The following is a 72,089-nucleotide window of genomic DNA, read 5'->3' as shown; positions in this document are numbered from 1 at the left end:
ACACATTTCCCATTAATTCAGAATTTTTCCTAGCAATGGAAACGATCAGAATGTCTTCAGGACAAAGGGCAGTGAAGATATGATTGTTTTAAAAAAAGTGGTCTTGTGTCTCATTTTACCCAAGCTTAGGGGTAAAGTGAGACAGACCAGAGAAATCAAGTGGTAAAGTGATCCACTTACTTTTCCCCTTTAAAACTACCATAACAACACATGTTGTAATAGTTAAAATCCTGACAGCTAGATTGAACACCACTAATATCGGACTAGTAACAGAATCATGGGGATTAGTCAATTAAGCACATTTATGATATTATGATTCATGTGATCTCTTGCACACCCTAGCTTACCTGCACATTGTTTCTCTGTCCAATTGGCAGGGACAGGGATATTGTTTTTCTCTGCGTATTCAAATGCCAGTTCACGGCACTTAACTGGAGCAAGGCCATGGAACTGGTCAGCTAGTTGCTTCAAGTGTTTGGCAAGCTCCTCCTCCATCTCATCTGTGAATATTCTCTTTACCTCAGCTACTGGACCCCAGGCTACTGATTTTACTTTCCCATCCCTTTTTTCTTTATGAATCTTTTGAGGGTTGGCTTATCAATATTTCTATCCCTTCAAGCTTTTCTTAAGGACTTCTTTCCTTGCATGACCTCAGCGGCTGCACTCTCCATCTCTGCGAGGGGTGTTTGGCCCAAGGTTGTCTTCCTGGTGTAGTTTCTTGGCACCATTTTAGAAAAAACAACATCTCTTAGCAATTCAGGCTAATCTTCAGCTAGCATCAATCACATGGTTTTATATGTTGGAAGTTCACCAACATGTATGATATAAGTTTTTCTACCTGAATCAATTTGTTTTTACACAACAGTTGGTTAAGTTCAAAGCAAGAAAATGTACTTTTACATGCAACAAACACATTTTTGTGAAAAAACATACTTTCCACAGCACCAGCACCAACTTCTCCTTCATGGCAAGGGGGGAATGGGAGGGGCTTGAAAACCTAATGGTCACATGACCACAAATGTGTTCCGTTGCCTAGATACAGGGGGTGTCTCACATTACCCGATGTCTCACATTACCCCGCTCTCCCCTATGCCTCAAGTTTTCAAAACACTGTGTCCTATAATACCTATATTTCATTAGCATGTTTCAGTACATCAAATATTTACTTAATTACAGTACTCCAGCGAATGAACTTAATTTCTTTCCACCACTGGCTTTAAATGCCTGCAGAGTGGATAGAGGGTAGCAATGACCACCCCTCAGTATGTGTGGTACATATATTTCAGGATATCCAGGAAGAAATTTCACTGACCTTTGAGTAATTTGTTTTAAGTCAATTATGTATTTTTATTGATAACACTATCATTTATGAACTGTTAAAATGTCAGTTAGGGTTAGGGTTAGGGTTAGGGTTAGGGTTAGGGAGTTGTTTTTTATATTGAGAACTGCTACATATTCAAATATCCCCCATTCAAATATTGTTTTCATTGTAGCATTCCTGTGTTTTTTCAAGTAAACCTGCATATACAGTTACTTAAAGTTTAGATCTTGCAGCGGAAGATTAACTTTGTGTTGACATTATGCAGTTGCATGTGAGTTGGGAAACAGTGGCATCCAGGCGGGATGTTTGGAGTGATGCCTGAGCTTTGATTGGCATCAATGTTGTAAACATCACAAAAGGAGCCACTCAGCATTCGCCTCAACAAAGAAAGCTCATTTTGGCCATTTCCCTATTACCCTATCAGAAAGTCTATGATGTTGATTTGGACATTATCCATCTGCATCTGTTGACTTGGGTGACGTCAAAACCCTTTTATCAGATAGAATTCTCACACTCTCCATGGCCAAGTTGACCATTTGCAATGGAATGCATCCCCTCTCAGCTTTGGAAGAAATGTCTTCCTTCCTTCTTTACTTTATACTTCCTTTCTCATTAGTGCCGTACTTTCCTTATACTTGTTTTACTTTCCTTCAGCATGCCAGGCTGTTTTTTTAAATATTTTTCAAAGCAATCATGCATCTTCACTTAATTTTAACATAATTTAAAAAGTAGTTACAAAAATATGATTAAAACACATTCAATTTCAATTAAATGCTTCCTATAGAGTAAATGAGCACAACCATTTTAATTCAGCAGTTTCTATTCCATATCAACAATAAAAAAGTTGTATGTCTGATCAAATAAAAAACAAAGTGCTATGCTATGCATCACAGAACCGGTTTCAAAGTCCTCTAAGTGATAAAGAGATTACACACAATTATGAGAGTGACATTCAGCTTTGCAAAACTGACAACCTCACTGCTACAGTGAGTAGGAAGCTGTGCACATCCACTGCACCCTATTTTTCACTGAAAAAATGTTTAAGCTCCAGCTCGAAACCTTTGCATTAGACACAGAGGTATTCCATTCACCCTTAGTACAAAAGCGAAGGATGTATTACACAAACTTGTCAACTATTATTTCAAACGCAACTACCAATAGCTGTGATCAATGTAAATTCTTAAATCACCGATTGAGAATTATGTATGTAAAACAGGAATAGTGGAATCAGGGTAATGGATGGACAGTTCAACACACTGGATACCTCGTTCAAAATACAATATTGTATTTAAGATATAAATCTCAAAGCAACACAGTTTATTCTGTCACCTTCATGTATGTCCAGGCAGTAGGACTCTAGTGGCCCTTGTTTTAAAACCAAAGGTGTCACATAAATACTGCCATTAAACACGAGAACCCACACAACACCACAGTGAGGTGTCATAGCAAAACAGACAAACTGCATATTTAAAGAACATCTAAATCGATTTTATCTCTCTATCTTTTTCTCTTTGTGTGTGTGTGTGTGTGTGTGTGTGTGTGTGTGTGCGCCTGATTTAACGTGGATTGGAGTCGCATGCCTTCGATCACTGACTTAATAATTGTTTTTCAGACAATTATAGTAGGACTGAGGCACTGATAATGACATTATCAAGTCGTTGCTTCTATTGATAAAATAAATTGTCCTAAAATAAAGGTCTTGACACGGCTCAAATTAATGTTATAGTGCTATAATATCAAAATCTATCCAGTCCCCATGCCCACTGCCTGGGATGAGTAATGTTAGGTATTTATGCTCGGTATTTGGTTAACTTAATAAATGTATAATTATAATATGGTGTCCGTCTGCATCGTGCAAATAAATATGTTGGATATTAGGACTTTTCACATGTTTAGTTTGGTGTGACAACCCTCTTTGAGAAGGCCACTTTCTGCAGGAGCCTGAGATTCACCACCCCTGGAATGGCTGAACTATAGCTGTTAGCATTGTTAGCACCGTTTTATTCCATGTCTTTAAATAAACGTATTTTTACTTCATCCAGTCTTGAGTTGGGTGGTGATAACAGTAATCGGATAGCTAAGCTATCAGCATAATACAAGTGCTTAAGTGTATACTAATGTGTTAAAAAATATTTAACACATATATAATTGCTTTGCAAATCTTTATTTATTCTAACATATGGATGGGGCATACGCAAGTGAATCAAAGAGCTCTTTGTTGCCATAGCACACCAGGGTTCTCTGATTGAGCCTACTATGAATCTGAGATCAGGTAAGAGACGGAACAAGGTGAGATGGAGTGCTGAGGGTTTCAGTAGGGGTTTAACCTTTTACCATATCCCGGGCCATTTTTTATAGCACTTATTGAGGGCCATACCAATTTTTTGAAACATATTTTTCAACATAACTCAAATCACACTTGTCTGACTGGAACTGTTTGACTTTGCTAATGCATTGGGTGTCAGATGGTAGGGATGATGATGCAACACGTAACTGGTTTTAAAGGTTTGTGCTCCCAAGATAATCTCATTTATTCTCACATGGGCTCATTCGGATAATTACATTTTCTTATACAGCCCCTCTGGTTAATTTCAGGTGATAAGATGGACATACAGAGTTTGTAGAACAGATGAAATGTACAGTGTTACATTTCTGTATATTTTATCTGTACAGATGAGTCATAGCCTGCTATGACTTACTATTCGTAAGTCATAGCAGGCTTTTGTTCTTACAGATGAAATGTACAGTGTTATCTGTTTGGGCTTGCTACAGTTTGCATGGCTTGTCAGGACAGTAATATCTTCGTCAACTCTGCAGTTATTCATTGTTTAGAGAGGCGGTGGTCTAGTGGCAGAAACTTGGACTATGGGCAGAGAAGGTCTCTGGTTCGTCTCTGGTTCGACTCCACAGAGAGACAACAAAAGACGAACCTGGATTGATCTGTCCAAAAATCCAAGAGTCTCCCTACCCTGTCTAGTGCCCCTGAGCAAGGGACCTTACTCCCCCAAAATCTGCTCCCCGAGCGCCGTACATGGTCACTCACTGCTCTGTGTGTCCTGCACCAGATGGGTCAACAGCAGAAATTAAATTTCCCTACCTGCATGAGTGTGCCTTTGCATGTCTGTGCATGTGTTTGGGACTAATAAATGCATTGTAATCTCTTAATGAAAGAAAACCTGGATGGTTTTCTTGTTTTATTTTGTGTCACATCATTAGTCTCTCTTTGATGGTTCTTCAAGAAAAACGACTCCACTAATTCTCTTTATTAATTAGTTTTAGCCTCTTAGGTAAGAGGGTCGTGGTTTGATCCAAGTCTTCCCAATGTGCACCGAACCTTGAATTTGCCCTCTTAGAAAAAAGGGCTGCCCATATATGCACTGTATGAATGTGTGTGGTGTGGTCATCAAGACTAGAAGAACGCTAGGTTGTTAGGTTACACTCCTGTCCACCAAGAACCAAAATCTGTGAGGAACCACCCAGTGGCGACTTGTGATAAAATGTATGGGGGGGGGGCAGTGTTGCCAACATGCCATTCCTGTAGCCTTCATTGAGCTGCTGAGCAAGACTGCCACAAAAATGTAGTCTCAATGTGTCTAAGTAACATCTCTCATGCCATTTGCATTTTTTCGAGAGTTATTTTAGGTCTCGAATCCGGATCGTCGTCCACATTACCTCTGTGCTGGCACTTTGAAACAGAAAACAGAACAACAATAAAAGACATTACTTACACCACATCCAGTTAGTCAACTCTGTTTCGCATAACAAGAGCGGGTGAGGCCCGGGTGAATCTGTAAATCGGGTCAGCCAAACTCCTTTATCCAGTTTTCTTTTTGTAAAGAAATTATCAGTTTTGCCACTATTCAATTTGAACTCGCCATATATTTGCTGGTCAGCTGACAGCAAAAGTAATTAATTAAAGGCTGATGTGCCTAAAACTAAATCAATACCTATTCGCTGTAAATAAAAGTGGGAGTGTCTGGAGCGCAGAGAGCTGTATCCCGTGGAAAATCTGCAACAATCAATTAAAGAGTAGCCTCCCTTGTCCAGCACCCCACACCAGGAAGTATAAGCATTTAGACAGAAATTAACCAAATACTATTTGAAAACAACATATATTTAATGCTCACAGGTACTTGCGGTCTGCCAAGCACATTGTAAAAATAAACTATTTGTGGCAGTTTTAACATTTTATTAAGTCCAGACAGTTGAACAAACCTAAATAAACCTAAATTTCCTAAGCTTTCCAGCTCAGTGTCTCAGTGTCGCTGAAAGTCTGTGTGAGTGTTCTGAGTCTTTCCTGTGTGTCGGAGAGAGTCTTCTTGAGGCGGCTCAGACAAGCTGCCTTTTAAGCATGAGGATAAATCAGCTACCAGCTCTCACCTGTGCTGACTGATCCTCTGTGGTCAAGGTAACCCAGCACCCCACATTAACCAGCCGCCACTGGAACTACCTATTATACATAATGATGCTCCGCAGAACACTGGACTATATCTACATCTCTTAATTTAAGGCAGTCATTCTTTTCCAGACTAATAGACAACAGACACATACAGTGCTGTGAAAAAGTATTTGCCCCCTTCCTGGTTCACACTAAAATGTTTCAGATCATCAAACACATTGTAATGTTAGACAAAGTTTAACCCAAGTTAATACAAAATGCAGTTTTTAAATGATGATTTCATTTATTAAGGGAAAAAAGCTATCCAAACCTACCTGGCCCTATGTGAAAAAGTAATTGCCCCCCCTTGATAAATCATGAATGAACTGTGATTGACCACATTCTTTGGAAGGCTTAATTCATTTTCACTAGCCACACCCAGGCCCGATTACTGCCAGACCTTTTGAATCAAGAAATCCCTTAAATAGAACCTGTCTTACAAAGTGAAGTAGGCTAAAAGATCTCCAAAAGCAACACATCATGCTAAAGAAATTCAAGAAGAGATGAGAAACAAAGTAATTGACATATATCATTCTGGAAAGGGTTACAAAGCCATCTCTAAGGCTTTCGGACTTCAGCGAACCACGGTGAGAGCCATTATCCACAAATGGAGATGACTTGGAACAGTGGTGAACCTTCCCAGGAGTTGCCTACCAAAATTACTCCAAGAGCACATCAACGACTCATCCAGGAGGTAAAAAAAAAAACAGAACAACATCTAAGGAACTCCCGGCCTCACTTGCCTCAGTTAAAGTCAGTGTTCATGATTCAACAATAAGAAAGATACTGGGCAAAAATGGCATCCATGGGAGAGTTCTGGGGCGAAAGCCACTGCTGACCAAAAAGAACACTAAGGCTTGTCTCACATTTGCCAAAAAACATCTTGATGATCCCCAAGACTTTTGGGCAAATATTCTGTGGACTGACGAAACAAAAGTTGACCTTTTTGGAAGGTGTGGGTCCCGTTACATCTGGCATTAAAGTAACACAGCATTTCAGAAAAACAACATCATACCAACAGTCAAACATGGTGGTGGTAGTGTGATGTTCTGGTGCTGCTTTGCAGCTTTAGGACCTGGACGACTTGCCATAATTGATGGAACCGTGAATTCTGCTCTCTACCAGAAAATCCTGAAGGAGAATGTCCGGCCATCAGTTCGTGACCTCAAGCTCAAGCGCAGTTGGGTTATGCAGCAGGACAATGATCAAAAACACACCAGCAAGTCCACCTCTGAATGGCTCAAAAAAAGCAAAATGAAGGTTTTGGAGTGGCCTAATCAAAGTCTGGACTTAAATCCGATTGAGATGCTGTGCCATGACCTTAAACAAGCTGTTTATACTAAAAAACCCTACAATGTGGCTGAATTAAAACAATTCTGCAAAGAAGAGTGGGCCAAATTACTCCACAATAAATGAAATCTTCATTTGAAAACTGCTTTTTGCATTTACTTGGGTTATCTTTATCTAATTTTACAATTTGTTTGATGATCTGAATAATTTAAGTGTGACAAATATGCACACAAAAAAAATCAGGAAGGGCGCAAATACTTTTTCACAGCACTGTAACTGTCCGGACAAAGCTCCTTTATCCACTTTTTTTTCTCTTATTAAACTCAGATAAAACAGAGGTTATAATACTTAACCCACCCTAGAGATACATTATCTAATGATATAGCTGCGCTAGATGACATTGCCCTTGCTTCCAATGAAACTGTCAGGAACTTGGGAGTGATCTTCGATCCTGATTTGTCCTTTAATTCTCACTGAAAACAGATTTCTAAGACCACCTTCTTCCACTTATGTAACATCTCAAAAATCTGACAAGAACCAAGAAAAGAGACCACAATTCTCCTGTATTAGCTTCACTTCACTGGCTTCTGGTTAAATCTAGAATAGAATTTAAAATTCCTTTAAAGGTCCTTTATAATATGGCACCATTATACCTCCAAGAGCTGTTAGTACCTTATCAACCCACTAGAGCACCAGCTCCCAGAATTCAGGCTTACTTGTCGTCCCTAAAGTCTCTAAAAGTAGAGTAGGAGCCAGAGCTTTCAGCCATCAAGCCCCTCTCCTGTGGAATAATCTCTCGCTTTCAGTTCGGGAAGCAGACACCATCTGTACGTTTAAGAGTAGGCTTAAAACATTCCTTTACAATAAAGCTTAAAGTTAGAACCGGTCCAGGCTTGTCTTAGACCTGCTCTTAGTTATGTTGCTATAGGTCTAGAATGTTGGGGTATATGACACACAGAGCTTCTCTTCCCAACTTCTCCTTCCTCTTCTCCCTCCTTATCACATCAAAGAAATTCATATCTCATCAATACACGTTACTGACTTGACTTCTTCCCTGGAGTCCCATTGCCTTATCGGTCGCAGATCCTTGGCCGCGACTGCGGCCGCATCGTGGTTTATGATGGTGGATCGCGAATCAGAGATTGTGATCGTAATTGTGGATCATGCATCGTGTTGGCATCTGATAATGGTGGTGGACCACGATCAAGGTGACAGCTGATGGTGGATCTTGACGGTGGCAGTGGACAATAATTGTGGCCTATAGTGGCATCCGATCGTGATGGTGGATCATGATCGTGGTGGCTGCTGACCGTGGAATATGATTACTACAAGACTGCTTGATATACAATTATGCTACAAAGTGTTTATTGTAATCAATGCTGTAAATACTCTTATATTTCTGATATTCCCCTTTACACTTGACATCAATTGCACTTCTGTCCGTCCTGGGAGAGGAATCCCTCACATGTGGCTCTCTCTGAGGTTTCTACGTTCTTTTTACCCCGTTTTTTTTGTAGTTTTTCCTTACTCTTGTTGAGGGTTAAGGACAGAGGATGTCACACCTTGTTAAAGCTCTATGAGACAAAATCTGATTTGTGAATATGGGCTACACAAATTTGATTGATGATTGATTGATTGATGTATTATTCTACTTACTGAGTAGGTGATCATCCAAATCAACCAAATCTTATTTGTGACATACCACTAAGGTTATTGAAAATGTTACCATGCAAAAAGAGTTTAAATCAAATCTTTTAATGAGGAAAACAAGTTTTCCATTCTGGTTTCACTGACAGATAGATATAGTACATCATATTACTTAAGTGACTCCAAAACAAGGTCAAAACGCAGGCATAGGGAATAAAAAAATGTACAAGCCATCCCAATCTGATAACTGAAGTGTCCTTAGGCAAAATACTGAACCCTGAATTGCCCCTCATAGAAAAAAGTGCTGCCCATAGATGCACTGTATGAATGTGTGTGTGAATGGGTGAATGGCAATAACCTGTACTGTAAAGCACTTTGAGTGGTCATCAAGACAAGAAAAGTGCTAAAAAAATGCAGACCCTTTACCATTACCATCTATTGACCAGGCAGACTGCCACCTCATTTGAATTTCACTGAATAACCGCAAGATGACTTCAAATAACATACAAAAAGAAAGGCAAATAGCAATAAGTGCACAGCCTAGCTGGTTCTAAAAATGCTCCTTTGGGGCAAGGCTGAAGTTGTACAAAGCTAGAAAATCATCAGTTAGAATCAAAGACCAAAGGCTGGAGTAAGATCATCTGCTCTGATCATTCAAATTTGGGACATAAAGTCCGCCAACAGCTATGTGAAAGAGCGGGATGGACATCAGGGTTGTTTCACTGAATAGTTATTTCTGAATGCTTTCCAAGGAAAATTATTGTGCTGTTTGTTTAATAATGAATATGAACTCATTTTATTTGCATTTTTATTTATTTTGACAAGTTTTCTTTGGCTACATCTATATCTTCTAAATGACAATATATCTAACTGGAATGTTGAAGAAATTTAGTCATATACAATGAAAGAATTTTTTTTAGTTAAACACATCTATCCTTTCTACGGTTAGCATACAGTTTAATCTGGCTTTAACCATCTGTGTCATCATATAATCAACATCATTTACCTCTACAATGCCTTTTTTATAACCTTTTTATCTTGTTCTTCTTGTTTATCCCTAATAGAATGTACTGCAACAGACCTCATGATCCATGCTGCTTGTGTTCATAGGCACAATATAGCACACATTTCAATTGATTTATTGGTTGGTTGAACAACTTGTTTAATACATCTGACACTAAATGGTCCAGGATTTTACCGCACAATAAGATAGCTGCGTGCTCTTTGTACTAGATATGTGTCTTCTCATTAATACATCAAAGTCAGTTGAAGTGAAATGTTTACTGTGTTAATCTTGGAGAGCATCAAGCATAAATTGCTCCCTCATGTTTTCCAAATCTGCACATCAACACGACAGCACTGGCTGCTCATTTCCCCTGCACTTAACATCTCATGGGAGGACTGAGGAAAGGGAAACATGCAGTGCTCTGAAACCTTATCAGTGATTGCCTGACTAAAGCAGGCAGCAAATAAGCAGCGTGTCACTGAAAACACTGCTGAGAGCAAAGACAGTCAATCAGGGGACACACACTCTCTCAGGCTTTCTTTTGACAATTATGGATGCTGTTTTTATTTTAATAGTAAAAGTATAATAACAAAGAAATGACTCTGTTACATCAGTGCCCTGTGTACTCTGATACCTTGTATGAGGCAAAATGGTGGTCAAAGAGCATTGTTCCACCAAGGACAAATAATCCTACATCTTTTTTGAGCTCCCATGAAAGAAATTTAAAAGGAAAAATGAAATAGCAATCTGCAAATACTTGAACGAAGTGAAACCATAATTTCTTATTCACCTCAAGATCCAGACATTTGTTTCTTTAGAGATACATAAAACTGTCAATTTTTTTTGCATTATTAAGTACAGAAATAAAGAGTCCTTGCGTTTGCTGTCAAATGGCACAAAGCCAAGTTTCCGGTTCTGCTTGGCCCAGGACCCATCACCTCACTCAGTTTAGTGCAAATTGGTTCAGTACCTTTGTTTTATCCTCCTCACCAATAAGCAAACAAACAGACAGGGGTGAAAATATAACCACTTTAATGGTGGTGAATATTTGCAAGAGGGTAATCCCATTTCACCCCTTAGCCCTTCCTCTTTGTTTTGCGCATTCATGTGTAGGGGTAGACTTTCGCAATACGCTAAGGCGTAGGGCTTTATAGCCCTCGAAATGAAGATTTTTCAGACCCACACCCCAATTCAAGGGGTACCCAGAAGGCCATGCCAATCATTCGTAAGCTGGTAGACAGACCCAGGAATGTAGTATGTTCTCCTTTAATAAGGATTTAAAAATTAGGATAGTGATTTTAATATCTTAGTTTAATATCGTTTCCATGTAGTATCGTCATTATCTCACATCAAACAAAAAAAAAGATTGCGAGCGCAGATCACTTCACACTGTTCTAAGGTGGGACTGTGTTGGAGAAATTATCAAAACATGGTTGAAAGATTTTTTTTCTTTTTCTTATCTTGCAGCCAATAGAATGAGTCATTTTATGGTGTAAGAAGGATTGCATGGCACGGTTGCAATATACTGCTATTGCTGACCACACCACACAGAGAAACTTCTTTACATTTTGAAAAATGTTTGATGGAAGTTTGGTAACCATTCATTACTGTGCATGCATTCTACATCCTATTTGTAATCCACATATGTATATATAACTATATTTCTTGTTAACAAAACAGCATCATAGGAACTTATGATCTGTTATGGGCTGATTGTTGTGGTTCTTATTAAAAACATGATATGTGGTGTATGGTTGGTATTATTATGTGACCAACCAATCAATCAATCTATCAAGGAAAAACTATATTTACTACATTCACGAGAAAAGTGGTGTATTAATGTTTAGTGTTTTTAAGTATTTATACAAGCAATATTTATACAAGGAGCACTAAGGACAATGTAATGATATATGTATAGCAAATAATGGTATATATGAGTAAAGGCATATTGTATTTCTAAGTTGTAATCATGATCCATGATCACGATCATGATATGGCCGCAGCCAAGATCCCTGATCTCCATTGATAAAGCACAAGGACTGCGGGAAGACGTCCAATCTTTTATTGTATTATCTCATCTCATCTCATTTTCATCCGCTTATCCGGGGTCGGGTCGCGGGGGGAGCAGCTCAAGCAGGGGGCCCCAGACTTCCCTTTCCCGGGCCACATTGACCAACTCTGACGGGGGGATCCCGAGGCGTTCCCAGGCCAGTGTTGAGATATAATCTCTCCACCTAGTCCTGGGTCTTCCCCGAGGTCTCCTCCCCACTGGACGTGCCTGAAACACCTCCCAAGGAAGGCGCCCAGTGGGCATCCTTACCAGATGCTCGAACCACCTCAGCTGACTCCTTTCTAAGTAAAGGAGCAGCGGCTCTAATCCGAGTTCCTCACGGATGGCTGAGCTTCTCACCCTATCCCTAAGGGAGACGCCAGCCACCCTTCTGAGAAAACTCATCTCGGCCGCTTGTACCCGCGATCTCGTCCTTTCGGTCATCACCCAGCCCTCATGACCATAGGTGAGGATAGGAACGAAGATCGACTGGTAGATCGAGAGCTTTGCCTTGCGGCTCAGCTCTCTTTTCGTTACAACGGTGTGGTAAAGCGAACGCAATACCGCCCCCGCTGCTCCGATTCTCCGGCCAATCTCACGCTCCATAGTACCCTCACTCGCGAACAAGACCCCAAGGTACTTAAACTCCTTCACTTGGGCTAAGGACTCATTTCCTACCCGGAGTAAGCAATCCATCGGTTTCCTGCTAAGAGTCATGGCCTCAGATTTAGCGGTGCTGATCCTCATCCCAGCCGCTTCACACTCGGCCGCCAGCCGATCCAGTGAGTGCTGAAGGTCACAAGCCGATGATCCAATGAGGACCACGTCATCTGCAAAAAGCAGTGACGAGATCCTCAGACCACAAAACTGCAACCCCTCCCCACCACGACTACGCCTCGATATCCTGTCCATGTATATCACAAACAGGATTGGTGACAAGGCGCAGCCCTGGCGGAGACCAGCATCCACTGAGAACGAAACTGACTGGCTGCCGAGGACGCGAACACAGCTCTCGATTTGGGAGTACAGGGATTGGATGGCCCTGAGGATAGACCCCCTTACCCCATACTCCCGCAGCACCTCCCACAGTTTCTCCCGGGGGACCCGGTCATACGCCTTCTCCAGATCCACAAAACACATGTAGACCGGATGGGCATACTCCCAGGCCCCCTCCAGGATCCTTGCGAGAGTGAAGAGCTGGTCCGTGGTTCCACGTCCGGGGCGAAAACCGCATTGTTCCTCTTCAATCTGAGGTTCGACGATCGGCCGAACCCTCCTTTCCAGCACCTTGGAGTAGACTTTACCAGGGAGGCTGAGAAGTGTGATGCCCCGGTAATTGGCACACACTCTCTGGTCCCCCTTTTTGAACAGCGGAACCACCACCCCGGTTTGCCACTCCTTTGGCACTGTACCCGACTCCCACGCGATGTTGAATAGGCGTGTCAACCATGACAGCCCCTCAACACCCAGAGCCTTTAGCATTTCTGGCCGGATCTCATCAATCCCTGGGGCCTTGCCACTGCGGAGATGTTTGACCACCTCAGTGACCTCCACCAGGGAAATTGACGATGAAACACCATCAACCTCGAGCTCTGCCTCCAACATAGAGGGCGTGTTATTTGGATTCAGGAGTTCCTCAAAGTGTTCCTTCCAACGTCCGACAACCTCCTCAGTTGAGGTCAACAGAGTCCCATCCTTACTGTACACAGCTTGGATGGTTCCCCGTTTCCCCCTCCTGAGGTGCCGGATAGTCTTCCAGAAACACTTTGGTGCAGACCGAAAGTCCTTCTCCATGGCCTCTCCGAACTTCTCCCACACCCGCTGCTTAGCCTCCGACACGGCAGCAGCTGCAGCCCTTCGGGCCTGTCGGTACCCTGCAACCGAGTCAGGAGTCCTCCAGGATATCATATCCCGGAAGGCCTCCTTCTTCAATCGGACGGCTTCCCTGACCACCGGTGTCCACCACGGTGTCCGAGGGTTACCGCCCCTTGAGGAGCCTAAGACCCTGAGGCCACAGCTAGCCGCCGCAGCTTCAGCAATGGAGGCTTTGAACACCGCCCACTCCGGCTCAATGCCCCCAACCTCCACAGGAATGCCAGAAAAACTCCGCCGGAGGTGTGAGTTGAAGATACCTAGGACGGGGGCCTCCTCCAGGCGTTCCCAGTTCACCCGCACTACTCGTTTGGGCTTACCAGGTCTATCCGGAAATTTCCCCCCCCTCCCTGATCCAACTCACAACCAGATGGTGGTCGGTTGACAGTTCCGCCCCTCTCTTTACCCGAGTGTCCAAAACATGCGGCCTCAGATCAGATGACACGATCACAAAATCGATCATTGATCTTTGGCCTAGGGTACTCTGGTACCAGGTACACTTATGAGCACCCTTATGTTCGAACATGGTGTTTGTTATGGATAATCCATGGCTAGCACAGAAGTCCAATAACAAACGACCGCTCGGGTTCAGATCAGGGAGGCCGTTCCTCCCCACCACGCCTCTCCAGGTGTCTCCATCGTTGCCCACGTGGGCGTTGAAGTCACCCAGCAGAACTACGGAGTCCCCTACTGGAGCCCCATACAGGACTCCATTCAGGGTCTCCAAGAAGGCCGAGTACTCTGAGCTGCTGTTTGGTGCATACGCACAAACAACAGTCAGAGTTTTCCCCCCTACAACCCGCAGGGAGGCGACCCTCTCGTCTACCGGGGTAAACTCCAACACCGCGGCGCTCAGCCGGGGATTTATGAGTATCCCCACACCCGCCCGGCTCCTCACGCCCTTGGCAACTCCGGAGAAGAATAAAGTCCAACCCTTATCCAGGAGTACGGTACCAGAGCTGAGACTGTGCATGGAGGTAAGCCCCACCAGATCTAACTGATAGCGCTCCACCTCCCTCACAAGCTCCGGTTCCTTTCCCCACAGCGAGGTGACGTTCCACGTCCCCAGAGCCAGCTTCTGCCGCCCGGGTCTGGTCCGTCGAGACCCCTGACCTTCGCTGCCACCCATGTGGCTGCGCACCCGACCCCAACGGGTCTTCCCACAGGTGGTGGGCCCATGAGATGAAGAGAGGGGGGGTGCCACGTAGTTTGTTCGGGCTATGCCCGACCGGGCTCCGTGGCAAACCCGGCCACCAGACGCTCGCCATCGAGCCCTCCGTCTGGGCCTAGCTCCAGACGTGGGCCCCGGGCTTCCTCCGGGCTGGGTCCCATCTCCTCTTTTATCGATATTCATTGAGGGTTTTTGAACCATTCTTAGTCTGGCCCCTCACCTGAGACCACTCTGCCATGAGAGACCCTACCAGGAGCACAAGGCTCCAGACAACACAGCCCTCAGGTTCACAGGGACACGCAAACCTCTCCACCACGATAAGGTGAGATATTAATGAGATATTATGCGATGGAGAGGGAGACGAGGAAAGAGAAGCTCCATCTCATGTGTTCTCTGACCTATAGCAGCATTAATAAACGGCAGAGAATCACCAAATCCTTTTGAACTAAAGTTGTGTTGTAGCCAAGAAGAATCCAGGCTGCAATTACTCTCAAAGGTGCTTTACCTAAGATCTGAGGAAATTACTCAACAATTTCTTCAACCACTTTTCTCACAATTAAGTGGTTTTATTTGCTAACTCCAAAACAAGACTAGAGATAATAATGATCATAAATATAAACCCAAACACGACACCCAGGTATATTATCGAGCATCCTGCTGGCTGTCTGAAGCAGTTACTGGAGGACTGTGAGCTGTGACGGTCTACAAGAGGACAGGTGAATCCATAATATGCGGGTCCTCTTTTTGAATGGAGCCGAGCAGGCTGTGCCGATGTGATAGTTAAATATCAGAGAGATGTTTCCAAGGAATGTATAAAGTAAAAATTCATCCACTTTTTACACTGTCGTATCTTTCATCCTCTCTCTCTCTCTCTCTCTCTCTCTCTCTCTCAAACTCTTACACACACACACACAAAATCTCTTAACTCTGACACTGCAAATAATAACATCTGAAGGAGATTTTTAACATCTTGGAGAAGCTGTTGTAAGACATAGCACTCATGGGGAGAATCAGTCTAAATGTAAAAATAGCCTTCTCATAACCAGTTTGAGAGTGCTCATGTGGCCATTGTTGTGAGAATTGCCCACAGCTGCCTCCGCACCAACGGTTACCAAGGAAACAGTGTATTATGCTCACTAGCCTAGCAGTTTCCTCTTAACTTGTTACTTTGACAACAGGAATGTCAATTAGCCCTGCTCTAAAGGAAAAGGTTTGACTGTCTTTTGTTTGCCACATCATTTCTTGTAAGGGTGATTGGAGCTGCAATAAATAAATGCAGTTTACTGTGCTATAAATCAACATGGCTTCTCATTAACTAAGTTCAACTGGCCCCTTAAGGCCTGCATTCCAACCTGATGCTAAAACATGTCAACATGTCTTCCTCTGTTAATGTGTTTTTTTGTATGAATGTGCTGTGTATTATATACTGCTTTCTCTTGTTACCCACTCTGTCCTCTCCATTTTGTTGTTTCATTTGTGTAATGAAAAGGGAACTGTCAGCCACATGTGACTTTCTTAAGGACTGTTTTAATGTTTTGAAGTTGAAAGATTAGCTCTCCTGCCTGTTTGTTAAAGAAAATAATGGATATACAAAATAAGCCACTGTTACAATAAGACATTAACACATTTACATGTATCTAAAAGATGTGCAGAGTCCAAAGTGTAGCCTGAGGTTCATCAAACATACCTTTAAAACCACAGGGGGAAGATTTATGAAACACAGATGAGAGCTCAGCTGTCTCAGTTCATTCTAATATACAAATACTCACCTAAACCTATAGGTTTTAAACCACTTCAGTACTTGACATGCCTTTGTCTTAAATAAGACACAGCATTCCTTTGTCAAATTGCCTTTCATGGCTTGTCATTCACTATTGGTTGCAGCACCACTGAGACACAGCATGCTGAGCCCACAGGTGGGCGATGGATAAATCATACAGGCATGCTTCACTGTTTGAAAAAATCTGTCAGATAGCCAGCAGATTCTGATTCTCCTACATCCAGCCTTGGAAGTAATGTGTGCAGGAGGTTACCTTCATCTAGGCCAGTGGAGTTCAAATTCTGTAAGAGAACCAAATCAAATATTCCCCCTCTCTTTTACTACAATCTTTCTAAGGCCTCTTTCTTAAGGCAGATTTTGTCTTTGAGATCATTACTTTTGGCTGAATCATGTAGGAAGAATGTCTGTGGCTTGCAAATATATTTCGAAGCTTCATATGGCTTTCACATTATGATATTGTCAACATAGTTTCAGCCATATAATGCTTGGTTTGCCTGTTATCCATATGTATATGTCTTCACAGCCTTATTCATATCCATAGTACTAGTTATAGTTATACAGTAGAAAGTGAGGTAAACAGCTCTGATGTGGAAAATAATATTATAAAGAAGGATGTCTGTTCATCTGCTTTTTAAAATCTATTTCAAAGTTAAAGCCTTTGATAATGACCTGAGTGAATACACTGTAGATCATTACTAATCAGTTTCACCATTAATCTGATACATGACCAATATGGGAATTGAAAAAACATTTACATGATGAGTCTTATTTGTGGAGGGGGCTTATGGGCTCATGACTTTCATTAAAGTAAAAGTAACTGATAGCCAATTCACCTATTTTTTTTGGGTGAATTGTTTCTGCTGGTCGCTGAATGGTGACAGTATATTTCCTGTCTACCTCTTCAGTACTGTCCAAAAAAGCCCAAAAAGTTAAACTAACACAACATGTTTCTGTAGTGTCGTAGTATGCACACAAAGATGAGATTAATGTGGATTTTTTGATGGGACTTTTACACCGCAGGTGAGTTAGGGATGTTGGGAATGTAGGAATAAGGAATGTGAGCCCTGTTTTTCTTCTATCCCCCATGTCTTCCCTAAGAGAAAGCAACAACTAGCAGGAGCATTAAGGCTTGTTTTTTTTGTCTTGCAAATGTTTCAAAATTGGCTCTTCTGTTTGAGAAAAACACAATTTCAAGTCTCTCTTGTGTTTTAGTCTACAGGACTTCTGATATGTCCAGTACAACCCAGAGGAAATCCAAACATGATGCCCCCTGGAGATTCAGCAGAGGAATGTGGAATGTCTACATATTTAGTTAAAGTGTGTAATAAGAGCACATGCTGGTCCCCTAAAGTCAGCATTCTACAACATACGATATTAAATATACAATTCAAAGAATCAGGTACAGATTAGATTGTTTACAGAGTTTAAATAAGCTGTGACATTATAGTTTATTACATTGGCAATAAACTGTCACAGTACTAAAGTCACAGAAACCATGGCAACTACAATTTATTGGTCACAGTCTCTGTGTCACAGCGGCCAACGGAGTCGAACGTCTGCACATGGCGGCCATCTTGCCACAAGCAGCTTGCCCACCCATAACATTGTGTTGTAGCGGTACGTACATTTTAAATAACCATAACTTGCTAAATTCTCAACCGATTTTTAAACGGTTTGGTTTGTTACAAACGTCAGAGATGTAGTTATGACACTGCATACTTATGAAAAATTATATTATTTTCTAAAAAATAGAATAATGTTCTATATAGGTACAAGATTTCCCTTAACAAATATACATCAAGAAATTTTTTTTTTATTTAAAAAGTACATGTACCACTACCAACACAATGTTATGGGTGGGCAAGCTGCCCGTGGCAAGATGGCCGCCATGTGAGGACGTTCAACTCCGTTGACCGGAAACGCGGATGAGACATCTAGCCTTTATATATATATCTATGGGCCAGAGCAGACAGTGGATTCTTTATATCTACACTTCACAGGTGTTAATCAACATTATAGGTGGTGTAGTCAGTAGAGTAGAGGGACAATGACCCAGAGTGGTCAATTCAAGTCCCAGTGTGGGCGGGACTTAAACACCGTTTTTTTCTTTGTCTTTCAGGGAACACATTTCCAATTAATTCAGGATGTTTCTTAGCAATGGAAATGATCAGAATGTCTTCAGGACAAAGGGCAGTGAAAATATAAATGTTTTTTCAAAGGTGGTCTTGTGTCTCACTTTACCCCAGCTTAAGGGTAAAGTGAGACAGACCAGAGAAATGCAAGGGGGTAAAGTGATCCACTCACTTTTCCCACTTCAAAACTACCATAACATTACATGTTGTAATAGTTAAAATCCTGACAGCTAGATTGACAACCACACGTTCCAAAACTAATATCGGATTAGTAACAGAATCATGGTGGTTGGTCAATTAAGCACATTTATGATTATTTGATTCATGTGATCTCTTGCACACCCTAGCTTACCTGTACATTGTTTCTCTGTCCAATTGGCAGGGACAGGGATATTGTTTTTCTCTGCGTATTCAAATGCCAGTTCACAACACTTAACTAGCCATGGAACTGGTTGGCTAGTTGTTTCAAGTGTTTGGCAAGCTCCTCCTCCATCTCATCTGTGAATATTCTCTTTGCCTCAGCTACTGCACCCCAGCCTACTGATTTTACTTCCCCTTTTTCTTTTTTCTTTATGAATCTTTGGAGGGTTGTCTTGTCAATATTTCTATCCCTTCCAGCTTTTCTTAAGGACTTCTTTCCTTGCATGACCTCAGCGGCTGCACTCTCCATCTCTGCGCGGGGTGTTTGGCCCCAGGTTGTCTTCCCGGTGTATAGTTTCTTGGCATGATGGCTTTTCTACAATGTTTATGACATTTAAAATATAACATATGTAATGTAATATTACACTACAAAATTTACTTTTGCATGCAAAAAACACATTTTTGTGAAAAACATGCTTGAAAACATAATGGTCACATGACCACAAATGTGTTCCGTTGCCTAGATACAGGGGGTGTCTCACATTACCCGATGTCTCATATTACCCTGCTCTCCCTTACATGTATTACTGGTGCCACCTGTTGATATGATGAGCTCTAAAATTAAGTTCTAAAATCTGTAAATAAAAAAGGGTGAATTAACTTGGTATTATTACAACTTTATTATGTATTTCATGTGTTAAGGTGGAAAGAAGTTTCAGGCTGAACTTTTTCCACATGTGACCCTTGTCTTGAACCAAAAGGTTAAATTCTTTTAGAATTTTAAATCCCTCCAGCTGGGACTCATTCAAGCAAGAGTACATGTTGGTAAAACCTATCAATGAAAGAAGCTGGCCACAGCTACATTAGATGGGTTAAAACTAATACAGAAGAGGCAGAAGTATCAAAAGCAAACAAAATCCTACTTAAATGAAGAGCTGTTTGTAAATAAACTCATGTCTGGGACAGCCAGAGCCATTTCCTGTATTTATACAAGAAAGGTTTTACATCTCAAACTGTGTTCAACAATGTGTCCCCATGGAAAGAGCTTCCTTTATAAACATCTGGACATAATGCACAATAATCTACCCATGTGTGCATAGATGCCTGCCTCATGTCTAACAGTGTTCTGAGAGGAACTAACACAATAATTCATCTCAGGAGTGAATAAGTGTTATGCTCCAAGAGAAAAATTAGATAGATTAATGAGACAGCTGCAAACTCAGTCACACCCACATCCAGAGAACAACTATGTGATATGAAATGAAAGGTACAGTGTGTAAGATTTAGGTTAAAGTAAGTGAAACATCTTACGAATTGTTGTTTTCCATACACTAGAGTGGGCTCTTTATATTCACATTGGGAGAGGGTCCTCTCTACGGAGGACGCCATGTTTTTTACAGTAGTCCAAACTGGACAAACTAAACACCTTCTGAGTTTTTATGACAAATTACGCTACCACAGGTTCTCTTTCATGTTTGTGGTAGAGGAGGGTGAGGTGAGGGGTATTCAGCTGCAACCTGGACCTTTACCATAAGATGTCACTAAATTCTACACACTAAACCTTTAAGCGGATAAAACACAAGTGATTTGATAAAAATTATAAATATAAATATTTGTATACATTTTGGGCATCTTGAATATCTGCTTTACTCTTTTGTCATTTGTATGGCTGAGAAAGCTCCACTGGCACAAAGGATATCTGGCTTCAGTGGTCAGTCTCAGTTTGATAGATCATGGTTTGCGTCAAAATAGATGCAACATTAACTATATGGGTAGAGGCTTTCTGGCAGGATGCTTTGAAGGCTAACGTCTACCGTGTGCAGTTTTGTGAAAACAGACCTAAGATGAAGAACAGGTGGTAACTACAAGAATGCATACCTCCAACAAGGATTAACAGACCCCTTAAAATTAATTCAGGCTACCCCAAATTGCACACACTCAGAGATCAGTACTCAAAGCATGCCTCCTCAAGATATAAGCATTTTTTACTGAGAAACTCACCAATATAAAAAAAATCCTGGATCTACACTCTTGAGTGTTTTCCTCATTGGCCCATATCCCACCCTTCCACCAAGGTTCAATGAAATCTGTTAAGTAGTTTATGTGTAATCCTGATGACAGATAGACATACAGAAATGAAAAAAATAATCATGGCAGAGTTAATGAGGGGAGGATAAGGGTAGGTAATATATAAAAGTATTGCTGAATGGTATAGTTTAAAAAAAATGACTAAGTTGAATTGAACCAAGTACTAGACGTACTAGTAAATAACAGTGAATAGGACATCATTGAGAGCAATATCTGCATGGCTGATCTGTGCCACTGACAGATATTGTCGTCTTTGGAGGGCTGTAGCCTCATGTACTTTTTCCACTCCTGATGAGCTGACCTCTTGAGTGCTCTTTAGTCATTTGTGACAAAAGAGAAAGACGTGAACAGTGCAGACATGCATGAGTAAACAGTGGCACAGAGATGGAACCATCTGAAGAGCACGTTTTTCACCCTGGCTTTGTTAGGTGTCACTCCTGGTTGGAAACATGTTTCTACACAGCAGCAAGTGCCTGGGAAATGTCAACAAATACCCCCCCCCCCCCCCTTCCTAACTTGACAGGGCACCAGTAAACTGTAAATTTTGATCAAACAGCTACCATCACACTTTTCTTTCACAGAAGGCGTCAAGATGCTGTGAAATTTACACAGTGGGGACACCCTAATGTTTCAGGGAAATGGTCTTGTTACGGCAATCCTGCAATTGTCCATCTGCGAGAACGGCTGATTTGGAGTATGTGCTCAGAACAAATACACAGAGGCAATATGAGAGGAGCTGATGTACAATATAGTAGTGGTACACAGGCTAATAAGACGTAAGCTTGACTTACTGCTGGAATGTCTCACTGTTATGATAAACTGCTAGAGAAAGGTTATATCAGTATTTGTTGAAGCATTTTTATACCTCCTCTCTGTGCTGAACTCACCAAATGTAAGAGACTGATGAAGTGGGTCTAACTTATTCTCTAAACTATGTAAATAGTAAGTAAATGTAAATGTGAAAAACTATACATTTGAGTTGTATTGTGTTAATGAAAAGTCCACAGTAGACAGTAGTAACTGACTTCCAACCTCAATTAGATTGATGTCAAATGTAAAAGTACTTACATTCACTGTCTAAGCACACTGTCAACATACAAACAGTAGGTGCAGCACACATCTAAACCTGCTGCTCTGGACGCTTATGCTCACAGAGCAGATACAGAGGAACTTGGGAGAGAAAATGTACCAGTCTGACATTGATCGATACCGTGCCTCAGCTTGAAACTAAGCCTGAAAGGGAGAGCACCAGTCAAGAGAAGTAGGTAGGGTAAGTATCCATGGCAACACTGGAAAGATATTTTTATGAATTATTATAATTTTGTCTGCAAGTTCTGATGCTGCACTCTTTAACCATTTCAGACAGTGGTCTATCAGAAAATAGACTTTCTCTATTTTCTCCAGCCAGCCCCCTAGTAAAAACTCCAGAGAATGTCTGAGTGAGCCAATGTGAGAACAAAGGAGATCCTCCGCAGGATTCCCTGCGAGTGAGTGGGTGTGTTGATGACATTTCTAATGGGCAACAGATGCAAAACTGAAAAAACTGAAAGGAAATATATAATCTCAGTGTCATAGAAAGAATGCTGCCCATAGATGCACTGTATGAATGTGTGTGAAGAGCAAACACTGTACTCTAAGGCACTTTGAGTGTCATCAAGACTAGAAAAGCATTATATAAATACAGATAATTTACATGCCATACACAGAGAAGACACCAACAGAGAGGTCAAGAGTTTTTGGTGATAAGGGCTGACACTGATCTCTATGTGTTGTAAACAAAAAATGTGATTATCTCCATAGTGGAATGAATACTGTTCATTTCATGATGCCTCTGCACCGGCCCTCACCTGAACGCTCCAGAGACTGCGTTGTTCATGTGTGAAAAGGAAACTCCGACCATCCTCAAAGAAGGATTTTCTCTCCTTAACGGGACACTCTTGGTTTAACACAAAACTTCATACCTTATAATTATGGACTACGTGGACATGCATTTCATGACAATTTTTAGGAGTCGACAGTAAATTATATTTGATCTATGCATCTTCTCACAAACATGTTATGTGATTTTATATTAATATACTATCATGTTGTGAAAATCATTTTCTTATGATCATTTTCACTGATCATAAGCTTGTTGAGTGACAGAGTTATGCAGTAAACAGTAACCTGGTCAAAATGATCCTTTCAAACACTATAAGCCAGATTGTTTCATAGCATCTTTTATTTTCAAACCTAAACCATGAAACTAATTATGCACATACAGTATGACAAGCAGGACCTGGCTTTCAGAACTATAAGTACTATACTATATATTACAAAGATCAAAAGAAGCAAATTCTTATGAACATGAACTTACATTTTAACAATATAGGGTGAGTGCCTTGTTTGTATTAATTGATATAAAAACTATGCTGTATTGATGAACCCAAGTCAGCAACTTTAATGATAAACCACCTTCTCATCCACCAATAACTTCACTACAACAGCTCAAAAAGAAGTTTCACACAGAAACAGGAGTATGCAGACAACACTGGATCTACACAACTACTAATTAAACAAGTCCATTAGAAAACATCCCCAGGCTCATTACAAAACATATCAGATAACACTAAAAGGAATGCTTATATTCTCTTAATGGCATCATCAATTTCTGATATCTGGTCCTTCAGCTGGTTCCATTGTTCAGGATTCAGGGAGATGCCTAAAAGAAATTTTAAACAGAGCTTCAAACTGCGTCTTACACAACAACTGCAAACCACTAAAACATCAAACATCCATCTTTCCATGTCCTGTTGTACTTTTTTTTTACATGATATCCAGTATATGTATGTCACTGACACTTCATAAAAATTATCTGAAGCATATGCACGGATAACTCAGTTCATTACCTTTCTTCCCCGGCTTCATTTCCCCATCTTGGTTCATCCAGTACTCTCTGATGTCAATCAGGACTTTACCTTTGAAGTCCCTCACACTGACGTATCTCATCTTTCCAATCTGCAATGAGCAAACTCCTGTCAACTTTTGCTCGTCCCGAGGTTTCCTCCCCCCCATTAAGTGTTTTGTGTGGGGCACATTAGCCTACATAAATAATACTGATAGGCCTTCTCCACGCAACATTTTTGGGAATAAATACATTTTATCGCCTTCTATCATAACTACGCCTAGATATAGCCTAGAACAATAATATATCACGTGTATGCCACTCACACAAAATCAAGCTACAATCTTGAAGTTATTAACTAAAATGTTCTTTCCATCCAGAGAGCATAACATTGTGCTGTGTGTATATGAAGAGACTGTACAATAGGGAATTATAGCAACTTTATTTGATCTGATAGTAGATTTAAATTTAAAATTGTACATACATATTACTGTTAAATTTGCACAATCCGTAGTATGACCTAAAATTAAATGCAATTTCTTTAAAGTTGAAACTACAAGTGATGCCCACCTGGAACATGTTGTCATCACTATTACTGGCCTTGGATGATCCCCCAGGCTTGGAGCTCTCTCCGCTCTTTGGTTTCATGGCTGGTTTCTCCTGTACACTTGGCTTCTTTCTCTTTGCCTATAAAGAACAGACAAATGCATGCAGACTGAAAATGATATGAGAGAAGAAATTCCTGCTCCGAACACTCTTCTCACCAGTGGTGGAATGTAACGAAGCATTTTTACGTATCTGTACTTTAGTAAAAATAATAGTGCATACTTTTTAAATTTTTCAGCTATTATCTATACTTTTACTCCACTACATTTCTACAATATGTGTCGTTACATTTTATGAACACAGTTTCGGGAAATATGGATTGCGGTGCTGTTTTGGAAACACACACACACACACACACACACACACACACACACACACACACACACACACACACACACACACACACACACACACACACACACACACACACACACACACACACACACACACACACACACACACACACACACACACACACACACACACACACACACACACACACACACACACACACACACACACACACACACACACACACACACACACGGTTATAATAATGACAACAAGTAACGAAATAACCACAAACCTTGTGCCTTTATCAGCCATGTCCTAAACAACTAAAAGTAATGCTTTTTCATGCAATAACAAGGCACACCTGCCATTTAGCGATCTTTTTCATTTTTCAGGAACTTTTCAAAATAAAAGTATAACATTTCTCTTTCCGTCTAAACCATTTAAAAATATTCAGAAGATGAATATTTTGGCTGCCTGACCAATGGTCAAATGTATATTTCAAGGTCCTTAATTTAAAATTTCTCATTCTAAGATCTGCCTTGTTCTGACCAGTTATAAAGTTGTTTTTCATGTTCCATGTTTCCATTTTTTACACGTTTACAATAAAATAAAATATTTAAAGATATAATATGTTGTCTTTATTGGTTTGGCTTCATGGTATTAACTTTGTGGATAATCCCTGGTAGATAACTTGTCATCCGCAGAATTGTAAGATATAATGTGAACAGTGTTACAGAGGGTAAGCACAATAAGTACACCAACCTTTCCAATAAACAACTGTTGTTACTTATAATTATTAGTGACATCTGTAGAGGCATGAGTATTACCAGTAGCTATATTAGCATTCTTTATCAAAATGGCACAGCCTAGACATTGAGAGACAACCCATTGCATGAGTACTTTTACTTTTAATACTTGAAGTAAATTTAAAAAGGTAAGTACTTTTTACTTTTACTTAAGTAGGATTGTTGATGTAGTACCTTTACCTAAGTATATATTTTCCTGGGTACTTGTACTTTTACTTAAGTACTAAACTACAGTTCTTCCTCCACCACTGCTTCTCACACATGACTACTATCCTTCAGTGTTAGAAATCCACAGGCTTATTCCTATGACGGCCTTTTCATCAAAGAACCAGGTATTCTCTAGAACAGCTGCTCTTCTTCTGTTGTGGTGCTTTAAGAGGCTTTGTGCCATTTTGCTTTGAAATGTAGCTGAGCGCAAGTCACCTAACATCTCAAAATAACATCTGCCCTCAGTTGTTCATTTTTGATGCCAAGACATACTCAAAGTGCATATATAAAGTAAAAACATCTTAAATATTTAATCACAAACCTTGGTCTCAACTTCACTGTCAGAGTCACTTCCAGATGTGGAAGAGAGCACTTCCTTTGATTTAGGCATTCTGCTGAGACAGGGATCAGATCAGATACCATCTTTAAGTGTTCATTCAAAACACTATCATGCAGAGACATATGCAACCAGGACAGTTTCCTCTCGAGCTCCCGTTCAAATCAGGTGAAAACATCCCTTAGACTGTATAATTTCAGCACAGTTTATTACAAGATGCTAGTGTGCACAAAACTAATTTAATCCTTAATGAATTATTTTTCTCCTTGCACTATTTCCTTTTAGTCAATAGAGATAAAAGGAATGGTGTCAGTGATCAGTGACTGATTGGGACATATTAGATGTACAGGCAGATAATAAAAAAAGTGTAATTCAGCACAGAAATGTGGTACGCAGCAAGTTACTGGTTCTTTAACATACAAGGAAACTGGCATGGTGAGTCTAATGTTTTTCCCACATAGTGTTTAATTTATATACATCTCACTGTTTTCGTTACACTTATATTGATGATATTGTATTATTAATCTAGTTACATAGAGACAGATGTCTGACTACATTTTGACTTTGAATCCACTTCAACTAAAAGCAGGACAGTGATCAGCAGGATAATAAAATAACCACCGGCAATAAACACGACACTACTTCTCATAGCCCCTCGAAGCATTTTATGCCATTCACACACACAATCATACAGGGTATCTATGAGCAGCATGGGTTCAGTATCTTGCCCAGTGGGGAAATGGGGAAGACTGAGATCGAACCAAACTCCTGGTTAGAGGGTGAACTGCTCTATTCCCTCAGCCCTGTGTGTTGGCACAGAACAGTAGAAACCTATTTTGCCTCTTGTCACACAAATCAAACTCTCTATCCACACAGACATTCAATGAAACACCGGAGTATCACACTGAGCTCTTGTGCCTACCGATCGGTGAATGGAATATTGAGATCAATCTACAAGCCACTTATGGTTCTTCAGGAAAATAGGAACCCTGCGATGGAGGAAAACTATTTTCTAATCCAAACAGAGAGCAGCCAATGGTAGCGGTTTTGGAAGCAGGTTAAAATGTCTATTTTTTTTTTTTACAAATCATGTCCCATAGAAAGATCACGTCCACTCGGTGCAAAGGGCTGTAGTGAGACTGGACCTGTGCACACGCACATTAGCTAGCACGCTATGCGCTATCTGCACAGATTAGCCGCGGAAGCTAACATTAGCAGACGTACGCGATGTGGCCAGGCACTGGACTTCGTTTAACCATCCACCATACAATGATAACTGGGCAGTTATACACCGAGCTGGTCTATAAGAACAAGACTCGCGGGAAAACACAGGCTTTAACCGTTCAAAGTGATAATGCTTACATGATGTGATGAAGTAGAGCGGGTTTCTTCACAGGAAACGGAAGCTGTAGTTTCCTGGCGCGAGCTCTGCCGGTTTTATTCCGACCCTTTATTTAATACCAGCAGACTACACACAAACATACATCAGTCCAACATAATTAAATGCAACAGACATCAGTCCAACCTGACAATAATTAAATACAACAGATATTAGTACAACCTGACAATAATTAAATACAACAGATATTAGTACAGCGTGACAATAATTAAATACAACAGGCATCAGTACAACATAACTAAATACAACAGAGACCAGTACAACATGAAAATAATTAATTACAACAGACATCAGTACAGCCTGACAATAATTAAATACAACAGACATCAGTACAGCCTGACTATAATTAAATACAACAGACTTCAGAACAACGTGACAATAATTTCATACAAAACCTCTTGGAAATCATAAAATGTAATTTTCAAATTAAATTAATTGAACACGATTTAAACGAAAAGGAGTCTTATGAAAACACTAGTCATGGGATTATTAAAAATACAATTCAGGGAAGTTAGTTTGAGAAATTGTTTCTTACAAATAATACGGCTCCAAGGATTTCCAAAAATGACAACCAAGTAATTTTTAAATGTGTCAAAAACAGGACAGTATAAAAGTAGCGTATACAAAATATTTAAATAATTAAAATCAATAATGTCAAATAGTCAAGTAAAGCTTATCAATTTAAGTAAAAATCTGAAAAAGCTTTGAATAAAATATGTAAGGAGAGATTTTAAAGATGTAATCAATTCTGCTGACCTGATTTCCTCAGGCAGCTCTTAATGCTCTGTCGTTTCAGACCCCTGATAAAATATCTCAAGCTACAAACTGCATGAAGCAAAGAGGTCATGTGGGGACGGGCCCATATTTCTTTGAAAGATAACATAGATCACATTTTTGAGTTTTTTAGATTGTAAAACAAAAAACAAGTAGTTTTTTGTTTGTTTGCTGTTCAAAACTTGAGTAACTGTCCAACTAGAGAGCAGCAGGCTTGATATATTCTAACTGTGAACCAGCAGATGGCAGTATCTGTTTGGTTATGTGCTGGGAAGCAAATTCAACAATCGTTTAGCCTGAAGTTTTGATTTATCCAGAGTTGGACGTCACCATGGCAGTTATGAAGTGAACTTAGTGATCCAGGGTCAGTGGCTCTGTCATCAGCATAGCAATGAAATGAAAGGCTTGCAATTTAATGTTGTGCCCAAGGGGAAGCATGAGCAAAACATTTAAATTGGTCCTAAAACTGACCCATACAGCCCTCGGCCTCTCCATCAGGATGCAGTGATCAAAAGGATCAAAGTAGTAGCATCTGGCGGAACAAGGACTGAGCACATTACATCATGAGTAGCCATCAAAAGATAATTGTTACCAAACAGGATCAAATGTCTTGTGAGATAGTCAGGTTTTTGAGCTGTAAACCAAAATCTTAACTTAAAGTTAACATTTTATTTTTCAAGCCTTACTTGTAGAGGTTGTTTCCCAGACCATAACATCTGGGACACAAGACCCAGAGAATAAGATGGCATAAGGCTTTGATCAACCCAAACATCAGTTACACCTGTAGGATATATGGACATATATGTTGTCAGGATCTGATCCGTCTGATTTCCTCCCTCCTTCATTCTCCAGCCTCTGGACTGTTATCTCTACAGACCCAACATTTTCCATTTACTCACCAGATGTCCCTGGGCGTAACCCAGAGTCTGAGTTAGGGTTTTAATTTTTAACCCAGAGTCTGGGTGAGGGGTAAGGATTACAAATGTTAGGAATATTATTCAGAATAGAGCTTTTTTTCCCCACAAAGCGAAACTGAGTCTTGGACACAATTTTATACATTGTTCCAACCTGAAAGAATGTTGTAATGCACATCCAGACATGTCTTTAGTCTATTTGGTTTTTCTTTGCCTGGTTTGGTGAGAATAATTAGGTCAAGAGAATCCTTTAATCCTTACCACACAACTTATGTAGATGTAGATCATGCTGGTTTTTCAGCTGAGGTTTGCACAGTTTTATGAACTCTGATTCCAATTGAGCAGAATTCAGATTAAAAAACTAAACAAAATCTCTTTTAAAATTGTAAGATTTCATATTCCCAATTACTGTTAGAAGCATGGCTGTTTTCTTTAAACCCTGTTAAGAACTGTTTTTGTCCCTGCTCAGTCCATTTTGCCCTTGATTTAGTTAAGTGCAATTTATCAAATTTATACTGTAGATTTATGAGTGCATTTAAAAACTCCTGTTGGACAAACAAGGTTTGATAACATTTTTAATAACATTGCAGAATCCCTTAAAATAAGATATGTCTGAATGTTCTCTGAATTTAACAAATAGTTCCAATTATAATAAGGCAGCGATCAGATTAAATCAGAGACAGCAGGGATTCTAGAAATTGAACATTTGGCTTACCTCGAAACCTGTGATAGATTTGGATGTATTTCCTTCCATATGAGCATTGTTGTTTTTAAGTTAATAAAATAATCATTAGGTCCCTTGAATCAATTCATTGGGGTTCAAATGATCAAATGATCACTAATGATCATTGATTCAGATTGATAGTGATAGCGGATTAGAAAAGAGCCTTCCCCATATAACAAACAATAACATGTGACCATCATATTCAGAGGTATCGTTTGCTCCTAAAAGAGCAAGTTTTACTTCACACTGACCCCAGAGACACCTCTCTGGACTGTTACTAACTGGATGTTTTGTTTTTCTTTGTTTTTCTTTTCTCCATATTGACTAAAAACTGTAGAGACTATGTGTGATCAAATCTCAGATCAACAGCATTAGAAGTTCTCAAACTCACAATCATGTCAAAGTCACTGAGATCACATGTTTTAATCATTTTGATGTGAATACTAACTGAAGCTCCTGAATTGTATATGCAGGATGTCAAACACTGAGCTGCTGACATTTAATTGGCTGATTGTACGAATTTGCAGTTGCTAATTAAGGGCTCAGTGAGCCCTTCTCTCTTTGTGGTGTTCACTTGACGATGCCAGACAAAGATCTATTAGACTGAGACATGCATTTGGAGCTGACAATACAATGGGTCGGACCTGTGCCATATTCTACTAACTCTCCCACTAAATTCTTTCTCATGGGGGTACAGTTATGAAATTCTCTTTTGAAAAAATGCTATTGATAAAGTTATGGGGCGGCTGTGGCTGAGGTGTAGAGCGGTCGTCTTCAAACCTGAAGGTCGGCAGTACGATCCCCAGTCTTCCATATCTGCATGCTGAAGTGTCCTTGGGTAAGATGCTGAACCCTGTATTGCCTCCAGTATAACATTCAGCTAAAAGATGCATTGTACCACTGTGTGTGCGAATGGGTGAATGTAAAACTGTACTGTTAAGAGCTTTGAGTGGTCATCAAGACTAGAAAAGCGCGGAATAAATACAAAACCATTTACCAAAACTATAACGTCTGCTATTATTTTGCACAATATGAACAAATATTTGACTTGAATCATGAGAAATTGCAGGTGGAAAATCTTCTTCAAGCAAGCAGTGCTGACTGAAGTGAAATATGTGAGATAAACACAACATTGTTTGAATGATATGATCCGATAAAAACTGTATTAATTTAAAGGCAGAATAAAATCATTGTTACACACAGCACAACCTATTCTGGCAAAAGAGCTTGTTGTCAACAACCGACACATCGTTCCCTAATATAAAAACTGACTTCTATTAAAATACCCATGGATCTGATTTAGGTATTGCTTAACATATGTGATAAACATCACTACGAAAAAATATAATTTCAAACTGTAAAAAGTATTTGAGCTTAGTCGTGTCAGTCAGGCAGGCAGAATAAAGCAGGTGAGAGGTAAACAGCTGCTTCCGATAAGTTTAAAAACCGACCCGGAGGAGCTGATTATCATCCAAAGTCATGCCATGTTATCAATAATCAAATCAATTCAATTAGCTTTTCATGGACATTTTTAATTGTGTAACAATTCTGGCTCTGAGTTTGAGGAAATTCTATTTGAAATAAAAGACTTAATTCTAAGAACCAAGTGTCAGCTTTGCTTTGAATGCGTTTTTTTATCACTACAAACAAAACTGTGTTGAAGATGTAAAGCCCTCTTAATACCTGGTAACCTAAGTGTAAATAGACAGGTGAAAATGTCAAAATCATACTAAACCATCAGAACTAATAATTTGTTTGAAAACCTCTGCAGACAGTGGCTGACTGAAGTCCTTGACCCACACACTTCAGCAGACACTCAGATTCACTGCAGCCTCCTGCACTTCTTGGGTCCATCTGCCTTTAGTTTGCTCCTCCGCAGGTTCAACTGAAATAAGCTGACAGCCGGTCAAGAATATTTTAAGTTATTAGATGGATAAAATGTAGTCTGGTATTTAGAGAGATTAACTAATCATTTTCAACACGCAGTTGTATGAAAACACATAATAGAAACGTTAGATCAGCAAATTAGACAACAACCTCAGTGTAAAATAATATAATGTCCATCTTTATTGGAACGGTTAGAGGCCTTGTATGTCATCTGCATTCAACAAATGGAGATTTTGCCAAAAAGTCTATTTCCAAGTTGTTGGCATTTCTCTTGCAATGTTGTCATTAGTTTCTGCAGCCTCCTTTAGCGCTTGCATCACCAGAGCATTCCTCCTCCTCGTCTCTTCCATTCGCACTGGGTTTGATTCAGGCAGATTCTGATGAGAAGCACAAAATACACATTACCAAATTAGATCATTAAAGAGCATATTGACCTCTCATGATCTCTATAGTACAATTATCTCATAGAACACATATAAATAAGAATTTCAAATTGTCCTTTCAGTTATGAAATAGCCTTTGTAAATGTAAAGTCAGAATTCCTGGTATACAGAACACAGGGACAAATGTAAATATTAAGAGCAGAGCTTCACAGCACAAAGTGAGACTAACAAGTTTATTTCTACATTTAAAACATGGTTGTTCAACCAGCTTTTTTACCGGCTGTCATTGTTGTTGTATGCCAGTGATTTTTCTTTTGCAGATGAGCTCATCATAAAGATCTCTAAATAAAAGTCCCTAAATAGTGACACAGCCATAGTATTAATCTGGTAGTTGGAACTTGAACTGCTCCATACTGGTTAGCAGTTCATCATGAGTTACCATGATGATTTACCCTGATATTAAGCGACAAGCTTAGTATCACGGAAAAACAGACAAGCATAGATTCTAAATCCCAGTGCAGGCACAGCTCAACCTGAATAACTACTATATACTGTTAAGTTTCAGACCCGATGCCTCCTCTTCATGTTCCTTCTTTAAAGAGGATGCTGTGTCCCTCTCTCAGTTATTTAACAACTGTTAAGCAAGGTCTAAGTCCTTAACACAGAAGCTTTGGTCTTTGTAGCCGGTTTCAGACTGAAAATGTTACATTTCGCCGCAATTTGCCTCTGATTTTTCTGCTCAGATGCATTTACAAAAAAAACTTTATCCGCACGATTCACGTGCAGGGGGGTGCAGCAGGCAGAGAAATGTGTAATGTATGAATTTTACTGCAGAGATTACGGGATTTTGTTCACAGCACAGACACCTGCATCGGTTCATATCACCATAAACTCTCTTAACATCTTTGTCTTTGGTGTGTTAGAAGCGATCATCAAACCCCACATTCAGTCTTGTAGCCCCACCCTGCTGGTAAATCCAGCCGGAGATCTCCTACTGTGCACTCAAATAGACTTCTCCTGATTACTAGTACTCACCTGTATGGAGAGCCTCCGGTCTGGAGGCTCTCCTTACAGGTGAGTACGGGTGTTGATAACGTTTCTAGCAAGTGCCAAAAGAATACAAATATCTCCGAATGAAAAAGTGGTGCCATAAGGGTTGCCAGATGGGCTTGTTTTTCTTGAAAATTGCTTGCAAAAAAACATGGTTGTAGTTTTTGGGGCTAATTTTAAAAACTCTAGTTGCTAGTTCGGAATATCAAATAACAATGTCAATTTTTTTAACTATTTTCCCCAATGCATTTATCCCCAATGTTTGCCTAATGCCTCACAACTAATATCAGTGCTGTAGGGTGCTATAAATCCCTGTGTTGGCCTATCCCACCATTTATCGTCCACAGAGTAAAGTCAATGTTATTTGGAGCCGACAATACAATGTGTCGGACCTGTCATATTCTACTATATCACCCATTAAATTCTTTCTCATGGGGGTACAGTCTTGACATTCTCTTTTGGAAAAATGCTATTGACAAAGTTATGGGGCGGCTGTGGCTGAGGGGTCAATGGGCAGTAAACAAAAACGGGTGATCTCTGCATCAATACATAACATCCTGTCTCTGCCTGATGCACCAACCCTCACCTGGACACTTCGGTCATTTCTGTGTAGTGAACGCGTCTGAGCGGAGAATCTCCTGTTTTTCATGTGTGACTGGAAACTTCCTGACACAGTCCTGACCCTATCGGGCGGACATTCTCCGGGGTTTATATCAGAAAACGGCTACTGTAAGCTTGTATATGTGACAACAGACACAGTCCACATCACACGCCGGAAGCCTTTCAGCTCTGTCACCTTGAGCAGCTCTTTCCGTCTCTCTTCTCCTGGAGCTATCACTGACCACGCGCCAAAGCCGACCCCCAGGAAAGTGACCATCGCGATGGAGCTCAGGATGGTTCTCACACCGCTCATCCTGGAGCGGGGATGCCAAACAGTAACGGACACTGTGACGGCCCACAAAATATTTCACCTAAACACACATCGGCTTCCGGCCCGTTTGGTAACGCAACGGCAGCAGTGCAACATGGGACTTCTTCTTTTCAGGGGTTTAGTAGTGGTTCACACCTTTGAATGGTGCATTACCGCCGCCAACTGGTTGGACTGTGGGGATTAATACGCTCAGTTTTGCTACATCTGTGATGCATGCAGTCTTAAACATTCAGTGTGTGCTCCACTTTAAGAGTTCCAGAAGATTTAGTTTTGAAGCACAGGAGCATTTTATTGATTGTTAGGATGTAGAAACGTCTCTTACATATGTAGAAATAGGATGATTTGATGAAATGAAATCAGTTTTCATTTATTAAGATTAAGATATGTTTATTTATACCAAACACATGCACAGACATGCACTACACACTCATGCAATGGTAGGTAAATTTAACCTCTTAATTTAACCCATCTGTGTGCAGGACACACAGAGCAGTGAGCGACCATGTACGGCGCTCGGGGAGCAGATGTTGGGGGAGTTAGGTGCCTTGCTCAGGGGCACTAGACAGGGTAGGGAGACTCTTGGATTTTAAAGTAATAAAGGCAACATGAATCAACATCAGTAAAGAGCCACAGCTAGGACCAAACAAAACCACAGTGAGACTCACCTAAAACGTAGGCTTTTTCCGGGCTTTCTTTGATGAGAAGTCCTTTATCAGATCATCAAATTTCATGTCTCGAACGAGTTCGGACTCTATAGCCATGAGTGATAAACTGTTCAGGCGTCTCTGGGTCATTTTTGTCCTTAGTTCATTTTTTATTCTGGCCATTTGAGAGAATGACCGTTCTCCCTCGCAGTTTGTCACAGGAAGCGTCAGATACAGTCTTATGGCAATGTACACATTAGGAAATGTTGACTGTAATCCACAATCAAGTATTGTTTTCAGACATTTCGGTGGAGGCACATTCTGTCCGTCTGATCTGATGAAAGCTCTGAAGTGAATCAGTTCATTTCCAAGATTGCTGTCCAGGTCAGCGGGATAGGCAGAGGCAAGTGAGTTCGCTTTGTTTATTAACTCACAGTCAGGTGTGTTTTCCAGCATGAAAAGAACACCAAACAGATCACACAGGTGCTTGTATGCATCAATTCTGTGACTGAGACAGCTGACTAACTTATCGATAGCCACATTGAATGTTTCTATTTGGAATTTGCTTTTCTCATCAAATACCGCATCTTTTTCTGCGCTGTCATCCTCAAACCGTTTGCGCTTTCTGGTCTGCTGGAGGTCATATTTGTACGTCTGGCACACGCCTGGCACAGCTAAGGCTTCCCTTTCAAAGTCTGTGAAAAGACCTCTCTGTGCTAATACAAAATCACGCAGAGATTTAAGAAGGCGCACAGCTGTCATGAGGTCTATGTCGGCTTTTTGGAGCTGTAAACTTGTCAGTTGGAAACGAGCCAGAATTGTATTCCAGAAATTAGCCATGAACGCAGTTTCCAGTTTATTTAATTTTACAGCAAGTGTCCTGGCCTCACTTCGGGTGTCTCTTTTCTCAGTTTCATCTTCAGCTATGCTCTCCAATGCCTCCCTTATTTTAACATAGTTTTGCCAAAGAGCTTTAGTCGAGTCAGCTCGGCAGCTCCACCGAGTGTTTGACAGTGATTTTAATGTTAAGTCTATGTGAATATCAGAGTTCCGAAAAACTCGCTCCCACCTGTGAGTGGATCCTGCGCAAAATGTGTACAAGGATTGTAATAAATCAAAATCCTGTCCCACTTCTAGACTGCTTCCCTCTATGCTGTTCACACCCACTAAATTTAGAGAATGCGCAGCACAAGGCACATAGTGGATTAATGTTTTTTTTTGCTTCAAATGTGCCTGCAGTCCATTGTACCGGCCCGACATGTTGCTGGCATTATCGAATGATTGGCCTCTACAGTTAGATAAATCCAGCCCAAGATTCTCCATCATGGCAGTCACACAATCTGCTAGACTTTGGCCTGTATGGCTCTGAATTGGCTCAAATGCCAGGAAACGCTCCACTATGTTACCTTGCTTGCTAACAAATCTGAAGATAAATGTTAACTGATCAACATGAGAGAGGTCGGGAGTGGAATCTACAATGACAGAGAAATACTTTGCATCACAGAGCTCTTCTGCAATTACTTGCCTGGTTTTTTCTCCCATCATGTCAATAAACTCTTCACATATTGTTGACGACAAATATGAGACGCTCCATCTGCCCTTCTGGCCATATGTTTTTATATGCTCTGCCAGAAACGGGTCAAATTGGGATATTAACTCTAATATTCCCATATAGCTGAGTTATTTGGCGATCCAATAAGCTCGTCATTCCCTCTGAATGCCAGTCCTCTTTCTCCTAAGAACTTGATCACTGCCACCACACGTCGGAGAACATCCTTCCAATATTCCCTCGCATCCGAAGTTTGCTTTATCAGCGCTGAGTCGATTGCGCCAGATCCACTCATCCTCTGCATCAGTGTCAGCATGTTGGACATATGGACTGGGCTCCTCTCATGTTCTGAAATGCGATGTGGATGTTTCCAGTCGCAAAAACCGTCCACAAATGCATTTTTTGTTGCCCCAAAAATTTTGCAGGCAAAGCAAAAGACATGTCCAGTTGATGGTGAATACACCAACCATTCACGTGGTGCTAGTTGACCATTTGGCAGGCGACTGCACATCATGTCATTAGTTAATGGACGAACCCGACCACCTAGTCCACAGTCTCTCGTCGATGCAGGATATTTCCTTCGTCTGTTGTGAAATGAAGAGGGCCCTCTTTCAATAAGAACACTCTTTACTTTGCCACTGAATATATTTCCCCACAGCGCAGGATCAGTAACAGTTTCACACCAGGAGTCTTCATCATCATCCCTCTGCTGTACCGCACTCTCAGGTTCGTTCCCGGCCGCCATTATCTCATCCACTGGCGATGTGACAGGACTTAGCTCGGTCTGACCTGTCTCGGCCGCCACCGCCAGGCTGCTGCCCGCCGTAGTAATGCTAGTGCTAGCATTGTCCGCTGCAGTTGTGGTACTGACACCGCTGCTGTCAGTACCATCACCTTGCCTCACTTTTCTGGTGAAAAATGAGGAGATGGACGGAATTTGCTGCAACAAAGAGACATCTTTGGCTTCTTTTTCTTTCCTTTGCTTTCTTTTAGCTGCTCCACTCAGTGCTTGATTCTCCATTTTGAAAACGCATTGTACGTTTGACCTCCAGCGTGCGTACGTCATTGTGTCATCACACATTTAATCTTATAATTTCTCAAAAATTCTAATTATTTTATTATCATACTACATTTTCAAAACCATATCCATTCCAATATATATTTTTTTATTCTTTTATTTTATTTTTTTTACTTAAAAAAAAAAAAAAAAAAAAAACTCTGAAGGCCAATGGCCCCCATTGGCTCTGGGGCCCTGGGCACACGCCCACTTTGCCCATGCGGTAATCTGTCTATGCTGCCCATAGTCCAAGTTTCTACCACTAGACCACTGCCTCTCCCATAGACCACCGCCTCTCATTAGAACATTAGAAGCCAAAAAGGTTGGAGACCACTGATTTAACCTCTAAAATGTGAAGTATTTTAAAATATGTTATCATTTGTTGTGTAAATTAGTCACCTTTAAAGTAAATAGTGACTAAAACTGTCAAATTTGGAGTGGAAAGTAAATTTTTCTCAGAAATAGCGTGGAGAGAAGATCTTGGTAGAAGAAAGTTGAAATGCTTAAGTAATGTATAAACCCCTCGTTGCATATATATTACTGAGAGATCAGCCCAGACTATCATGTCCCAGAACAGCAGCAATATGCCAAAGGTGGACGGGGCAGAAGAACAGGGGGAGCCAGGGGTCATTCACAAACATGTGGCCGCACAGCAGAAAACAGCCTCTGGGTGAAGACGACCTTCAGTGAGAGAACTTTAAGCTTGCCGGATAGCAAATTAACAGATATATCAATATATTACAACACATCATACTTATGTATCATGAATAAATAAATTATATATTTCCCCGACCTAATGGCTTTCAAGGCCAGAATTCAGTCTTTGAGCCTCTGTGATTGTGAGGAGCTGTTGGGGAGGTGTTTAGGTCTACTTTTTTGATGATACTGTGTTTGGAAGATTATACATTTTACCCTGACCCCCCCACCACTAACACCGTGTATGGACATTATCCCATGTAGGCTTTGACTACCCCCTACAAAATACATCATAATCTACATATATTAATGTTAACCCATTTAAACTTCAATTCATATTGTTGTGATATTTACAGATATTCAACTACTGTGAAATACAATTTTTGTTATTTGTTTTCATATTATTTATTGACTGATGCTGTTGTTTTGTAAAAACATATCCATTGAAGAATGAGTCCTGCTTCTTTTGGCGGCTCTTAAATGACAGCGATTTGAATTATTATGCAGTAAACAGAGGCCTGCATTGACCTTGCAAGTGAAAAAGAATAGCACATAAAGAGTTTTACGTTCAGTTATTATGTTTGTTTACCATGTCTACCCCTTGAACTGAATTGAGTATAATGGGCTGAACATTCGTTCACATGACCCTGTGCTGGCATAGTTTCATGAGCAGTCCAACCAGTGTACATATGATTTATAGTATAAAGTATCATTTTCTTTATTATAACTACACATGTGTAAAGCTCTCTCCAACTTGAAGTGGTTTTATGAAGTCCAATTCAATCCCATTCAAAAATGAAAACAGGAACCAAAACTTACCTTAAAGTTCGACCCTTGAGCAGTGTAAGAACTAAAAAATTCGGGTCTAGTATTCAAGAGACACTGGCTGTTAAATGGGTCTTGAAAAAGTTGGGGTGCAAAAGATAGAATTTGTATGTGTGATAATATTTTGTGGATACATCATTTCAACATGTGTAAAACTTTGCAACTGTAAAAATAATGTGTATTTAAACTTGTGCAGGAATATATTCAACAGTGAGGTTTCAAAAACTCAGAGATGGACAAAAACACATTTCAAGAGCTGGAAAGATTAATTCTAAGCAACCCCTGTTTTGGTGTACAACAGAACTGGGGTGTTACGATTACCACATTGATGTATGCAAGCAAAACATTCAGCTTTATCACACCTGTTAATTCAGCTCACACCCTCCTTGCAGGTATCATCATTTCTGCCAACCAGTGAAAAGAAAAGCAGATGACTCCGTTGAGTAAGTTCTTACAATAACTGAGTGTAAAACGTGTTATGGGCTTTTTCTTTTGTAAGGTCAAGGACAACGGCCTAGATAACCTGACCTGAAACCACATCCTCTGTCTAAAACTATATTTCAATAATGACCACGGTCAAACTTGATGCAGGCCCCTGTTGACTTCATAATATTTGCACTGGCTGTCATTTGGACCAAAGAAGAAGTTCTTTACCCTTCCATTGATTTTTTTACAAAAAACAACGCATCAACCTACCAGCCTTACCAAATTCCTACAACAATTTCTTTGGTCTCTTTCACATGTTTAGTGTGTATTTGAAATTCTAATTTCCAAGCTTTAGGTTATTTATTTATTTTTTATTACTTAAATGGTCTTTTCATCTGAGACAGTATTCTTTGCAATCTTGAAACATGATACACTAGTCTAACTGCCAGCACTTCAATGGACGTCCGAGGACAGGACAAGTTAAATGACCTGATGTGCTTTCCAACACCAAATTAATGTTTTCGTATTCAGAGTGTTGACATATGACTCAGTGGGAGGGGGGTGGGCACCAAAACCGGTCAATCTGAGGAGGGCTATTTTAGACAGGGTAAAAAGGGTGCTGTTTTAAATGATCCTTATGGTATTTTGACCAAAATATGTTACAGACATTTCATCAAGACCCCAAGGAACCATATCAACTTTGGTAAAATGTGCATACGATGGTCCTTTAACTAAAGTTCTGGTTTGGTGTCTCTCACTGATTATTTAACATGATATTATAAGATGAAATATTAATAATAAATAATAAATTATTGATGTACTAGCGGCAGCTGGTGTTAGTTTGAACCATATAGTTTTACAGACATGGACACCAGACAAATCTGAGGGATCATCAGATTATTTAGGAAGAAAGGAGAGGAAAAAACAAAGTTGTGATACACAAATATGTTTTTTTTTTTTGCTGTTCCTCTATCTTTGCTGAGATATTGGATAATTTGAACTTTAATCAACATTGTAGAATATTAGAGTGAACAAGCTCTGTAATTGTTAGAGCTGTTAACAGCTCGTATACATCAGAAATGTGATACCTAACTTCACAATTCTGTAAGAAGTTGTTATATTATCCATCGGGTAAATTCTTTATCTGGTAATGAAAATAACTTAATAATAACATGAATGCTAAACATTTAAAAAGGCTGGTTCCTTGAGTTAATCCATAGGCTGCAACATGTATCAGATACTTTTAATGTGTGTGTAAAGTTTATATTTTCTATTGTTGGACTTGTTTCGTCTTGTAATGTTACTGGGAATTTAGTATATACACAAATCTTTTATTATGCAGTTCAGCAAACAACAGGCATCCATGGGACTGGACGGTCCGGAACCGAGTACATCTCCTATCTGCGCAGACGCAAAGACGTATTTCCGGGTACGACATGAAATATAAATAAGCTGGTGTAGTACTCACGGGCGTCGGTTGAACATACGAAGCCAATGATTCCCATATGTCCTGTGGTGTCCTTCACCTATGGTGAGTATCGTTCAAATGCCGTGTTATTTTACGATCTACTGCAAAGACGTTAGTGACTTTACAAGCGTGTGTGTTGTTGAAATAGTGAGGTTAATGGATAGTCCTTGGACAGCTCTCTGTACCCTGCTGCTAACGGTTAGCTTAGCTTAACCCTGTGTGTCTGTCCTCTGCAGTGCCCAGCCGGCTTGGTGAAGATGCCAAAATGGCTACCGGCAATTATTTTGGATTTACCCATGGCGCTGCGGCTCAGTACAGGTGAGTGGACCCCACATACGCTCAATTCTGGTTCCATCTGCTTCCATAGTGCTGTTTGAAGTCTTGAGATAGCTGAGTGTGTGTATTGTACAGGTATATCCCGACTGTCTCCATTGTTCAGGCTGGGGGAGGGGGCACTGATCCCCCTGCTGCGGCAGTTAGACGGAAGCAGCAGTCCAGACTGCACATCACTGCGTTTATTTCAGTTTGTTCAACAGTAAAACCGATGGTCGTTATATAAGCTAGAGATGCCGTGTTAAATGTTTCGGTGTCACCGTCAGGGTCTGACTCTGCTTAGCCAAGAGTGCACTGTCTGCGAGGAAAGCCCACGTTGCAGTACTGAGTCCTGGTTCATATGAAGTGTTTCGTCCATGTTTTACATTTATTCGCAGTGTCAGTATCAGGTTGTGGACTTTGGGAAGTTGTAGAAATAACCTGACACTACAACATCAGTTCCGACAAAGGAAAGTAAGGCTTGTAGTGGAGGGCTTGGGGATTCTAATGACGCATAGCCGACAGTTTAGAGGTGGGATTATGGCAGAAAATAAATAGTAGATGTAATGCGTTGTTTGAGGCAGCCAGGAGGCTACTGAACAACAATAGGCAGTCCTTATAAGATCCAATGAAAATTGAATCATCAGGATAAAAATTCAGATTAGATTTTTCAACTGCTCTCCCTATACATACATTGCTCGAGGAAAATTAAGGGAACACTTAAATCACATCTAGATGAACAAGGTGAAAATCTTCGCTAATATACACAACAGTCAATGCAACTATAAATCCATTGATGACTGCATTCAAAACCACACCTAAAGTCAAAGCAAACAATGTAAATGCCAGGCTGATCCAACTTGCATGAATTTCATCACGGCAACTCGTAGTGTGTATAGCCTCCACGTGCCTGTATGTACTCCCAACAACGTCTAAGCATGCTCCTGAGTCCTGATAAGTGTGCGAATGGTCAAATAGGTGCTAAATTGGATATAGCTTTTTTTGGAATGAAATGACAGGAAGTCCATAAAATATAGCCGTGGAGGGTGCGAGTGGATGAACCCTGCAGTTTAAGAGTAACTGCCTGCATGGGACGCTCTGAAGCAAAGCAAACGCGCCTGCAATGGGACGCTCATATCATTAATTTAATTTGTTGACCAGGTCACCTGGGATTTTATTGGTTGGGGAATGTGAGAGGGTTGTTAAACAAAAAGCCAAGGACGAATCTGAGAGCAGATGATGAATGCAAGCACACAGTTTTAGTAGAAGCGCAAATTTTGATGAATAGTGTACACAATCTAAATTCAACATACTCAAGTCATGCTCTCAAACTGAAAGTCTACGCTCATGTGTAAAGAGAGGAAAAAAGCTCTATGATTTTTAGGGTTCCCTTTTTAAGTTTTTTATAAGTGTATTTGACCAGCTGCAGTATGTCCTGATGATCCAAAAATTATGCTGCTGACCAATGGATTTCCACCATGATGCCGAGTTCACACCGGAAGCGACGCCCTAGCGTGCCGGCGCTTGGCTGTTCACACCAGACGAAGAAGCCACGCTGAAGGCCGGGCAGCGCTAATAATATCACCCGTTGATCCAGTGGTATAAAAGCATATACTTACTTGTTGCTCCAACATTGGCTGCCAGAGCGTCCCAACATTTGTCTTTTTTAATGTTATCTTTATACAAAATGTTCCGCGGATCATACAGCTCACTGTACTTTTCAACCTCCATTATTAGTTTTATGTCATCCAAGTTGACGATCTTCTCCGCTGTTTGCCCCGTTCAATGTCGGGGGTCGATGGTGAATGACGTATTCTCCACTCAAGCCTATGTGGAGGATACGTAGCTCCCCCTCCTCTCTCTCTCTCTTTTTTTTTTTTTTCACCTATATGACATGTGTGGCTGTAGTGGATGGGCAGAGGGGGACATTTAATAATGTGATCGGTAAAAGTGGTCAAATTAAAACTCCAAGACAACAGAAGGTGTATACAAAGTATGGGATGCATATTTGATTTTTTTTATCATGTAAAAAATGTCGTCAATATCGTTTCAAATAATTTTTCAGTGTGTTTCCTGGCGTGATACGCTCGTGTCAAGCGAGAAAAATACACTTGTCAACGAAACGATCGCTGCACGGCGCTACGCTTCAGCGTCCGGTGTATTCAGCACAACGATTTAACATGGGAGTGGATGGGAGCCAGAGGCTTGGCGCTGCGCTTAATAATAATAATACATTTTATTTGTAAGGCACTCTTCATCCGAGAATCTCAGAGTGCCACAAGAATATAGTCAAAAATCAAAGTCCTAAAAACTCAACTCAAAGTAAGAACGCCTTCTTGAACAAAAAGGTTTTTGGGCCAGTCTTGAAAGAGTCCAGGGTCTGTGTTGCCCTCAGGTGGTCAGGGAGACCGTTCCATAGGCGGGGCGCTGCTGAGCAAAAGGCCCGGTCGCCCATGGTGCGGAGCTTGGTGTTGGGAACCCGAAGGAGCGAGCTACTTGTAGATCTGAGGGTGCGGGTGGAGGTTTGGGAAGTGATGAGTTCTTGTAGATAGGGAGGTGCATGTCCATTTATGCATTTATGGTTGAGGAGTAGGACTTTGTAGTTAATCTGGGTTGAGCCAGTGGAGTGAGTGGAGAATTGTGTTATGTGCTCATATTTACGGACTCTCATCAGGATCCTGGCAGCGCTGTTTTGAATGAATTGCGGTTTTTGGATGTTCTTGCCAGTGATCCCAGTGAAAAGTGAATTGCAGTAGTCCAGTCTAGAGGAGATGAATGTGTGGACGAGCTTCTCTGCGTCTGACAGGGTTAAAGTGGGGCGGAGTTTGGAGATGTTTTTGAGATGGTAAAAGGAGGTTTTGCACAGGTGTTTTATATGGTCATTAAAGGTCAGGTGAGGATCAAACCTAACTCCCAGATTAGTGACTGTGGAGGAGAGGGGTATGACCTGACCGTCGAAGGTGAGCTGAGTTATGGAGGATGACTGAACCTGGTGTGGAGTGCTAACAAGAAGGGCTTCAGTTTTGCTACTGTTTAAATGGAGAAAGTTGCTGCTCATCCATGTCTGTATCTCCCCAAGACAGGCGGTGAGACATGAAATAGCTACAGAGGGGTTAGGGGCAGTTTTGATGTAAAGCTGTGTGTCGTCAGCATAACAGTGGAAGGACATCCTTTGTTTGCTGATGACATGACCGAGGGGGAGCATGTAAATAATGAAGATGGGGCCGAGGACCGACCCTTGCGGAACACCACAGGAGACAGGGAGCAGTCTGGACTTGCATCTTCCCAGTGAGACATATTCAGTTCTGCCAGAGAGGTAGGACTGAAACCACTTTAGTGCAGAGTCTGATAGTCCAACAGCGTTGTAGAGGCGCTCTAGGTGGAGAATGTGATCCACTGTGTCAAATGCAGCAGTCAGGTCCAGGAGGATGAGGAGTGAGGGTGATCCTGCATCGGCTGTCATCAGCAGGTCATTCGTAACCCTGAGCAAAGCCGTTTCAGTGCTGTGGGCTGAACGAAATCCTGACTGAAACTTTTCAAACAAGTTGTTATGTTTGAGGTGGTCCTGAAGCTGAGAAGCGACCACCTTCTCTAACACCTTGGACAGGAAGGCAAGGTTGGAAATAGGCCTGTAATTGGCTAGAACCTCCGGGTCCAGGGTGGGTTTCTTGAGAAGGGGACGGATGACAGCAACCTTGAGAGTAGGTGGGACACAGCCAGACTGAAGGGAAAGGTTAACAACCTTGGTGATGAAAGGACTGAGAGTGGAGACATGTAACTTTAGCAGAGCAGTGGGAATGGGGTCCAGGGTACAGGTACAGGATTTCATTTTTTTGACTCAACATGGCTCTCCTGAACCTCAGTGAGATGTAGAGGACACAGCACACTCGTAGATAAGGTGTTGGTGTCAGAGGGAAGCAGAGATGGAGAGCTGGACATCAGAGAGCGAATGGTGTTGACCTTTGATCTAAAAAAGTCAATGAAGCTGTTACATTGCTCCTCTGTAGCCTCAGTTGAAGAGGGTGGTTTCAGGAGATGGCTTATGGTGGAAAAAAGCTGTTTGGAGTTGCAAGGGTTTTTATTGATTTAACCCGGAGTAGAACTGTGAGCGAGCATCTTTTAGGGAGTTGGAGTAGGCCCTTTGATGCTCACGGTATGCCAGTTTATGGACAGTGAGCCCAGAGTGTCTGCAGCGTCGTTCCAGGGCACGCCCAGCTGTTTTTATTTTCCTTAGCTCATGTGTGAACCAGGGAGCGGAGCTCGAGAAATTGACCTCACTTGACTTGACAGGGGCATGGAGATCCAAAACACTTCTCAGGGATGTATTGTAGAGTTCCACTAATTCATCCATCGATGCAGAGGCTGGGCAGGTGATGAGCTGGAGATCCATGGTCATGGTGGCCGAGTCAATGTTTTTCCAGTTCCGGAAAGACATTTGACGCCTAGGTCTAATAGTAGGCAGCATAAAAGTTAAGGCCATTGAAACCACTTTGTGGTCGGACACATCAAGATCATAGACCTGTAGGTTACTGATGGAAGCAGAGTCAGTGATAACCAGATCGAGAGTGTGCCCCTTGGTGTGAGTAGGAAATTCAACATGCTGCTGCAGCCCAAGACACTCAAGCACACTCAGGAAATCTGCTGCAAACTGACAGGAGGGGTTGGCGACATGGATATTTAAATCACCAACAATGACAATGTTAGTTGACATAGTGTAGAGAGAGGTAAGGAGATCACTTATCTCAGGTAGAAAAGATGGGTTTGCTTTTGGAGGACGGTATATGAGAAGCACTGTCATGGAGTATGGGGATTTGCATTTGAAGGCCAGGCATTCCATAGAGGAAAGATCAGGCATTGGCAGAGGAGACAGTTTTAGCTCAGCCCGGTGCATGGCGGCTAGTCCACCACCACAAACAGAGCTGCGGGCCTTCTCCATGTAGTTATAGCCAGGGGGGCATGCTTCATTAAGCACGGAGTAGTCCCCTGGTTTGTGCCAGGTTTCGGTTAGGCACATGAAGTCAAGCCCTTTCTCCAGAATATGGTCGTAAATGAGGAGGGATTTATTTGTGAGGGATTGTGCGTTTAGCAGCTCCATGGTGGTACAAGACAGAGCTCGTGGTGGAAGTCCCTGAAAGCTCCGTAATACACTGCGATCCACTCCGTGTCTTCCATTGTGCCTGGTATTGGGTAGTCTCGCGATGTTTCCAACGATGACTCCGAGGTTTGTTTTGTTTCCTGATTTCACGTTGAGGCCGCGGCGCGAGCCTCTATGGATGTAGGGAGGTCTGTTTTTCAAAATCCCACACTCATGACAGAGGGCTTTAAACCCTTTGTCGGACGGAGCCATGAAGCTGAGCCAACGCCGTAGCTGCGGAGCGTTGTATGAGATCATTGCCAGCACCGATGTAAAAATCAGAACACAAAACAAGCCGCGCTGTCCGGCAATGACCACAGGCTGGCGAGCCCCAGCTCCCGAGTCATCACAGAATAAGGACTCCAGTAGAGCAGGTAGGCTCTATTAATCCAAAGTCTGCCGAATAAAATAGCTTTAAAAAGTCACATAAATCACAGGAGCGGTAACAAAGTGTCAAGAGGAGCGGCAGCCAGTGTGCGCCAGCGTACCCTCACACAACGTACCGTCCCCTCCTTACGCCACCCTTCGGCGTCGCTTCCGCATCCGGTGTGAACCCGGCGTGAGTCCTGACGGTGTCACGGCATCAAGCGATAAGGAGGGTGTTTGAGTCCACAAAAAACTATTGGAGTCTCAGGGGGTGACTTTGTTAGGGCACAATCCAATACAATTGAAGTCAATGGTGAGTCCTTCTTCAGATGTAATAAAACAGTAGTAATTTTGATTGTAGCTGTCTGGTATTATTGTGGCCCAATACTTTCTGTGCACTTCTACTGTTAATAGGAATTGGCATTTGGTAAGTGGTCAGGCTGCTGGGGTTGGAACTGTTGTTGACTTTCAAGTTACCCCATTTTTTTATATAAATGTTTAAAGATGTACATTAAACTATATTTGGATCAAGAACTTTCAGATTAAGGCACTTCATTATGGGTTTTCTTTGGAACAGGAGAAGGAGCAGAATCGGAAGGTTAATAGAGCATCCTCTCCAAAGAAATGCATTATGAATGTGTGGGAATTACCTGTAGCGTAAAGCGCTTTGAGAGGTTGCAAAGACTATAAAAGGACTATATAGTTGCAATGCATTTGCTATTCCAATTCTTTGGGGATGCAAGTGAATGTGGCCGATGCATGTGAAAGAGCTGGCACAGGGGAAACCTTTTGGTGTCAGTAAATAATGCTGAAATAAACAGGGCAAGATTAAAATCCTGTCCGAAAATAGCTTTCTGTTTGTAAAGACAATGCTGCTGTTTTTAGCCAGTTCAACTGTGATGTGTGTGTACGTATCAAAGTAGGAAGGACCCAGAGATCTCAATGGATCTCAAATAGGTACTCTGTGTTTTGTGTCTGCTCTCGCCTTCACTTAGAGCTGTCCACACACAATGCTCAATGCCCTGCCCAAGAGGTTCATCAATATTTCCGAATTAAAATGCCTTTCCCATTATATGATTTTAACTTGATCAAGTGGTAATGTTAGCAAGGAAGTGGTTGAATGCTAATACTACCTGCTGTCTAGTAATTATGAGCTCTAAAACTTGTTGTTTTACCTTGAAACATTATCCCAATGTCCCTCCAGATACCAACCTATATATTGTCTCTTCAGTTGCTGATCAATGAGGTTGTGGTGTTGGCTCGTCGGGTTCTCGAGGTTATATAACTGGAAACCTGGATGGACTATGTAGCCAGTAGCCAGCCATTTAAGGGTAGTAAAGACTTGAGGAATGTTTTGATGGCCCACCGCACAGCACCAGCGTTCATTCAGTGTTATCCATTAATTACTTAAGAGATCTGCCTGCTAGTAAGGACTTTTTGTGAGAAAGACTGAGAGCAAGAGAGAGCAGGGGCATGTACTAGGTAACTTCAGACTTTTCAGTCCTATAAAGCTGCTTCACTTCTTACAGGGATAAAACAACATGGTAACTTATGCTGTTAACTTGCTCCAAACAAGGTTAAGTTTCAGATACCCGATTCAATGGTATAATTACTGACTAATCAGATTACTGAAAAACTAGTCATCAGTCTACATGATCCTGTTTGGGACTTGGGAGTTTACAGTTAAGTGTCAAACATAAACGGCAGGATGTAGCTTTCTAGTTTAGCGTAATAGATTCAGGCTTCCTCATTTTCCATATATCCACACTGGTTTTAAACTGGTTGTAGTTAAAACAGAACATTTGATTGGGCCACATTGTAGCTTATTAATGGGAAACTATTCATGTGTTCATTTGGTCTCAACTATCGGTTCGATTCTGGGGTGGGTCAATATAAAAATGATTTTTGTAGTTTTATTTTTTTTACTACTGAATTCTGGGGGATCCCAAATTAAAGAGCTCAATATGTAAAGCATGATCCCAGGAGGGATATCATCCATCCAGTGTCAACCAAGAAACTACTCTTATTTATTTATTTTTTTCTTAGTAAACTGGTCAGGTGGAGGAAATTGTTTAGAAATTTGCTTCAGTTCAAAACCTATTTTTCCCAAAAAGTTTTATTAGATATTGATGCATTTCACTGGTACTAATATTTCTGAATGATGTTTGTCAGCAGTTTGTTTTTCTTTTAATAATTTACTTTTTAGCAAGACAGTAACACTGAACTGCAAAGTTAATCCACTGTCAAAACCTTCTCCTTTCCCTTTCAGTGCATGTGTGTGCAAATGCTAACATCTGACATTTCTCTTTTGTGTTGCCCTACTAGTCAGCAGCCACCTGCCGGAGTCGCATATACACATCCCACCACAGTGGCCAGTTACACAGTACATCAAGCACCTGTGGCTGCTCACACTGTGGCGGCAGCCTATGCTCCCTCGGCAGGCACAGTAGCTGTCGCTAGGCCTGCGCCAATTTCCGTGGCTACTGCTGCAGCTTATGGAGGATATCAGCCAACACATGCTGCCGCTGACTATGGCTACCCTCAGCGCCAGCCTGAGATCCCTCCACCCCCACCACCAGTCACCTCACAGAACTACCAGGTACATGAGTATTAACGGAGTGCTCTGCAGATTTGTGAAATTCTGGGAAATGTCTTGGTGTTTTGATCAATTCGATTTTTATCTTGCCGAAGAACACTTTGGCAGCCACCTCTTTGCCCTGAGTAAATTAATGATACAAAGTAATTAATTCATCATTAAATTGCAATACAATTGATTAAAGCGACCCACAAGAGCAGAATTTGCCTGAGACTGATAATTTGACCTGGTTTTAAATGGTAATTTCAAATGTTTTCAGTAATTACCTGTACTCTAAAGGTTGCATGATAAGTTCAGTACAATACCATTACATGAGACAAATTAATTATTTTGAATTACAAGCCACACACTGCATTTCATGTCGTGACATAATCCAAAGTACAGTTTTCCTCTATTTCCAATCCATGCAAATGGGAGCAACAGGATCAATTTGGGTTCAGTGTCTCATCCAACAATTTAGACCTGTGGACAAGAGGAGCAGGGGTTTGACCACCTTCAAACTTCAACTGTATTTTACTGTTTTTCTTTGCAGGACTCTTACTCCTATGTCCGTTCCACTGCTCCAGCTGTTGCTTATGACACTAAGCAGTATTACCAGCAGCCCACTGCTACAGCTGCTGTTTGTGCTGCACAACCCAGTGTGGCAGATTCATACTATCAGACAGGTATGGCAATGCATGAATTTGTCAGTTTAACAACAAGCTAAAAGTAAGGCCGTCTTAATATAATAGCCCTACAAATATTCCTCCTTCATGAATGTTATAATGCTCAGTTTGTTGAAACTGTGTTTAAGAGGAGATGAATGAATTTACTTTTTGTTTTTCAGTCCCCAAACCAGGATATAGCCAGGGGGTAACATCATACACCCAGAGCCAGCAGGCACGCCAGGTGACTGTGATAAAGCCTGCTGCTCCCAATCCAGCCTCATCCACTTTCTCCATCTATCCAGTGACGTCCACTGTCCAGCCCGTGGCTAATGCAGCCTCTGTGGTCCCTTCTTACTCCCAAAGCCCAACCTACAGCACGAATGCTGTCACCTACTCTGGTAAGTTGGACATTGTACAAAAAATTTTCTGCAAAACTACGATGCTATTTTTGTGTATGGTCAGTGAGAAAAGATGAATGAGAGGGTTAAAAAAATATAATTAATGCCAGCAAGGCTTTTGGCTATTTTTTAACTTTCAAAACCCAAACTGAAAACGATTGCACTGTACATCACCAAATATCAAAAGCAATGTTATCGGCTTCAAGCATTACATTCTAATGCCAACAATAAAATATTAAAAAAGGGCATTGAGCAAAGTTGGCAATGCTGTATCCTTTCCAGGAACCTCATACTCGGGCTATGAAGCTGCAGTTTACTCAGCAGCTTCCAGCTACTACCACCAGCAGCAGCAGCAGCAACAGCAGCAGCAGCAGCAGCAGAAGCAGGCTGTGGCAGCTGTAGCCGCAACAGCAGCATGGACGGGAAACACTTTCACCAAGAAGCCCCCTTTCCAGAGTAAGCAGCTTCGGCCCAAGCAGCCGCCCAAGCCCCCTCAGATCCACTATTGCGACGTCTGTAAGATCAGCTGTGCCGGCCCACAGGTGAGTTCCATATAGCCCACAATGACAACATTATTCCAGTGTGCTCGGCATGAAGCTCACACAAAAATGCAAACAAAAATGTATGTTTCTTAATTGTCTGAACTTGGTCTTTAAAATAGAAACCATTAATTAAAACCACTGATTGCAGGCAATCTGATCCTAGAGTTGTTCATCTAATCTTAATAATTGTGTGGAAAACATGTTCTAAGTTGATCTACAGGATAAGGAAAAGCTATACAGATAATGAATGCAGTAATAATTATATGGTAACAAATCATTAATGTTCTAAAGAAATACTTTTCAATCAGTGCAACTAATCTCTGTCTCTCATCGCACATCAATTGCATTAGACATACAAGGAGCATCTTGAAGGGCAGAAGCACAAAAAGAAGGAAGCGGCACTGAAGGTTTCCCAGAGCAGTAGCAGCAATAATAATGGTGGAGGGGTTTTGGCCCGCAGTGCTCAGAACCAGCTGCGCTGTGAACTTTGCGATGTTTCCTGTACTGGCGCTGATGCGTATGCTGCCCACATTCGTGGCGCTAAGCACCAGAAGGTAGGTTTTATCAATAATTATAATATTAATAAGACTCTCTCTCTGATAAATGTCCAAAAAAGAAATGTTTCATTTGAATGCTCTGCTTTAGGTTGTGAAGCTTCATACCAAGCTTGGAAAGCCCATTCCATCTACTGAGCCCAGTATGGTCACTCAGACATCGTCTTCCACCACAGCTGCCCCCAGCAGGACAATCACAGCCACCCCGAGCAGTTCCAGCACCGCCATCTCTCTATGTGCATCTGCTTCCTCCTCCTCTGCCACCAGCTCAAGTCCCACCTACCTGAAGCCAGTCAACATAGTCAGCTGTGGTGTTGCGGGTGGCAAGAACTCATTAGCCAACAACCTCTCTTCAGCCAGCTCTGCCTCAGCTGGAAAGAAAGTCAACACCCCCAAGATCAATTTTGTTGGTTAGTACACACATGTTGAGGGTACAGGTCACTATCACTTTAGTAGTTTTACAGAAGTATAATCCTCCTTTGTGGCTTTAGTAGGTCTTGGGTTATTCTTCAATTAAGATTGATCTGCCTATAGGGTGGGGACATAGTCTGCACTATTTTGTCTCTGACGATTATACAAGCAGAAACAAGTACAGTGAGCTGATAGAGGTACAATTCCATTTGATACACCTGGTTAACATATGCTTTGTTATATTACACTCTTGGTATTGCTGGTTTAATGCAAATATTCCTATTAAAAATTCCATAATTGATCTTTTCTCTAACTGAACCCCCACCATTTGGATATCCCCCTTTTCAACTTCTATCTTTATTGATCACACACTGGAGGACATACGGCAGGACATAAACCATCTGTTCAGGATAGATTTGATGCAGATTATACACATATTAGTACCAAAGCCATTGTGATGCTATTTTACATGCATGTGTGATAACCTTTTCTATTTAAACATGAACGGATACTTATTTTGTAGGAAAATATATATCAAACTGAAACATACATTTATTTTTACATGTATGTAAAACTTACATACTTTATCACAGTTATTCACTTTTTGCTTACCAGAAATGAATATAATGATGATGCAACTATCCCATAAGGTTGACTGGCCAGAATCTGGTCATTTCAAATAATCTTATTCTATAATGACATTTAGTGACAACTTTGTTATTTTTTTATTATACACAATTCCTTATCCAGAACTAGGGTTGCAAAATTCCGGGAATATTCAAAGCTGGAAACTTTCCATGGGAATTAACAAGAATTAACAGGAATAAACGGGAAATTCTGTGGATAATTTATACTAACTGTATTTATCTTGTCATATACAGACATAAATATAAACATTTTGTTTTGTCATGATTTGAGCCCTGAGTAAACTTTGCACACTTGACTATATGCTTCTGCATCTTTGTGTCATTCTTAACATAGGTCTTTGCACAGTATTTGCAAATGTACACAGTCTTTCCTTCTACATTGGCTTGGGTGAAATGTCTCCACACAGGAGATACTGCACGTTGCAATGCTCTGTAAAATAAGATGACAATAAAAGCTTGTAAAAAAAAAGCAATGTCAGATAGTTAAATAGTTGGCCAATTGGAATCGTCTATAAAAATATTTTACAATTGATGGATTAATGAATAGAAATAGGCTAGATGAACAATCCTCAATCAGCATGCTAATATATTTTCCCCGGTAATATCGTCAAAACTTAGCTGACTAGTCCTGCACACTACAGCAGGCCTCAATAGCTCTGCTGTACTGTGCAGGATGCTGGCAATTATCTGTGCATGTGATTGAGAAATGCACAGTGCAGGGTTGAAATTCAACGTGCAGTGTGTGTTGCATTCCATACATCTGTATAATAGAGTTTTGAATGATGTTTTTAGTGCTCAGCGTTTAATTTGTAATTTTTTTTTTTTCAAAATTCCTGAGCTGAATATCCCCATGGAAAGTTTCCGAAAATTTACTGGAAATGTTCTGCCCCTTTGCAACCCTATCCAGTACCATTTAATAAACCCTAAAAATGCAGAACTGTCTACATTGCCATGTAGCTGTATTGAGCTGCAAACCATGGAATTAATTCACATACCATTGGGTTGTTGAAAGTATTAACTATTATAAAACTACAGAGAATCTGACCACCAAGGGCTACCTTAACAATTGTCCCACTCTTTTGTTATTAAGGACTATTTAGTAGAACTGACTATGATTGAACCAAATATTTATTTCTGAAATGCAGGTGGAAATAAATTACAGACCACAGTAAAGAATGACGAAGCCAGAGCGGAGGCCAAAGTGGAGTCTAAGCCTGTGATGCCCTCTTCAGCTGTTCAAGACCCCAAGACTGACGTTTCAGACTCTCTGTCCACATCAGCCCTGGCTGGACTACAGAGTGATGTCCAGCCAGTCGGTCATGACTATGTTGAGGAAGTAAGTTTTGGCTTGCCTACTTGCTTACATGGGCTTAAGCTAGCCTACACTTTATTGAGCAGAAATGTGTTCAAATCTTGAGTGTAATATGTGAAACTCATTTTAGGTCAGAAACGATGAAGGCAAAGTCATCCGCTTCCATTGCAAGCTGTGTGAATGTAGTTTCAACGACCCAAATGCAAAGGAAATGCATCTCAAAGGACGACGGCATCGTCTGCAATACAAGGTTTGTAGACATGTCTGTACCACTCTACAGAATTTTGATACACCTCCGAATATTTATCAGGTGTCTCAGTTCAGGACGTGCAGCAGTTGTTCTGCATTTCAGCAGTTTTGGATTATTATACTTTTTTTTTGTGAGTGATTAATTTGCTCTTTGACAATTTCAGGAAAAGCATGTAAAACAATTTTTGTGTTTTTGTCATGTAGAAAAAAGTTAACCCAGATCTGCAGGTGGAGGTCAAGCCAAGCATCCGAGCCAGAAAGATTCAGGAGGAAAAGATGAGAAAACAGATGCAGAAAGAGGAGTATTGGAGAAGAAGAGAGGAGGAAGAGCGCTGGAGATTGGAGATGAGGTATGGATAAGGTTATTTATTAATAGTGCGTAAGGAGGATATGTGAAATAAGTTGTGGTTTCTCCATTGTTGGGAGTGGTTGGTCTGTGTGGAGCAAAAACAAAACCTGGAACCAGGAAATTAGCTCTCGTTTCTGCTTCAGGCGCTATGAAGAAGACATGTACTGGAGACGCATGGAAGAGGAGCAACACCACTGGGATGAACGACGTCGATTACCAGACGTAGGGTACCCACAGGGCCCTCCTGGTCTACTCGGAGTCCGACCCGGCATGCCTGGCCTCCAGCCTCAAGGCCCGGTGGTAAGGCTTTATAATGGTGTCTATATAGTCTATACTAGTATATTGTTGTAGTAAGTCATGCTTTACTTCAGGAAATGGCTAAATGGTCTACCAAGTGCAACTTTAAAACCCCTGAAGACTTCAGAGGGATTAATTTTGGCTCTGCTGAATAATCTACTGTGCTGTGAAAAAGTATTTGCCCCCTTCCAGATTTTTGGCATATTTGTCACACTTAAATGATTCAGATCAAACAAATTGTAATATAAGACAAAGATAACCCAAGTAAATAAAAAATGCAGTTTTTAAATCATGATTTCATTTATTAAGGGAAAAAAGCTGTCCAAACCTACCTGGTCCTTTGTGAAAAAGAGGATAGTATACCTGCCATCCTTTCTGAACTGCTTATTACTGCTCCTTCAGATCCCTCCCTGACCTGTCACAGGTTTATATTATTAAGACTTTCAGACCACAGCCCTGGTTCTTGATGAAGCCTTTATTTTCTGTATTACAATCAAACCAGTAACCATGACTTTTTTTCAGATTCATATTGCATTTAAAAAGGCATAGTGATAATAGTTTGAAAGTTAACATACCCACAAAGATTACACATTTCAAAAGATGATTATTTCTGTGGTCAGTTATCTTTTAGTGAAGCATCTTAATGCGTGGATGAAAACATTCATGCTGGAAACAAACTAAGTGTGAATATGATGGACAACATAGTTGCACTGTAAATCAAGCACACTGGATTTCTGACATGGAAAGGAAATATTGAATGCTCGGACTTTTCAGCAAACATTATATATCATGGTTGTGTTTATTCATAAGTCTATGGTATTTATTTAATATGTTAAGGGGTTTGCAACATTATTGCACCTTGAGTTATTCTGAACAGAACAGAACATAAACATTTAAACTGAAATATGAATTCAATGTGTTTTCAGCTGTTGCTTAATGCATTTAATATCAACAAGACAGGTAGCAGCACGAATCTCTGCCTGTCTGACTGACATCTCTCAGTGGATGTCTGCACACCACCTGAAAATTAACCGTGACAAGACTGAACTACTTTTCCTTCCAGGGACAGACTCTCCCACCCATGACCTGACTATTAACTTTGACAACTCCCTGTTAACCCCCACTCAGACTGCTAGGAACCCGGGTGGGACACACTCGATAGCCAACTCTCCCTTAGTGCCAACATTACTGTAAGAACACGTTCCTGTAGATTCATGCTGTACAACATCAGGAGAATACGCCCCCTTCTCACTCAGAAGGCAGTGCAGTTTCTGGTCCAGGCTCTTGTCATCTCACGCCTAGACTACTGTAACTACCTCCTGGCAGGTCTACCTGCTACTGCCATCTGACCTTTGCAGCTCATCCAGAATGCAGCAGCTCGAATGGTTTTTAACCAACTTAAATTCACTCACACTACTCCACTCCCTTCACTGGCTACCAGTGGCTGCCCGCATCCGGTTTAAAACATTAGTACTTATGTACCATGCTGTGAACGGATCAGGTCCAGTCTACATCAAGGACATGGTCAAAAGTTACACCGCAGCCTGTTCACTCCACTCTGCTTCGGCCAATCGGCTTGTTGCTCCCTCACTGCGAGCTAAACACTCATCAAAATAACAACTGTTTGCTGTCCTGGCTCCTAAATGGTGGAATGAGCTCCCCATTGACATCTGGACATCAGCAAGTTTACACATCTTCCACTGCACACTAAAAACGTACCTCTTCCGACTATTCCTTGAATAAAAAAAAAATATTAACAATTTTTGAAACTAACAATTTAGTAGCACTTAAATGGCACTTACTCATAGCACTTTGTAGTTTTGCTTTATTTTGAAGAAATTATACTTTCTTGATTCTTGTTGTCCTGGGTCTGTGCCCTCTGGGTTTAATGCACATACTGTAAGTCACCTTGGATAGAAGTGTCAGCAAAATGAAATTTAATGTAATGTAAAAAAGATTCTGTGGCGTCATCCTCTGAGATTTGCCAGAACATCATGAAATAGAATGACCATCTGAAACAAAATACCTTTTGTATGTTTTAGCCCCCACGCCGTCCTGATTCTTCCGATGATCGTTATGTCATGACCAAGCATGCAGCCATCTACCCTTCAGAAGATGAGCTCCAGTCAATCCAGAAGATTGTGTCAATCACAGAACGTGCCCTCAAACTTGTCTCGGACATAATTACAGACCAGGAGAAGGCCAAGGAAGATGAAAAAGAGAAGAAGGATTCCGGCAACGACAGGTGTGACATTTCAGATTGTCTTTATGTATTTGCGTTGCCGCTGCATTTGTGAGCTGGTTGACAGATTTTGAAAGATCATTAGGACTTAAGCAGTTATGGTGATCTCCTATATTTAATGAATTGTAAGGTGAATTAATACAATTTTAAATGCACATTTCTGAACACTCCAACTTGACTTGCATGTGGTAAACCACCATTTTAAGGTTTTCTGAACTTGTCAGAAAACTAGTGTTGAACTTGCCCACACTTAACGGATGTTAAAAGGTAAACACTGAAGCTTTTCAAGAATCTGTTACACTTTCATTTAGTCACAGAAACCGAAGAATGTGAACTCGTGTTCTGTCAAATTCTTAAATGTGTATACCTACAGCACCTTCCTATTTGCATTACTAAGCCTAGATTTATTTATTCAACCTTTATATATGCCAGGAAGGTCCTGTTGTGATTGTCCTGGTCTGGATCTCCCAATAAAAAAGGTTATTTCAGTCAGTGAGCTGTTACTGCTGCTATTCTCTATTTTGAATAAAATTTGTTATGCTGTGATTATTGCTTCTAGCTACTAATTTAGCTTTACTTGAATTATTATTATAGCAAAGTTGATGTGGTAGAATCAAGTCTGTCACTTAAACATGCACAAAGCTGTGCATTCTCCCAAGAGTGGCAGCCAGCCTCCCTCCCCTAATCGCTGTTGCATTGGACAATGAAAATACTCAGTACAGTCTGAAAGCACCTTTTTATTGAATTTAATCTTTGCTTATTTTTCCTTCCTATCTTTCTACTGTCTAGAGCCCTGAAGGGAGTGATGAGGGTTGGAGTCCTGGCCAAAGGCTTACTTCTGCGTGGGGACAAAGACGTCAACCTAGTCCTGCTCTGCTCAGAGAAGCCCACAAAGGACCTCCTCAGCCTCATTATGGAGCACCTCCCCAAGCAACTAACAGTACTATCTTTACAAATGTTATACCACAGTTAATTCTGTCAGTTGCCACTGAAATCAGCACCTGCCTCATGCTTTCTTGAGACCAATTTCTTTGTATTAGTTGTAAACACAGTATTATCTAAGATGAACTCTGTAGAATGAGAGAATTTATGTAACTTCCAAAAAAAAAACTTATCTTGTGCACTAAATCAGTAGTTGCATGCAGTCAAACAATTAGACACATTACTGTTAGTGGTGAACAACATTAATTACAGTAATTGTGTAAGTAGGACCATTATTACTTGCTTGAGTTCAAAGCTGAATTGATGCTACAGTTGGCAGACTCTGTAGTTATAAAGCACAGGTTTCCTTTTTTTGCATGTGTGTTTGTCACAGAAACAGTCAACGGTGGAAAGACTTTTTTTTTATTTTTTTTTATTCATATATATTTTTTTAATAGTTTTTTTCTGGCTCGGACAGTAGTTTACTTCTAGCCTCACACGCTGTGTGCTGCCTCATCCCTAATGTAATCGTAATCACGATTACATTTCCCTGGTTTGATGTGTGCTGCCTCATCCCTTATGGGGTCAAACGATCTCCAAACTACCATAATCGAGTTGAAACGATTATTTGTCATGCACAATTCAGTCCTTCCGCCCAAGCATTCAGCGCCCCAGCTGACTGGCTCTCACTCTCAAGCAGCAGTAAAGTGAAGGAGGTGAGTTGTGTGTGTGGTGACCGGCGGTGAAAAAAACAGCGCGAGTGGAAAAGCAGGGAGGGCAACAGCACACCATGTAGCGGCCGCGCACTGCACCTCTATTCTCAAGCGGGCTCCCCCTGGCTGTTCAGACCGGTCAGACCGGACCCGCATTTCTCTGCGTCGGTCATAGACTGTTAGGGTTGCCATCATTAAACGTTTGAATAACCGGGCACCGATATCCTGGTGATACGGAGGAATAAGACACGCAGCCATCCCTCGGTTTTTACCGGAACCGGACGTGATTAAAAAAATAAAGCATAGACTTCAGAATAAGGGAACAGATTAATAATCGTTTGAATAATCGTGATTTTGATAAAAAAAAAATTCGAGCAGCCCTACATCAACCTCGGCGTGACACCATCTATTTGAGCTCCATCCATTTCCTAAGTTAACAGTCTGTTTCTCAGACTGAGTTTACGTTTGTGAGTTCTTGTAGAAAAGAGTGGGCGGTCCTGCTAAGAACTGCGCGAGCTGCTCTGATGATTTAGCTCATTAAAGAAGGTATCAATCATTATGTGATGATCAGTGTTGATATTGTGGCGACAAAGGAAATTTTAAACTCTAGGGAGTCATAGGACATCAGCTGAGAGAGGGAGACAGACACTCGCATACAGAGAGAGCAGCGGAGTCTGTTGTTTTTCCCTCTGGTTCGAGGATCTTAAATGAGCTTCACAATTATTTTATATATTGATATTGTTCTGTTGTCTCCAATGCATCAGTAGAGTGATTAATCTGTACAAGCATTGCTGACAGGGGACCAATAAATGCATCAGGTCCCCCACTGCCTGGTATTCAGAATTCTTTTTTTGGCCAAGTATGTTTGCACATACAGGGAATTGCTTTGGTGTCGTTCATTGGTGCACTCAACATAAAACGACAATATAAAAACAACAATATAGAACAAAATATTTACAGTATTCCACATGAATTTACTTACTAGCTATGAATTGGCCACTGAATGTAGATGACTAGGTATAGAAATAACTGTTAACTAGTTGTATGAAAAACTGACTTTGAAAAATACACTTTCTTCCAGGTGGTAGCCCCAGAAAAATACGAGGTCAAGGGATCTATCCAGGAAGCAGCCATCATTCTGACGTCCTGTACTGAGCCAAAGATGCAAGTGACAATCACGCTGACTTCACCTCTCATCAGAGAGGAAAATGGCCGGGATGGAGGTTGGGAATCCCATCACAGCCTTTTCCATTGCACCTCTTTTCTTGTCTTTCTGCTATCTCTATCAGTATCAATATGTTGGTTGACACCCTGAAGAGCACTGTCCTGCTGGCACACTCCACAAAGATTGATTGGTTGTGCCTTCAATTAGATCATTCTGACAACTTGCACTTCATGCATGTTTCATTTGGATTTCTTAAATCAGAAATGAGAGGGCAACGAAGGAAGTGCAAGGTCATCATATTTAAGGACTGTAGTTGTGCGCTGTTTTTGACCTTCTTAAATTTGTGAACCATTTTAATGAAGCCCTAGCTTTTGATAATCATCTTGTATTGAGAACCCTTACTTAGCCATTTTCGCAATGATTTGTCTTTGCAGATCATGTGTAGCAGATCACTTCTAGTGTAACACAAAAAATGTACAAGTGCCAGCAGTATTGCTCTTTTGCTTTTCGCTCTGTTACTCTTACCTCTCAGATGCTATCTTTATCCTTTGAAACAAAGCATGATCAGTGTTTGCATTGTGTTGAGTCTAGATATTCCCAGATGAGATTCTACTTTGTTTCCTGTGTTACAGGGGATTGTCGGCTATTTTACTGTCGGCTATAATCAATGGGAGACATGCATTACAGGATCTTTTCCCCAAATTTTCTTTGAGATGACGAGACAAAATAAAATTCAAGCAGAAGGTGCACAAATAGACAACAGGAGGCACTTATATTCCATAAATTACAGTTGGAAGTAATTTTACAAAGACGTTTGAACTTTGCAACATTGTCTCAAATGAATATTTGGCCTAAGGCAGAGGAATTGAATGTTATGTTCCCACAGGAAACAAATCTTCCTTTTGTGTGCTGGTGAACAGTTCATGTTAATGTCCCCTGTTCTGAAGTGCTCCCCTGAGTTGATTGCCATCTTCCTTTACACACATAGGAATAATAATTTGGCTCAACAGGTTAATATAATATAATACACAATATTTAATGTTTATCCTTGACAAGCTTTTGTCATTTTTATTTCAATGTCAATCAGAATGAAGACAGAATCTGAATATGGACCATTTTCTCTTTTGAATTAATTGACAATGGAAAGATTAAGATAAATCATGTCCTGTATTGTTTTGAAATCTGATCATTTCAAATAATTCTTAGGGGAGTATTGTTAAGAGTTCAGGTAAGACTGCTATGACAGAGGAATCTTCGGTTGGACCCGAGGACATCTGCTGGTATACAATGATTGTTGGGGTCTAATTCCAACCTACTGATTGTATGTATGCATGCAGTGATAGCCTAACCCCTTTTGTTTGCTGTTAGTTCTCATGTTTGTTTCTCTTCTTCAGCACCCATTGCTTCCTCCTTTTTATTTAATTTTTTTATATTCGTAGCAATATTTATAAGTACAGCACAAAGACCCTTATTTCTTTGAACAAAAACAGAGAGGGTAAAAAATTTCAGTTGATTGTCTCCGATTAGAGGTTTAGTAAGGCCCAACAGTTTCGGAAGGATTTTTGACCAAGGTTTTTCTCACATCCCAAAAACTTTGCCACACCTACTATTGCCAGGCCACTTTTTATCAGGTCATTCACTATTAGCCAGGTAACCTTTCAAGCTACATTAGCCACAGAATCCCCCTCTGTCCCAATGCTTCAGTGAAGAAAATTTACTAAAATTTAAAATCCCCATGGTCTTCATCAAGGTAACGCCAAGCTTTGTAAGACAATTACCTGATAAAATAGTATCGGCTTTAAAACACTCGTGAGTGTACCCATGTAATTTAGCGAGAGTGTTGCTTTCCAAACACATTACTCCTTTTGTCGTCAATGTTAAGTCAATAAATTCATGTTTCGTTTTTTAGAGAATCTAATGATCCAACATGTTGTTCACTTTTTATCTACATCCATCGACTTACTTCCAATATGTTGATTTCATATGAAAAGAATCTTTTTTATTTATTTTTTTACATCAGACCTTTTGAAATGGCAAAATAAGCAACCAATTGTAGATAGTCATGGGAAACACATAGGTATGTGTGGCATTGTGTTTGTTCTCTGCCAGCCTCACTGACCTGGTCAAACACCCATTCCTCATCACCATTTTGACACTTCAAATCCATTTTTAGATGTAACCTCGGGTATGGTGAAAGACCCAGCGGACGTCTTGGACAGGCAAAAATGCCTTGACGCTCTGGCTGCTCTGCGCCACGCTAAGTGGTTCCAGGTTCGGAACATCATTTTACTTTCTTATTGTAGCCTTATGAGATGCATTATTTGTTTATTCATTTATTTATGTTGTACACATTTGGTATCATTTTATTATAATGAGGAATCTGATTACCATTTGAAGCAAAAACTAATAATTCAAGGATGCCACTTATTATAATGAGGCTCTGATCCATGTTCATCACATGTATTGATAAATCTAAGTTCATTTGAAGCACTTGTGTAACAAAAATGTAGAACTGGCATCCTTGTATTCTCTTATAAATTTTCCAAGTATTGCATTATGGTTACATGGGATTCCATAAGGCTGCACAATAACTTGCACAAAATTGTGCCATCAAGAAGTGCTTTCATGTTCAACATTTGTATTGTTTTTATTCTATCTATTTTGTAGAATGGGGATTGAGGGAAAGGGAATATCTGAGAAGTTTCCTGTGATTCTGCTATCTGAGCAAAAGCACAGGCAAATTAACGCAGATTTCCATGTCTCTTTCAGTCCCTATACTCTTCTCTCAAGTGGACTCTTGTACTTTTAAGAACTTGTTTGTGAGATTCCTGGATAAACTGGGGTCAGGGTTTAGAAGATGGCAAGATACGTCCTCATTTCTTGTGCATCTTGCAAACTTTGAACTCTTTTACTAACTATGAGGTACAAGACTACTGGGAATGGCAGCTGCTTGCAAACTCATATACACTTAAAACCATATTCAAGCTTCCATTATGCACAGTAGTGTTTGGACCTCTGTGACAGATCTGATTCACTTGTCTGGTCCATCTAATGTCGTGCTTTGTCATTTGTAAAACTAACTTTTATTATATCAAAAGGCTAGAGCTAATGGACTTCAGTCTTGTGTGATTATCATTCGAATCCTACGAGACCTCTGTCAGCGAGTTCCTACATGGTCATCCTTCCCAGGATGGGTAAGTATGTTATTCAGAAATGCCTATGAATTATTTACACCTTTTATGAACTGTGCTCCTGATTGGGAGAATGGTGACATCTTTAGTAGTTTATTTCAGAACAGTCACCCTAGTTTGAGCTTTGGTGACCAAAGAAAGCCTCTCAGAGGACCTTTTCAAAGACAGCAGAAAATATACTATACCTGCTTTTCAACTACAACACCAGTTGGTTTATGATCCATCAAAAGGAGCTGCTCTCAATTTCCTACTTAATGATGGCTGTGGAGCAGGAATGCAAGTACAAATTGTCAGTAGTTGGTCACAAGAATGGGACAGACGGACAACCTGAAAACCTAAAAAAAAAAAAAACAGAATAACGCGGCTTCATGGGAAAAATAAATGTTATGTATTATACCTCTCTAATTGTCAGCTATTCTTGCATTTAGTCTTTGTTCTGGGGTTAAATGTCAGTTATTTATTTTCATTGTGAAACCTGTAAACAGTTTGGTGTAGTCATCAGAAAATAAGTTGAAATAGTGTAGAAATTAGATTTGTTTTTGTCATGACCAGTAATGAGCATTCTAGTCAAAAGATATTCTAATCTCAAAAGAAAATTCTTAATTATTAGATCATAGAATAGGTTTATCTTGTACACATTGTCTTTATCATTGAGGGGGAAAGTTAAAATAGATAATAATGCTTATAAACTGGCACACACCCTGGTTCAGCTGGAGCCCATCTTTATGGAGTTTGCTGGCATAGTTTGGGGTTAGGTTAATTGGACTTTGGTGTTTTTCCCTTCTGCAGGGATTGGCTCCACCCCCTGCAATGTGTAAAGGATGGGCAGTATAGATACTGGATAGCTTTTCTTAATGAAATTAACACCAACTCGTATCACTTAATTCTAAGTTGAAGGATGGATGGCTAAGACAAAGCACAATAAAGCAATTTATCTTACCCATGCCGACTCCTGAGATTGCCTTTTTAAGCAACAATATCTGCACCTACAAAGCTGTTCAATTAATCATTGATTGATTTTTGAATGAGGCTAGGAATAAACCTTAAAGCACTGCAATTATACTGTATTTCATGAAGTTTTACTGTTGTAATGTATGCAGAGATGGCACGTGTTTGACAGCATTCTAAACCATCTTTATGGTTCACTCTACTCAGGGCATGGAGCTGCTAGTTGAGAAGGCCATCAGTAGCGCCTCTGCCCCCCTAAGCCCAGGTGATGCTTTGAGACGGGTCTTTGAATGTATCTCTTCTGGGATTTTACTCCCTGGTAAGTCATTGTTTAGGGTTATAATAGTGTACATAATTGGGATCTAGTATAGTTCTATAGACAAAACAAATGCAATTGTTTGTGGACCACAAGTAGCTGAAATGTTGTGCAATACTGTTATCTGTCTTTTGGCAGTTAAGCAACTTAGAACAACTTTTTTCAGCTTGTTTATCAAAGTTATGTTGATCAAAGTTGTGAGTTTTATCTGTACATTTGAAAAGTTGGTAAGTACTCAAACTTCCCATGGCCTCAGTTCTCATAGAGCATTTGACGTGATTAAAAAAAAACATCAACTATAGTGGTTTTTAATATTTTTTTTTTAATAGGTGGGCCAGGATTGGTGGATCCTTGTGAAAAGAAGCCTGTCGATACCCTGACAACCATGGGAGAGCAACAGAGAGAGGACATCACCTCAAGTGCCCAAGTACAAGCTCCTGAATTATACATCCACTGTTGAGCAGAGATAGATGTGAAGAGATTGGAATGAAGTAGTCTCAAGTTGTGAGGCTATTGAAGGCCTAAACATACATCGTGAATTATCAATTAATGTTAGTCTCTTCTAGAGTCTAAATCAGCATTAAAGTGTCATCAGTTTTTTGGCACCAGCTTGTCACTAGAAGTCATGTGGCTTCACATTTACCAGGTTTCGAGGAATTGTTAGCTCCTAATGAATCGTGTACACATCTCATCTTGTTTGCTCTTGCTGGAGGTTTCCTGTGGCTTCAACCAACGGTAACTGTTAGAAATGTTTTTTCTTTGTTTCCTTACAGTTTGCTCTGAGGCTGCTGGCGTTCCGTCAAGTCTATAAAGTTATGGGCATGGACCCTCTACTGCAGATTAACCCTCGCTTCAACATCCGCAACAGCCGCAAGCGTCGCCGTGACAACAGTGAGGGGACAGACAGCTTTGAGGGTGAAGGGAAAAAGGACAAGAAAGATTATGAAAATTTCTAACTTCTGTCATTAATTTAAAGTAATCTATATACAAATGTACTAACATGTTGTATGCAGTGTCTCTCGTGTTATGTTTTTGTTTAAAGCTGCAAATGTACCAGTGTAATCTCGGCCTCACTCGCTATTACACAAACAAATCATCAGTGTACAGTTTTAGTTGTAGATTTTTCTACCTAAGGTTAGAGTTGAGATCTTTCTGTTCTAGATAAAGCAGTTTTTACCTGATGTGCTTCTGCTGCTGCTCCCCTGTAACCTGTGTTTTGTTTTAAGTTGTGAGGGATGGTGGAAATTATAGCATCACAAATGAAGCCAGACTTCTCTGTATTGTCGCTCAAGAAGAAAATGAAAGATTAATGTCATTGCCTTCATTCATCTGTACAGCTGCATTCAGAGGTCGTCTGTATTGTTACTATTGTGAAGCATTTATTTAGCCAATTGAATTGTCAAAGTTTTTCTTTTGAATATGAATAACTGTACTTAATGCAAGTGATGTTGATACTGTGGTCTTGTTATTTACCAACGCTACACTGATAAAAGTCAGAAGAAGTGGAAACATTAGTAATTAGGATTCATCCTCTGGGCAACACAAACTGCTGCACAGGTCTTTTCCCGATGCTATGCTGAAGATAAAAGACCGAAGGGGCATTGCACAACGCTTCAGCAGAACGCTAACTGTTGTTAGTTCTTTGTTTCTAGTGATGTCTTCTGCCCTAAATGTAGTTTTGTCTTTAGATTTTCATATATATGAAAGTATTTGTATAATATTTAGGTAAAAATGCTTTGGTTTGTGGAAAACATGGCCATGTTCTCATTGCGTGCTGTTTTGGCTTTTAAAGGGATACAAGCTATATAAGATTCTTTATTGGCTTGCTTGCCTTTTAATTTGGTAAGGTACTAATTTGAATTTAACATTGAAAACAAGAAATCAATGTCAGTGGAAGGGACAGTGATGTAACTGCCCTTCAGCACAGGTCCTGTTGTGAATGGCTGCTGTGCTCTGCATTCTGGTTTAACAGTTCCATCAGCAGAATAAATACATTTCCAGATTGAAGAAATGTGTAGCTTTTTGATTCTATCAGTGTATAGTGAAAATACAGGACCTCTGGCTGGGGTTAGCATTAGGTCTATTTTAATAACGATGTGTTAATGGACCCAGAAGACAAGTAATTACTTTGAGGCGTGTGACTCTGAATTCAAGTGTTGGCTAGTTTACTAGCTGTTGCTGGGTTCTGAGTCAGGATGGCATTCTAACTACAAACCAATTGCACGTTGGAATTTTCCCATTAGCCTTACGCAGGAGTCCTGCACAGTGTTGCCAACTCCTCAGTAAGGAAAGTAGCTATTGGCTGTCCTAAAAGTCGCTAAATGACGTCATCGCCTAATTTGCATAATGTAATGGTCGCTATAGGAAGTACAGAAAGTGAGAAAAGAACACCGTAAATATGTTTAGAACTACATATGAGCTTTATTCTAAAGAAACGTATTACATGCACTTCACAAAAATAAGGGTTAGGGTTATGTGGGGTGGAACTGCTATCTCTACGTCCAGCCCTCCTCCTTTATCCGGTCTTGAACCGGCAAAATGATCCAAAAGAGCAAGTTTTAGTTGAAATGTTTAGTTTAGTTTAGGTTCAGTTTCACCACGTTCCACACTAGAGGTCTGGAAATGTCTAGATTCTTAGATGCATCAGGAGATGTGCGCAGCAGGAGATGTGGGCCGCAGGAAGTGCGCTGTAGGAGATGTGCACACACGGCGCAGATGTGGGCTGTAGGAGATGTGCGCACATCTGTGCAGCAGGAGATCAGCGCTGCAGGATGTGCTCGCACAGTTTTTTTTTTTTTATTTGATTTAATTTTTTGTTTTTGTAAATATATTTTTTGATTATGTGCACTGCAGGATTTGCGCTGCAGGAGATGTGCACATCTGCGCTGCAGGAGATGTGGGCCGCAGGATGTGCGCTGCAGGAGATGTGCGCCGCAGGATGTGCGCACATCTGCGCTGCAGGAGATGTGCGCTGCAGGAGATGTGCATGCAGGATGTGCACACATCTGCGCTTCAGGAGATATGCACTGCAGGAGATGTGCGCTGCAGGAGATGTGCGCCGCAGGAGGAACTCATTGAACTGAAACAAGATCGTGGTTTAAAGCTAAACTTTGCTGATCTTCCTTTTGACAGTTTTTGGTTATCTGCTGCCAAGGAGGTCCCGTCGATCTGGACTCTGCATCGATGAAGAGACTGAACTCAATGACTCATGTTTTCCAGTGACAGTGAAGATACATTGACACTTAAATCCTGCTCTGTAAACCAGATCACCGGCGGCTTTGCGCACACGCGATTCATTTGCAGATTGGAGGACGCGGAGCGTGGGTCTCCTCTCTGCTCTGACTGCAGCTGGGACTGCTGCGCAAGGCTACTGAGCGACTGACCGCCTGTGAGTGCGCTGGGACGGCGGAGGGGCTCAGGGCAGCACCTGCTGCTCGTTGAGGATAAAGATTAAGATACATTTATTTGTCCCAAACACATGCACAGACATGCACAGGCACACTCATGCAATGTAGGGAAATTGAACCTCTGCTTTTAACCCATCTGGTGCAGGACACAGAGCAGTGAGCAGCCATGTACGCCGCACGGGGAGCAGATTTGGGGGTGTAAGGTGCCTTGCTCAGAGGCACTAGACAGGGTAGGGAGAATTCTCTTGGATTTTTGGACAGATCAATCCAGGATCGTCTTTTTGTTGTACCAAAAGACCTTTTCTGCCCATAGACCAAGTTTCTGCCACTAGTCCCCCGCCTCTCCCCATTGTCAGTCACTGCAGAACGATACGTGCTACACGTCAGTTTTCAAAACACCAGAAAGTCTCCAATATCACCAGAAAAAGTCGCTAGATTTGTCGCGTATATAAATATAGGAGGAATTTGATTTTACATACAACTTTGTGTCGACGTGTATTCAGTTTACTATCATAGAACGGCTCACATTCACATTCATGAATGTGAAACCAGGAAGCTCTTAAGTACAAGATTTCGTATCAAATATTTTATTTTGTTGTCATAGCTTAAATTAAATCTCTTCTTTCTGCCTCCATTTTGCACAACTTCATTTTTTTGCATCTTTCAAAACTCTGTCACAATCTTTTCTTACATTCTGTAATAACGCCCAAAGACATCGTCCCTTTTTTCTCACCAAGCGTCCTCCCCTCTGCAGATGGATCCCTTCCACACTTTGTTCGGAGTCAAGGGTCTCTCCCTCCTCGGATACGAGTAGATAAAGCCATTGAATCCAGTGCCGAGAGTCGGCCTGCAGCCTGACCTCCTGAGCTATAAGCTCCACAACATCACACACACACACACAATGTTGGCGCCCTAGGCGAGATTTCAAATTGGCCCCCAACATACACACGCAAAGTGTCGTGCATCCCATTCAGTTATTTTTTTTAAATCCATTCTCACGTTTCGTAATTCATACTTGACCTCCAGAAAGTTAGTACATATGCACAGACAAGTGATAGGAATCCAAAGCTATTTTTCAAGACATAGCACACCTACATTTTGACAAGTGCATGTTTTATTAAAACTATTTCAGATAATTGAATGTCTACTGATGCATGTTGAAATTATTTAATTCTTTGTTTGGGGTTTTTAAGCTATATTAGGATTAAGGTGTAAACAGAAACAGTTTCACTGTTTGAGAGGGAAATTCTCTTATAATATTAATGGTGTATCTAAATTCTTCAAATAGACCTGTAGTTGAGGGGTAGTTATGTACGAGGAAGGTCTTTTAACATCTCTTTGTTTTGAATACACAAGTACAACCATTGCTACAACTGTGTACACATCATTCATATGGTGTACGACCAGAGATTACTTCTATTTGACATAAGTATTTCATTACTTTTGAGAATATTTTGTAATTTGTATTTGATAGGGCCGATCAAAAATCTAATGTAATTTGTAACAAAATACTTTAGAGTGTAGTAATTTTGTATTTAAAATACTCAAAATACTTTCTCCACAAATCAAAAAAAAAATTATGGTTAGGGTTAGAGACGGATCCACCACCTTATGCTCCACTCAGCTGAAGATCTTGGCCTGGTGGCAGAGAGTGAAAAGGCTTCATCCGACCTCCAAGATGATGAAGATGACTACTTTGATTTCTCAGCTGAAGAAACTTATGTCCAGGAAAGACAGGAGATCACACGCAACAGCAAAGCGAAGATAGAGACCCTTCGTTTTCTGGGGGACACCAGAAAAGACCTGCTTTCTTTTCAGCAGTAACCACTCATCAAGCTCCTTTTTGTTCGATTTAACATAACCCTCCCCTCTTCAGCTCCGGTTGAGAGGCTGTTCTTGTTTGCAGGAATAATATTCCATCTGCACAGGAGGCGGTTAACACCAGAAATATTTGAAAAGTTAGTTGTTCTTAAAGGCAACTAAATTGGTTATTCAGTGGTTGGATCTCAAGAACCAAATTGGAAGGATTATTTTGTCATAAAGATTTCAGTGTGAACCTGTATGAGACACTTAACACTGTAATACATGGGCGGCTGTGGCTGAGGGGTAGAGTGGTCGTCCTCCAACCTGAAGGTTGGCAGTTCGATCCCCAGTCTGACCACTCTGCATGCCGAATTGCCTTGGGCAAGATGCTGAACCCCAAATGGCCCCCCATAGAATATCTAAGTGCTGTGATTAGATGCACCGTATGAATGTGTGTGTGAATGATGAATGTAAAACTGTACTGTAAAGCGCTTTGAGTGGTCATTAAGACTAGAAAAGCGCTATAAAAATACAAAGCCATTTACCATTGAGAGAAATAAGTAGGCTACCATGCCACTGGCCAATGTTCAGTAAAATAGAAATAAGTAGGCTACTGACTTGTTAAGTTACCTGTTCACTTTTGATTTGATTTACTATTTACCTTTTATTATTATTTATTTTTCAGTGCAGAACTTGATTATTCTTATTCTTGATGTACAGTAATTTATTTAGGCTCTGTACCTGTGTAAAACTGGTTTTAATTCTATATTTTGCTTTTATACTATACAGAGGTCAAATGTGTGATGCTATTGTTGTGTGATAAATATTTTCTTGTTGATACAAAGCCAAAGTTTACGGGCTGTTAAGACCCGTTAAAATTTTTTTATATATATATTTTTTTTATATACATAATCAATCAAGTTGTCCTTGATTAGCTTTGCATAGTTACACTGACATTCTGTGACTGTTCTTCCTTTTTGTCGGGTTCACCATGCTTTGTGTACATTATATCGCCCAAACCTAAATGCTCTGCTATACCAAATTGGGAGAAAACGGATAATCCAGAAAAAGTATTTCCTATATTTCAAAATACAAAATACAGGTATTGTATTTTGTTACATTTTCTGGCACCAGAATTTTGTATTTTGTTTTTAATACATTTATTTGAGGGGTAATTTGTATTTTGTATCAAAATACATTTCGATGTATTTTTGCCCATCCCTGGCAGTGATGATGATATGCGTCGCACGATGATGTGCGACGCAGGATGATGTGCGCTGCACGATGATGTGCAGTGATGATGATATGCGTCGCACGATGATGTGCGACGCAGGATGATGAGCGCTGCACGATGATGTGCAGTGATGATGATATGCGCCGCACGATGATGTGCGAAGCAGGATGATGTGGGCTGCACGATGATGTGGCGAATATCATCATCACTGCACATCATCGTGCGGCCCACATCAGCCTGCAGCGCACTTCATCCTGCAGCACACATCATCCTGCGGTGCACATCAGCGCACATGTCCTGCCGGGAACATCGTCCTGCAGCGCACATCATCGTGCGGCGCACATCGTCCTGCGGCATCGTCCTGCGGTGCACATCATAAACGCATTTCATCGTGCGGCGCACATCACCCTGCAGCTCATATCATCGTGCGGCGCACATCATCTGGCGGCAGACATCATCTTGCTGCGCACATCATCCTGTGGCTTCATCGTGTGGCCCACATAATCCTGCAGCACACATCATCCTGCGGTGCACATCATCCTGCGGCACACCTCATCCTGCGGCGCATATCCTCATCACCGCACATCATCGTAAGGCGCACATCATCGTGAGGCGCACATCATCCTGCTGCACACATCATCCTGCGGCGAACATCATCCTGCGGCGCAGATCATCTTGCGGCGCACTTCATCCTGCGGTGCACATCATACTGCCGCGCACATCATCCTGCGGCGCACATCAAAGCAGGAGGGCTGGACCTCCTACAGCTAGAAGTTCCACCCCACATTACAGCCTTTTGATTAAATTTGATATTCTAACATTTAACAATACAGGACAAAATCGATTTATGTATGTGGGCTAGATACAGCATTAAAGTCATGAAGTTATTTTGAACGTGATGGCCTATTTAAATGGCAAGATAAACAAAAAAAAAGAATCAACAGAAGAATACGGAAGCGTATTGCATTCATTTTTATTTTTTTATTTTTTTGGGCATTTGTAACTTATACTTTGCTGTGCAGCATTGTGTGCATTCATTTTTTTCTCGGTGGGGGAGAGGGGGCGCTCGGAGGGGATCTCGCCCGGGGCGCAATTCCATGTAGAACTGCCACTGCCGTGGACAAGTCTACAGCAAGACCTGAAATGGGGATGCTACAGTTACATGGTTGGTATTATAAACTATTATCAAGCATTTTGAACCAATCGCATTGGTGCAGCACCTTTACTTTCTTTTAGCAGTTTTTTAAACCAATGTCTTAGGTCAGGGGTAGGCAACCTTTACTATCGAAAGAGCCATTTCGCCCCCTCTTCCCCCAAAT

At 40.9% G+C, this 72,089-nt stretch overlaps 3 protein-coding genes across 5 annotated transcripts; 1 reads left to right on the top strand and 2 right to left on the bottom strand.

Annotated features, from left to right (window-relative positions):
• Window positions 1-23,358: 23,358 nt before the first annotated feature.
• Window positions 23,359-27,753, bottom strand: sub1b (SUB1 regulator of transcription b). Of its 2 annotated transcripts, none has more exons than XM_062384950.1 (5): window positions 27,652-27,753; window positions 26,275-26,344; window positions 24,610-24,726; window positions 24,044-24,152; window positions 23,359-23,856 (listed from the first exon to the last, which is right to left on the bottom strand). In XM_062384950.1, the coding sequence occupies exons 2-5, from the start codon at window positions 26,341-26,343 to the stop codon at window positions 23,777-23,779; spliced, it is 375 nt and encodes a 124-aa protein (XP_062240934.1). In that variant the 5' UTR covers window position 26,344; window positions 27,652-27,753; the 3' UTR covers window positions 23,359-23,776. The 2 variants fall into 2 exon arrangements, with proteins under 2 accessions (XP_062240934.1, XP_062240935.1); XM_062384951.1 differs by having other exon boundaries at window positions 26,275-26,347; window positions 27,652-27,693.
• A 4,391-nt stretch (window positions 27,754-32,144) lies between these two features.
• On the bottom strand, window positions 32,145-34,450 carry LOC133950871 (ubiquinol-cytochrome-c reductase complex assembly factor 3). Its single transcript, XM_062385034.1, has 2 exons — window positions 34,217-34,450; window positions 32,145-32,364 (listed from the first exon to the last, which is right to left on the bottom strand). Exons 1-2 carry the CDS (start codon window positions 34,331-34,333, stop codon window positions 32,233-32,235), a joined length of 249 nt encoding a protein of 82 aa, XP_062241018.1. The 5' UTR covers window positions 34,334-34,450; the 3' UTR covers window positions 32,145-32,232.
• A 6,500-nt stretch (window positions 34,451-40,950) lies between these two features.
• zfr (zinc finger RNA binding protein) lies at window positions 40,951-68,367 on the top strand. Of its 2 annotated transcripts, XM_062384949.1 has the most exons (20): window positions 40,951-41,079; window positions 41,253-41,334; window positions 49,154-49,427; window positions 49,957-50,089; window positions 50,251-50,469; window positions 50,752-51,011; window positions 51,362-51,565; window positions 51,657-51,975; window positions 53,769-53,959; window positions 54,066-54,185; window positions 54,389-54,534; window positions 54,677-54,833; window positions 56,873-57,075; window positions 57,862-58,012; window positions 59,788-59,929; window positions 62,045-62,142; window positions 62,970-63,065; window positions 64,218-64,329; window positions 64,656-64,753; window positions 65,100-68,367. In XM_062384949.1, the coding sequence occupies exons 1-20, from the start codon at window positions 41,043-41,045 to the stop codon at window positions 65,280-65,282; spliced, it is 3,225 nt and encodes a 1,074-aa protein (XP_062240933.1). In that variant the 5' UTR covers window positions 40,951-41,042; the 3' UTR covers window positions 65,283-68,367. The 2 variants fall into 2 exon arrangements, 1 of the variants encoding a protein (XP_062240933.1); XR_009920419.1 differs by lacking the exons at window positions 62,045-62,142; window positions 64,656-64,753; window positions 65,100-68,367 and having other exon boundaries at window positions 64,218-64,262.
• The last annotated feature ends 3,722 nt before the right edge of the window (window positions 68,368-72,089 follow it).

The sequence above is a fragment of the Platichthys flesus genome, chromosome 3, assembly GCF_949316205.1.
Source record: "Platichthys flesus chromosome 3, fPlaFle2.1, whole genome shotgun sequence".
Lineage (NCBI taxonomy): Eukaryota > Metazoa > Chordata > Actinopteri > Pleuronectiformes > Pleuronectidae > Platichthys > Platichthys flesus.
This window is presented reverse-complemented; position numbering and strand designations above follow the sequence as displayed.

What these genes read in the sequence shown, in the direction of transcription:
- LOC133950871 (XM_062385034.1), bottom strand. Translation starts at nt 34,333, where the DNA reads ATGAGCGGTGTGAGAACCATCCTGAGCTCCATCGCGATGGTCACTTTC. An exon ending in GACGGAAAGAGCTGCTCAAG is followed by an intron (nt 32,365 to 34,216) that starts GTGACAGAGCTG and finishes GCTTCTCATCAG; the next exon opens with AATCTGCCTGAATCAAACCC.
- zfr (XM_062384949.1), top strand. Translation starts at nt 41,043, where the DNA reads ATGATTCCCATATGTCCTGTGGTGTCCTTCACCTATG. An exon ending in AGATTCATACTATCAGACAG is followed by an intron (nt 50,090 to 50,250) that starts GTATGGCAATGC and finishes TTTGTTTTTCAG; the next exon opens with TCCCCAAACCAGGATATAGC. An exon ending in ACCTCCCCAAGCAACTAACA is followed by an intron (nt 58,013 to 59,787) that starts GTACTATCTTTA and finishes ACTTTCTTCCAG; the next exon opens with GTGGTAGCCCCAGAAAAATA.
- sub1b (XM_062384950.1), bottom strand. Translation starts at nt 26,343, where the DNA reads ATGCCTAAATCAAAGGAAGTGCTCTCTTCCACATCTGGAAGTGACTCT. An exon ending in ACAGTGAAGTTGAGACCAAG is followed by an intron (nt 24,727 to 26,274) that starts GTTTGTGATTAA and finishes TGTTCTTTATAG; the next exon opens with GCAAAGAGAAAGAAGCCAAG. An exon ending in AATGAAGCCGGGGAAGAAAG is followed by an intron (nt 23,857 to 24,043) that starts GTAATGAACTGA and finishes AATTTCTTTTAG; the next exon opens with GCATCTCCCTGAATCCTGAA.